Below are 63,568 nucleotides of genomic sequence, written 5' to 3' on the forward strand. Positions count from 1 at the left end.
AAACCCTAATAAAACCCTAAAACCCTAATAAAACCCTAATAATAAAATGGCTGCCTTTTTTTGCAACCAACGATTCCCACGCATGGGTCCAGCAGATTCTGAGAACAAAGCAATATCTAATCAGATAGGCAAGGTTTTATTTCATATAATACAATAGAACCTTTATCAGGACCATCAAGGACTTTTAAGGGCCTACGCTATACCTACCCATGAGAGTATACACCGAAGTATACTATTCCTGGTCCTACTATAGAGCCATGGCGAACAGCAGCTCCCCAGGCCATAAGCGCTTTTCTAGAAACGGAGGAAGAGCGGAGACGTGAGGCAGAGTTGGGGGAGCAGGCAGAGAATTTTCTGTGTAACGATGAGCTACGCCGAATTCTGATTATTGGCTTCCATTGTTCGGTATTGAAGGTAAAAAAATGTGACCAGGATTTTTACTCCATCGCCTTTAATTCACTTCAGATTAGATGATCTGCTAGTAGTGGTCTTTCCTGGTCGATTGACTGGTGGGCATAGTTAATGTTTGCCCAAGGTAGGGTAATCATGTGATTGTTTTCAAGTCTTGATTTCCCTCATCCAACTTGTCTCGGGATTTTTACCCCTTCACAGCTTGGACTATCGCTAACTTCGCAGGAAATCCAGTCTTTGAAAGGCTTTAGATGAGGGCCCGAGCTTTTCTACGATGTTCCTGATAAGAAAGTGGAAGTTATACACGGCACAGAAAAGACGCAAATAGTTGAGTGGTAAAACAGCTATGTTACGGTTTCGGAAACCGATAACACCGGAAAAGAAAGAAAAACGCGTATAACTGAGACCAATTCTGGCAAAGGAATGCTGAAGCCAGGCATTACTTTGTATATCAAAATCTTGCATTATATATATAGCTTCTTGGCCAACTCAACAGCGCGCAAGGGATCTAGGAAGATCTCAAATAACGCACCCTCTCCTTTGATAGTCATCGCCACGTTCTCAATTGGCTCTTCTGCCGAGCCCTCTTCCGGGTTATCAACAATAGCTGTAATGCTCATTGGCGGCAGATTGCCTGTTTTAGGTTAGTGTCTCTCCGAATAACCGAAATCAAAACGCTAGAACCAGCTAACACGAGATTGGTAACACTGTCCCTTTGTTGTGCCATTAGGCGGTGTGACACCGGATGGACCTCTTGCTTCCGACACTGATGACGTGTACCACTTGTGGTGTCAGTACGATGGCAGCGGGCTGCCCTGTTGACGGAGATCGCTCATAAGTGGGTAGTATTTGATTAATTTCTCAATAAGTTTATGTGATGTGATGGAGCTGCATGATTGATACGGGGCCGAGGGAGGTATCAGGACTAATGATTGGCTGAATCCTTGTCCCTGACTTGAAAGGTCACTGATGCCCGGGACAGCAATAGTGGAGACCGATGCTTCAATCCAATTATAAGACGACAAATGTTCGACCTCGCAGATTGATACTGCGGTAGTTTCAAGCTCGTGGAACTCCGGACAGGTGAGCTCTGCGATCTTTATTATATCCATCATAATTGGGACTGCGGCGACAATAATGTATACAACAGCAGTTATCAATCAAATAAGTATGTTCCGCCGAACGTCGTAAGTGTCTTGGATCTACCTAAATAGCCAAACTCCCCTTAAAATTTGCCCCTCCTCGTATTGGGATTCTTCAGCCCAATTAAAATGCCCAACGTGTAACATTAAGATTCTGGTTCGTGATTTTAATTCGTCCCTATTATGTCTAGATAAAACGCACAAGCGCTTAGACCCCTTAGAAAGTACGAAAGAGGGCTACTGCATTGTCGATTGGATATCAACCCACATTTATTGGGGTGACAGCGGGGTAGCTTTCCGGCGCAGATCAACCACCCTACACGCATGATTATGAATCGTAGAAGCGTTTGGTAATATTTCAGATATGTTGAGAGGAGCAAGTCAAGCTACCCCGCATCTCTAAAGGAGAGCCCAAGATACAAGAAACACGCCTCTTCCTAACTTTCACTGACAATTGTCTCGCAGTGAAGATAACGCTTTTGAAGAAGCCAACGAATTAGAGTGTGAGCCTAATACCTATATTATCATGTCTTTCTCATTTATGAAGTCAAGTATCAATAGCTAAACCGAAATTCGTCTTACCCCAGCCTCCCTGCCAGTAAACCATGCCTTCATTGGAAGATGTAGTGAAGACATTCCCACCGCGAGGAAATATGCAGCAGCACAGGCTATCGAAAGCCACCAACTTCTATTGCACTCGATGCAACTGTACGAAGACTGCCAAGCTGGTGACTACCATCGATGGGAAATGGGACAAACTATATTGCAATGCATGTTATGGCAACAATTTAGCAACAACAGAAACAGCGGGCTAAAGAGTGGCTTTTGGTAGACATTCCACCTGGTTGCTACCTACAGGATAATACTAATACTACTACTCTACAAAAGGCTATGCACAATCAAATTGGGATATGGAAATCTTGTTCGATAGTGTTATCCATGCAGGGTTCTGCTTATAGCCATCAATGACGTTGCTATACCCTGCAGAAGGGGTGCACTCTTATATCATTAGCTTGGTGTTATAGTATACGACAATATGACTGAAAATGAACGGTCCGTAGAGACAAGTGAACGCCGCTCGCAGATATTTCTTAATATCTTTCGAGCCCTCCCTCTCCAAAGTCATAGTTACATGTATGCCATAATGAAGATAACGGTACATAAGTGGCGTGCTGATTACACCAGCAAGGGTATAGAAGGCCAACGATTATCTTTGTCATCTCTCAATCGAGACACCTCGAATCACTCTCTGCTCTTCTGGAACGCCGTTTTCGACCAAGAATTCGATGGCTTTATCAAGGGTTGAGAAGCTTTGGTGTTTAGCTCCTGGATAGCCGTTGACTAAAGACTTCGTCTCATCCCTAAGTTATGTCGTCAGCGGTGATAAATGCTTTAGTTGGACCAGATTCTCTCCAGCCGTGGTATACCACTTACCAGGACAAAAGAATGCCTGGGGCAGGAGGGCGACCCTGAGCAACAGCATAGTATCTTCGTGATGGCATGGGTAAAATTAAGTTCGGCACAGAATCTCCTGGTCTTAAGGCGAAACTAGATCGACCGAGCGATCGAAAGGATATAGAGGTTTTTAAACCTTTGGATACATAGGAAGGAATATCTCAAAATGTACCATTGGGAGACAAGGTGGGTAGGATGTAGCGTGGCACACAAGGTTTGATTTCAGGCTATTAAATTCTAGGATCCGAAAAGTGTCTATCTGTGCGGCCAATGGCCAAGTTACACATCAGAGGCCTTGTGACTCCTTTGGACAAACAACCGTGCGCTCACTCAGCTCCGGGCATGAGGGGCATGTGACACATTATTCAAACCAATTCCCTGACATAGTTGTGTTCTTTATGACCTTAGCATACATCGTTTCTCAGCGACTTCAGTCTGCCTTTTCCGACGTTCGTGCAAGTCACACCATCAAGATTTAACGCCACGAGCTCAATGGCCGACATATCTGGAGCAAGTGCGACAGAGTTTGCGAAATCGTACATAAAATCCTAATCTTGAAAATGACATGTCTAAAGGTTTTGTTTTCCAGCATACTTTCACTATATCACGGACCCTGCGTCAAGATTCAAATTAACCCTGATAACAATAAATACATGATTTTAAAATATCTTTTCTGCAGAGATTCTAAATTTTTCTCAGTAATATTTACAGACAAATTCAATGAGGAATAAGAGCAGATAACTATCTTAAAAAAATTTAAAGATATTATTTCAGTATAAAGTCTTGAAGTCTTCTTATAATAAATATATATCTACTAAGTAAAATATAATATAAAAGAGCTGGAAAATTAAATTTCAGCTGTAATAGAACTTGCAAGATTTACTAATATATATATTATTACTAGTTTAGAATCTGAAATAGCCTGACAGATCAAGAAAATCCTTAAAAACTACTCAGTGCCCGAGCGTGCCAGGAAATATAATAATGAAAATACCTATTTTCTTATAAGTAAGTATGTCAGATTAGTAATCTTCTTGTCTAAAAAGTATATAGTGTATCAGGTTCTAGCTGCAGTCTTGATTATAAAATATCTTTGAGATAAAAACCATAAATTTAAAAAAGAGATCCAGGTATATCTTCTATTTAGAACTGATGTCCTTGAATAAGTAAGAAAAGCACTGAATATGCTCAATATTACTCACCGCGAGGCTACCTTTAAAGACCCTATAAGCGGAAAAACGTCAACGATCAATAATACTTATTATTGATTTATGTAAAATCATGAACCTTTTGCCTGGTGGAGGGGCCCAACAGGATGCCATAACTTGGTGAATTTCCCCCAAATTATGAGAATCGGGCTCAAGCCGCTGTTGCAGTGGCCAGGCTCGGGGAGGGGGGTCAACTTATTTATTGTTGATGTTAACGGGGAGGATAGGTTAAATCAGCTTATTTTGGCGCTTTGCGGGTTTTAGGGAGGGGTACGGTCTCATGAAGATTATGATAGTTAGCAGGAGAAGTTAAATTGGATATTCATATGATTCAGCTTCATGGTCGTGATCAATGGCCAGAAGAGAGCCTGCAGTCCTCGGGCTATCAAGGCTATATGCCGTTAATGGAGCTCATCCAGGCAACTCCGCGAAAGGAGCTATTTCTGTCTTTTCTGCCTCTAGCAGAATATTGTCGATATCAGGTTCGGAGAAGTTATCGCTACCTGATACAACCTCGGCAGCCGATGCCATTTTGTGTGCCATAGCGTTAACACAATCTGCAAGTCTTGCACCAGCCTCCCTAAAAGCGTTGTCTACTTCTGCTTTAGCATCCTGCATTGCCGTTTGCTTGAGTCGGGCCTGCTCTGTCGAGATTTGTTCAAGTCGTGTCTGCAACTTGTCCGATAAGGCATGTTTCCGTGACCAAGTTTCCTTAATGATGGCTTGGAAGTCCGACTGGAGACTCTGAATATGTTGGACAACTGTTGTATCCCGATGCATCTTAGCCAGACCTATCCCAGCTTCCAGACTCCGGAAGATCGATTCAACGTCCTGTGGTCGGCGATAAACTGCAGAGTGACGAATGTTGGCACAGGTATTGAGGATATCTCTTCTTTTTTCTTCATGAACCGCTGCTAATAGTGATGATAAATCGTCCGGACAATTTAAGATAACGCGGCACCAGGAATGCAACTCTAGTGACTTCGGCTCAATCCAGCCATGCTTCTCTAGAAGTGGTTGACATTGATAATGTTTGGCCCCAAAGTTTTCGCACATTTCTTCTAGGATGCACTGCAGATAGAATAGCAATAAATGTTGGTCTTTGAGTGGAAGACTGATGGAGTCTGTTAACAATCTGTTAGAGATTGCAATTTAGCCAGCTTCACTTTCAAAAATTTGTGTTTCATACCCTGATGAACTCTCTCTTGTAAGTTCCGATGACCGCGCTCTTATGCTACCTCGTTTGCGTCCGTGACGCGCCCTAGTCCCTTTTTTGCTGTTTTTCTTTGTCATATTGTGTCATGTTCATCAAAGGAACTGATCAGGATTTTCATATAATTTAAAAAACCAAAGCAAAGTTATCAGGGAAAATTAGTCCTGCAAAACGCGTCTGGTCATGTCAGACCTACCTGGGAAATCGCGTTAGGCGGGAAATGGATAGCTCGCGCTTTCAGCGGCAAGAATGAACCCCAGCTGATCCGGAAAGAGGGGCCGAGAATGGGGATTCAAACATACAGACGGAAGTTAGAGATGCCAAGAATATGTTGCCGAATTTTCCCCCTCCCATTCAGCCAATGGAAGGAACCCGAGTCGATCCAGCGGCGGTTGTGGCAAGGTATGATGCGGGGAGGCTAGGAGAGTATACGGTGGAACGGCCGAAGTTACCTGGGGTGGGGGCGCACCGAGAATCGTCGTCCCGTGATTCTCCGGGCTGTGAGGTATCATAGATAAAGAGGTTATCCGTCATCGCCAAGGGATGCAGGGACTACAACCTAACTTCGACAAGTATGAGACATCAGTATTGAACATATTAATGCCTAGCAAGGCGTCCAATAACCCAAGGCTAGCATCATCGTAAGCGAGGGAGAGCTTGCGAAGCTAAGGGAAGATACCACGGATTGTGCTGTACCTGGCGGTGGGTGGGCGGAACGCCACAGATAATCCGTAAGCGCAGACATGTGGGCGCCAAGGTGCTTACACTCTTTGTCGAACGAGACAGGGGAAGGAAATACAATTAAATCCAAGAGCTTCAGGTACAGGCAAAGGAACACAATATTCTGGAAGTTTCCTAATACAGTCATCATATACTCCAGCGACCGGCGAGAGCCAAAAACAAGATCAGACTACAACTGGTAGGATATGCACAACAGAAGCGATATTAGTGCGACAAAAAAGGCGCCAACTGTCCATGCTGTATCCCAACCGAAAAGGAACCTAGCAGCAACAACCACGCCTAGTAATATAGCGACTAACAAAGGCAAAGTTATATGATGCTTATCTAGCGCCCAACCTTCACTGACTACTATACCCCTGAATTCGATCTCTCTCAAAGCTGGACAGTGCCAACTGTTCCAAGTCTCCGTTAGGCCTAGGACATCCCTATCATAGTTAAATTAGAATTTGCGTCACTTAAGATGGTTGATAGTTATTGCTCTGTATCACTCACCGGTGGCTGTACAGAAGATTTTCTTTTTTGAGGAAGTCATTCAAAGCAGCGAGGTCGGGGTTAGAGAAGGCGTGTTTCATCAGGTGGAGTGTGTCCAAGTGTACAATGTTCCGTCTAGCAGTACAATATTTTTCTTCTGGGCATTCCCCAGCATTATTGACGTACGGCAAGCAAGAAAAACAATTGCAACCATAGCCGCATTCCACAGTTCCCGTGCGACGATCGTAAAAACAGTCCGATATGGGAACACAGTTGTCTATAGTCTGTTGTAATATATTCCTCTCAGTTGGAATGTCGCGTCCCGTATACATCCCAATATATTCGCAATTTTCCCGGCCCTTCGAGGCCTTCTTCGATCCCAGAAGTGAGATCTTAGTGTGGTAATCAGCGATCCTTCTCAGAATGATAAAATTTCAAAACAAACCTTGACAGCGTCAACTCGTGTGACACTATATCCTGGCAGACGTTTCCTCCAATATCCTCTGCGCGCGTACCAAGCTCTGTGTATCTCTCTCCATGTTTCCACATCATCTTCCGAGTTTGCAATTGGTACAGGCAATATTGAGCAATGGGAGCTTTCGCCCCAGCACAATAGAACCATAGGAGATCCATTTTCTGGGGACATTGAGCCTAACACCCTTTTCAGGGCTCCTACCCGTATATCATGTCTCTTCTCCAGTGTATCATGTTTCTTCTTCCGTCTACCAAAAGTGGGCAGAGTTGATCCACATGAGCCTGCGTTGTCTTCTTCTCCATGTTTCTCGCGTTCGTTATTACATTCATCGGCTCTAGCGGTACCAAGGCGGGCTTTGGGAAAAATGGATTCCTGAGATTCTTGAGTACGAGTGCGACTATCTCGTGGAAATTTGGACCTGCGTCTGTGAAGAATAGTATCTTTCGGGAGTGGAGATGGAACTAATCCGGGTAGAGCATTGTTCGTGATCGGTAAGGATGGCTGATCTTGGAAAAGAAAGGAAAAAAATTTAGTAACGAGTTGTAGTCTAATGTCAATGTGCTGTCTCTGTGTAGGAGGGAGATCTGAGGTAAAGTTATATGCTTGATCGTCGTCATTCGTAGTTTTCCGTGCTAGTAATTTGACTTTTGGGGGAACTTGAATATAGTCAATTGTTCTTGATGAGGGGGATTCGTAAGGACTCTAGATTGAATATAAATGTCAAGAATTATCAGCCTCGTCAAGCCTTGAGGCTGTGTCACCAGTGATTATTTCGTTGCAATATTTGATTGGTTCGTGTATTTGCAATAATGCAGTCATGTTATTGTCTGCCTTGGGCTCATTGCATAATTAGGCTGGAGAATTATTGTTGGCAACTCAACAGCTTTAACACGAACTACTGGTGCAAAAGGGAGTGATGTAATAATTTCCCATGGGATTCAACGGTTGGCAGGCGCCGCGAGAGGAAATGTCAGCTTTGCATGGGTCAAAGGTAGATGGCCACGTAACAAGGTGCGGGGTTACCAATCACTGGTCTCCTCCTTTCCTCTTTGGGGAGTATACAAAGATACCAAGTAAAGCAGCCATACGAATTCCAAAGCCACCCTCCAGCTTACCTCGTTATCACAATGGAGAGGCAGAACAAAAATCTCAAGCTGTATTTAAGTGGGTCCTATGTCCCTACTGAGTAAACACTCGCTCTAAGCCCCACAACCGATTCCCCCTACTGTACTTATGAAGAAATGGAGGATGCTTTCTCTCGTTTTCCAGGCTTCCAGCCTAACCCGTCTCTCTCTGCAACTGAGGAATTTTCTCGTCTAGCATATCATATGAATTGGACTACTGGCTCCAAAAAGTACAGAAAAGAAAGGGTCAAATTCGCAAGCACTGAGTTTGAACGTTATTATCATATTGGCAATAAACTTCAAAACTACCGAGCTCTTTGTCAGGAGTTGCGGGTCGAGGGGCCTCTAACTAGCGTCACACAGTGTCGAAAGGTGTGTTTCTCCTCATCTCAAATTATAAACTACCCAAACATATGGAACTGAATAATAAAGGCTCTTGCTAAAGTGCATGTCAACATATTTGATCTGATCGATTCTCGCCGCACAGGAGCGGCGGTTCAAAGGTTTCCTAACCAAGCTGCGCTCAGGAAGTACACCAAAGACACCGAAAAGATATTCCCAAAGCAAGCGGCCAAAGCAGACGGCTTTCTCAAGGAACTACTGCGCAGGATCTTGTGATCGTGATTCTTTGAACGTGATAATAGGGGAACCTTACTTCCTGGCTAGAAGCTTATGGCTGGATTGTACTTCAGATTCCAGAATGTTTCCCTCATTTGTGCTCTCTCATTCATATGATGTGCTAGACGAGAATACTCATTAGTTGCAGAGAATGGATTAACTTGGAGCCTACTGTCTTCTCATAGTTCGACTCTTAGATGGAGTACCAACTACTACAGTCGATGAAAAACTCAACCTTTGATTTCGAACCTAAAGTCAGATTATTGTGTCACCATCGTACATGCCTACACAGAAAATAGGCTTTTATGCCGTGTCCCTTATTATTCATTTTATCATCACAGAGACGGGCCCCTGGAGGCCTGGCCAACCTTACCATCCATCACAGAATTTATTACCACCGCTGGAAACGACAACAGTTATCTGCATAAATCCAAATGGCCACGGCAGCGGGAAGTTTTCGCCATCAGGATTATACGGTCGCATGGATCTGTGCCCTTCCCTTGGAGATGGCCGCGGCTGCGGCCATGCTGGACGAGAGACACTACGATTTACCCGCGAGGCCGAACGATGGTAACACATACATTCTAGGTCGGATATACGGCCATAATGTGGCTATTGCTTGCCTTCCATCGGGTGTTTACGGTACAACCTCCGCCGCAACAGTGGCTACACAAATGCAGTCCACTTTCGAATCGATACGCTTCGGCCTCATGATAGATATCGGAGGGGGGGTCCCAACCGGAAAGGTTGATATTCGGCTGGGTGATGTGGTGGTTAGCAAGCCGACAAGGGACTCAGGAGGGGTCATACAGTACGATTATGGGAAAACAGTGACTGGTGGCCGCTTTGAACGGACTGGCGTACTGAATAAGCCACCACCACCAGTGCTCTTAACAGCGGTCTCGAGACTACAAGCAGAGCATGAGTTGGGACCAAGCAGAATTCCTGCTCTTCTTTCAGAGGCGGTAGACAGGAACCCCAGGATGAGGGAGAAGTTCGCATATCGCGGTGATGATCAGGATCAATTGTTTGATTCTGAATATGATCATACCAACTAAGGAGATACTTGCAACAACTGCGATGCAGGGAGACTCGTAACACGACCTACTCGAGCTAGCCATGATCCGGTTATCCATTACGGTCTGATTGCCTCTGGCAACCAAGTGGTGAAGCACGGCCACAGCAGAGATAAGCTGGCCCGGGAGCTTGACATCCTCTGCTTTGAAATGGAGGCGGCTGGCTTGATGGACAACTTCCCTTGCCTCGTGATTCGAGGGATCTGCGACTATTCCGACTCACATAAAAACAAGCAGTGGCAAGAATACGCAGCAGCGGCGGCAGCTGGTTATGGCAAAGAGCTTCTCTCCGTAGTCCATGCAAGCCACGTGGTGGACACTCTACCAGCAGGCTCAATTTCCGACGGTATGTTGTTTGCTCGAGTTACATAACGAGTCATGTTTATCTAACAAACTCTAGTGTCCTACTGCAGAGAAAAGCCACCATCTATGAAGCTTCCCAATAGTGAAATAGTTCGAAATTGTGAGTGTGTTAGTAGTTTTCAGGGAGCGCCAACTGATGGGTTGTAGATGGCCAAGAAGGTGCGGGACTACTCGAGCGGATTTCAAATTATGAGCACGAGAGAATCCATCAAAGACTCACTAGGAAACGACTGACCGGCACCACACACTGGTTCCTTGATCACCCGGATTTCAAAGCGTGGTTCACTGAGAAGAGAGTTTCCAGTTTGTGGTGCTCGGGGAAGAGTAAGCCTGCTTTCCATATACATGCCTTGAATAAAATACTGATGTGCAACTGTTCGTTAGTTGGCTCGGGCAAAACGATGATAGCGTTTGTCTCCCGGTACTTTTGCTTTCGATATGATATATGATCTAACAATCAATAGAACCGCAGCGATAGACGCAGCGAAATATGAGCTCGGCTGTCCCACTGTTGCTCAGCATCTTGTATGGGACAATATTCCGAAATCAGCCATCGTTTGTTCTTTCAAAGCTAACACCTTTCTGAAACTCACTCGCATTGAACCATGCAACAGGTGCAAATATCGGAAAGTTTCTCTTCAAACTCGAGGTGTCCTACGAGAGTTGCCAAAATATCAGCCAAGGAATGTACAAATCTTGGTGGATGAAGAAAAGAGGAGGATCCTAGGAAGATTTCTACGCCGGTGTGAAGATAGATACTACTCATTGAATTCACGCCTGGATCCTCCAACAATGCTCCACACTGCAGATAAAGATGAAGATGAAGAAATCTCGATGATGTGTCTGTTTACTTTGTGATGTTTCGGTTTGGTATGGTTGGGCCAAGGATCAACTGGGTAATTAGGAAATTTCTTTCTCCAGACAATCTGTCCATAATTCTGAGCATTGGTAATATACACTGCCTTCCAGTTTCGCTAAGAAAATTTTGGGGGGGGGCTCGGGTCTCTCGTTTGGTAAGAATAAAAATGACTGAATTATTTCGTTTGCTTGAGGTTCAACACTCCATAAAAAAATAACTCTATCCATGCTGACCGAGCGGTCAGCTCTCCTGATACTGGGACCAGGAAATATTTCTATAAAATCTAAAATCCCTTCAATATCTTGTATTTGATTTTTATAAGTCAGAAAGCGGCTGTTTAAACTAAATAACAATTGTTCGAACTGAAAAACTTGGATCACCTTACAACGAATTAGAACCTCATCGACCCGTACCCAATAACCTATTTCCCGGGCGAGCGGCGCACCTGTATCCCATATTAAATAGCACTTTATAGTAGTGGATTGTGTTGATGATGACTAAATGGAAACAATTTCATAATGTACCCCATCCATATTCTGATTGCAGGATGGATCAGAAAGGCTGTACAGCTAAAATTACGGTCAAGTTGTCTAGGCGACCGAATTCGCCAAAATTATCCAAGCAATGGGATGAGAGAATAGTTGTAGCAAATCATAGTCAACCCCATAGTAGTGGGCACTGAGAAGACCTCCTTTCTCAACGACACTTGAAATAAATGAGCATTTGTGTTGGTTCTTCATAACTGTGGCTTTCATTCAGGACGCGCGTACTACGACTTTGGGTTTTGGACCAAAATACCTAGTCTGGGATCAACACGGGGGTTGTGTTCCCTTCATTCTTTTGCAGAGAAATGATTGTCAGGAATGCAGCTCCCTCGATGGCTGACAGTGTAATAACTCTGGCGCTAGTATAAAGAACCAAAGGAAACCAGAGATCTCTGTCCATTATACCATTATTCTTGACATTTCTCTTCGGGGCACATCATGACTATACATGCTATTAAAGACGACCAGGCGCTTGCAGACCCACATTTGCTAGAGAAAATCGACAAACTCTTCGCATGCAATGTGGGCGACTATATCAATCTTCCTCAGCTGGTTGTGGTCGGAGATCAATCGAGTGGCAAGAGCTCAGTTCTTGAAGGGCTTACTAGGCTGGCTTTCCCCCGAGATAGCGGTCTGTGTACACGATTTGCCACGCAAATTATATTTCGTCGGACCGAGGACGATGAAAGAAGAATTACCGCATCCATCATTCCTGGATCCGATGTGGAAACTACACATGCGTCCCAGTTGAAAAACTGGAAGGCAGATAATATACAGTTCCTGGCTGTAGAATCATTCTCAAGGACTATGGCAGAAGTAGGTTAGCACTTTGACGGGAAATGCCTATCTAATACCGACTCTTAGGTTCACACGGTGATGGGGCTCTCGATATCGAAAGACGACGGTTTGCCTACCTTCTCAAGTAGCGTCCTGAGACTGGAGATTTGCGGTCCAAAGGAGGATCATCTCAGTGTGATCGATGTGCCTGGTATCTTCCGGAACGCGACACCGGGATTGACGACAAGAAATGACAAGGTTTTGGTCCGAGACATGGTTCAGGGATATATGAGGAACCCTCGGTCGATAATGCTCACAGTTGTACCAGCAAATGTTGATATTGCGACTCAAGAAATTGTTGAAATGGCTCGTGAGTTTGATCCGGATGGTGATAGGACACTTGGCGTTATCACCAAGCCAGATCTAGTCGACAAAGGCGGAGAGGGTAAAGTCATTGACCTTGTTGAGGGAAGAGAGATGCAGATGAAGCTGGGATGGATTATCGTAAGAAACCTAGGACAAAAGGAGCTCGAAGAAGGCGATGTGGATCGGAATGTATTGGAAGCGGAGCTTCTTTCCCGACGCCCCTGGGATACCGTCCCGCGAGACAAGTTTGGTATCAAGGCGTTGCGTACTCACCTTCAAGAGACAGTAACTGCAAACGCACGACGATCTTTTCCATCTGTCAGTACATCCGGAGCCATTGCTATCATTCTACAGCTGACAAATGGATATTAGGTACGATCTGAGATAAGCAAGAAACTACGAGAATGTCAAGATGCCCTGCAGGCTCTTGGAGCAGATCGAGAAACCCCGGAGCAGCAAGCCAGTTTCCTTTTTGGAATAGTATCATCGTTCCAGGAAATCACATCTCATGCGCTCGGCTCAAATTATAGCTTCCGGGATGATTTTGATCAAGAGGAGGTTCTTCGTCTGGCCACCAGAGTTGTCAATAGGAATGAGATGTTCTCCGACAACATGGCTCGATGGGGCCACGAGTATGAATTTGAGACCGATGACTCGCAGGAATTGGACGATCTTAGAGTTGATATCTCCATTGATAATCCCACAAAAGGCTCTTTGGCAACACGAATGCTTGAGGATATATCTGGGATCGAGGACATTCTTCCGCAGGCAGTCGAAGTTGCACAGCCCGTTCGCAATGACATACGCTCATGGATAGAACGTCAATACCGAACTTCACGAGGATTCGAGATTGGAACCTTCAACTCTGCGCTTCTCCCAACGATTATGAAAAAGCAGTCAACAAAATGGACACCCATCGCGACTGGGTATATTGGTGATATTATCACCATGGTTCATGGGTTTATTCTCAGGGCTTTGAATTTAGCCTGCGCTGACACCAGGGTATGTCACAACCTGCTGTCGAGGATCATGGATAAGCTTCTAGGGAAATACCAGAACGCAATCAACCAAGTCCAATTTCTTCTGTTCAATGAGTGCTCAAACACGCCAATGACATTGAATCATTATCTGAATGACACTCTAGAGAAATGGTATCGTCGTTCCGACCCTTTATCACTAATGACATATCTAACTTCGCACAGTCGACAGAAACGCACGAGCTCCGTGATAGGGGAAAAGACGATTAGCGGCTGTTCGCACGGAAAAGTTGTGCGAGTGGAGGATCTGAGCCCCTCAAAAAATATGAGCAATACCGCACATACCGTACAAGATCTTCATGACATTCTCCAGTCCTATTATAAAGTGGCTCGGAAGCGGTTTGTTGACAATGTATGTATGCAGGCCGCAGGTTATTATTTGGTGAATGGACCAGAAACCCCGATGAGATTGTTGTCTCCTTCCTTCGTCAACAGTCTCACTGAAGACGAGCTTGAGGAGATTGCAGGAGAGGAAGCATCGCTTCAGCGAAAACGACGTCAGTTATTGAAAAAGATCAAAGATCTTCAGGTGGCAAAGAAAATCCTGCTTTAAATGATTGTCATAGAACCCAAAACTCAGTTGGTTGTACTAATTCCAGAATACTTGCAGAGAAATGCTTCATCTAAGTATATTCAAATCATATTTGAGTTTCTTTCAGAATTCATCCGATTCGTAAGATCTCGTCTTAGCATACGTGACTCCGGAACAAGTTGGCATAGTCTACCATAAAGCCATTCTTAGCTGCTAGGTCTTGATCAATCCAGTATGGTGTCAAAATCATTTAACCATTGGCTACTTTTAGTGATAGTCTTGGAATTTCGAGTAAACCCAGATATTTAGATATACGTATGCTCTCAGAAGAACAGATAGACCCTCAAACCGTAAAACGTATGACTTTTGACAAGATAGCGAGGGACTGCAGGCACCAAGGTTCGAACCCCGCCTGGAGGAAGCGATGCTAATATCTCTGGATTAGCTTGAATTCTTCTCTTGAGTTCATTCAGACATCTAACATTGAGTAACTCATCCACCGTTGCAATTGACGAGACATGTATGAAGCTCTCGGCTTCAAGGTGCGGTCCAGATAGATCCTCTTCTAAGCAATCGAGCCTCAACAGCGTAGCTGCGATCTGGCCCACGGCGCGGTTGTCCATAGTTCTGTCGTCGGTACCTCGGCCGCGGACCATGCCATCTCCAACGTCGGCTTTCCAAGCAGTTTCCAGGTTAGGTTGGGCTCAAATTACATCAAAGTAGCATGACTTACTGATCTTCACTTGTCCTCTGTCTGTCAGGACAACTGTACAGCACGATAGATTGCCATGTGTGATGCCAACTTCATCATGTATGTATTTGAGCCCCTTGAGAAGCTGGTCAGATGTGAGCGTATGCTCATTATTGTAATAAGAAAGACAGGGCAAGCAGGTACATACCTCCCGGCAGATACACGCTACTGCACTTGCATCATTGAAAAATATGTTGGATGCTCGACGAATCTCCTCAAGCGAGATACCGTAGCTGTCATATGCGATGACTATCGATCTATGGCCGAGGTACGCTTCTTCCAGGTTGACTAAATTTTCGTGAGATGTTTTAACAATCTGGTCTGGACGTATCTGGAGCACTTCCACTTGATTGGCGTCCATATTTTGGTTAATCAGAGTAGCGCTAGTCCAAAATCGATATTCCGTCATCGATGAGAAGTTTCGCTGCGACTGGAAACTCGCAGGTTCCTAGCAATCGGACATGAAGTTAAAAGTGCACGTGAATAAGGCTGAAATTTTCTTGCGTGGTCTGTTCAGTAAACCGCCATGGTCAAACTAAGACCTATTTCGAGCATACAGTTCAGCTCTTGGGGGGGAGGGGGCGGGCTTAATTTGAGTTACCATGAGTGGACACCCCCCCCCCCCCCCCCCCCCACAATTACCTAGACTCTACCCTCCTCAGAACTTATCCGTCTTATGCAGGAATCAAAGTACTCTGGAGAACATATCAAAGCCCGGTCGCGGGATCAAGAAATGGAGCAATATAGCATTAGCTGCCTCAAATAATAAAATACTCTCAAACTTTCCAGGCTGTTCCAAATTCCTGCGCAAAAATTCAAACCAACAAAAACATGCGTCCATGCCAAGGATTGGTTCTCAGACATATGACGACTGGACATCTAAGAAACAAGTACAATCTATTGCGAAGGCTCTAGATAATCGCGACGAGTAGAGTACTCTCTAATGAAACAGCAACCAATCCAACGATACCTTCACCAATTAAGTTTAAGAAATAAACACGTAATTAAAATAGGCAAGGGCTTCGAGCATTAGATCAGTAGAACCCGACACTCACATTCAAAGGCCATGTACATCCCCAGCATGCCTTCACAAGTACATCTCATGCAGGACAGACAGATCACAAAAATTGCATTTCCTGTCCATTAAATATAATAATTTAAAATGCCTCTTCACTCCATTATAATCAGAATATGCCTTAGAACATTAGAAGCATATAAATATTTATTCTATATTCAGAATATCTTTCCTACCAGAAATATATTCCTTCTCTAATAACGCAGTTAACAGTACATCAGTCTTTATCTTTCAAACTAACAGAGATAAAACTACATCATCATTATCAGACAGTACAGAGTGCTTCTGTCATCCTCGAAGAAACCTATCTTTTTAAAAACTATAATATTATATTCCAGCAGCAATAACTTTATTACATCATGTCTATTCATCCTCTAATAAATCAGTAATAGGCCAAGTAAAGAAGATCTCTACATAAAGAATCTGCTCTGGTAGCATTATAAACTCTTTTTATAATATTTTATATGCGGGCTTATCACTGACAGCTCTACTAGTTAACTATTATTTAATATCAATTACTGCCTGCTTTTAACTAAAATCATATTATATTTCCTTCCACCATTTTTCCTGCAGACACCGACACAGATTATAGATTTTATACTTCTAGTCTTCTAATATTACTTATAATACTAGCTCATAAGAGCGGCTGCCATATTAAAAATCTAGCTTAAATTACTAATATATAATTAATTACAGTTCTAGGTCCTTTTCTACTGATTCCTGATCAGCATCACTCAAGTATCATAGTTACTACTAATTAATTTAATAATTTATCCAGGTCACAGTCTTTAAAAACTCCTTATTAAAATTAAGACTGTATATAATCTCCTGTAAGCCAGTATATCAACAGAAATAATAATATTTAATGAATATTCTGCTAGTGGCATAGACTATGATTATATTATATTATATTTTACTAATAAAATCTGGATAAAAGACTTAATCTACCTACTATTAAGAGAAGAGAACTTTAGAGATTTATAATTTACTTACTACTCTTATCAAGCAAATCACCTCCTCCATATCAGAATTAGTAAGAGAAAAAATGATTAAGAAAACTATATATCTCACTGGATATTCTGAGCTATATATTAAATATACTTCTATTTATAGATATCTTCTATAAAATACACGGCTGACCACAGATCACATTAATCTTCAGGAAAATATAATAATTATCTATCTTTTTTCTTAAAAGAAATAATATTTTCTGTCAGCCATCCTTAATAAGTAGCCTTTATAAATCTTTTATTAAAATCAAGTAAGGTACTTTAAATATATAAATATAAAATAATATACTGAAGAGCAGGACATGCAGGCTGAAGATAAGTAATATATTATAAATAATTTCAGATAGTAAAAACATGTTTTTAATTAACTAGTCAGTCTAATTAAGACGGATAAGCCATGTAATAAATAAATATATAACACTAGGTGGCACCTACAGCTTTAACATGCCCAGGACACTTTTCACAAACTGGGACTTGAGTTCTACTATCAGTACCAGAGATTCTCCGCGCAGATCTTACTGGAGTAATAATTATAAATACTTAAATTAAAGATAAAGTATTACCTATTTCCGGTTAACAGTAAATAGCCCAATAATATTATATAAACATAAAATAATCCATTAAAACCCCAGATAAAATCGCTTTTCCCGGATTTAAAAAATTATCTTATTAAATGGGACCATATCTTCAATATACACTGAAATACTTGCCTGTAATTATTTATTAAAACCATACTTATTAACCAAGTACCTTATACCCTGTCTGTTCTCATTAAAATAAGCCTTATTAAAATAATAGGAAAATTAAAAAAATAAACTATATAAACTACCTCACCCATCTTTTTACTCATCTCATGTTTAGTAATCCATATATAATAAATTTAAGAATATTTCTAATCCGCCTCCAGGGCGCTAGTCTTTATATAATCTTTCTGACAGTAACTATTCAAACTATACTCTAGCTTCAGACACTAATTAAGAAATTAATATATATCATTTAAAAATATCTTATATAATATATTCTTTATATTCTTTTATTTTAGATCAGTACACCACTCCTTTACTTTAATTTAGCAGAACCTAAGATAAGACATATCAATTAGTTAATAATACCTTACTATAATCTTTTAATAAGATTATAATCACTTACCAAGCCCAACACTCTTTCAGTCAAAATCTCAGCTTCTTTATATTATTAAATCAGTTATAATCCTCCAGTACCTGAACCAGGTCCTTATCTATATTATTATCTAAAAATTAATATAGGGCCTGATAGACATATTCCATATTTAATATATCTAATTATACCAGTTTTATCTCAGTACTTGGACTTGAATTCTTCCCAGTAATATTTCAACTAACTGCAGAAAAATACTCTGGCTTAGTAAGATCTGTCTTAGAAAAGTCAGGCTTAAATAGTTTATTACTATCAGTATTAATAGGAGAGGTACAAGAGAAATTACTTATGATTTAATAATTACTAATATTAGGCCTCCAACAACAATGCATGGTCAGGAGATTATGCTAACTGTAGAAAGGAACTACTAAAGGACTTGAGACACTTTAATGTACAACTGAATAGATAGCACAGAGGCATAAGGAGAGAGAGAGCTCCGGGATGGTGGTTGAGTCAGAAAGAGGAGAGAATGTTGGATGGAAGACGGTTGGGGAGATATATTTATAGCCATGACGGCTGGGTACTGGCCAGAGTGCAGCGGGCGGGGTGAAGGAGGCCATTTTCGGTGCCCTTGTAGGGGTGTAATGAGTGACGGTGAAGTGATGAATGAGCCCTCAGGAAGCCAAGATGTAAGCGCCCACATGATGGCAGTCTAAGGCAGAAGCGGTGAATGAGCTGGTGCGTGGTTAAAGGAGATGGGAGTGTGGCAGAGGGATGTTGCTGAAAGGCGGCCATTTTCGGCGGTACTTGCCGCTGAAAATGGCAGTGAAATAGCAAACCGCAATTCTTAGATTGTAGATTAGTCTTCTTAAAATTTATAAGTATATTAATACATCAATTTATATAATACTTATTAAAGTAATACTTATAAATATAATATTTATTAGAGTAATATTTATTACTGTAATATTTATTTTTATAATATTTAATACACTTCTTAATTAGACTTAATGCCTGTGGAAAAATATATTAATCTGATTTAAATTCCTGTTATATATATTAACTTTATTAAATTTCTGTTATATATACTAATTAAATTTAGAAATATATACTACTATCTTTAAATACTTATAATTCCACAGAATAATTAAATAAAGAAATAAGAATTATATCACTGTATTCCTCGTAGAAAGCCCTATCAAATGATACTATTTAGAAACTTATTAAATATCATTTGACCGTTGTCCAGTTGTGATGATTTCCCTACTAGAATCTAAAAAGTAACTGATAATAATTTTTAAAAATAATAATTAAAATATAGGATTTACCAGAGGCAAGACAGGAACCAGTTAAAGAATAAAAGAAAAAAACTAAAAGACAGATAAGAAGTTAGTAGAAGATTAATAGAAAAAAAATAAAATTTACTAAAAGAGAATTAATTTTTAAAGATATATAAAATAGTTTAATTTCCAGAAAATAGATAGTTTTTCTTTCTTTTTTAGATTTATTAGTTCTTGTAAATATACAGGCTTTATTTAAATATGATTAATCATTGTAATCTTTAGGTTCTCTGAGAAACCATATTTCCAGGGACAAGAGGAAAAACTGGATATCTTTGCATTCACCGAGTCGGAGAATATACGGCCGGAGCCTTTTGGTGCTCGCTTCATCCCGCGGAGCGAGGCTTGTGTAGGAATTATCCGGCAGGAAGCAATTATGGCCAGAGAGAATTTGAAGGTTTTTGACGGGGAGACAACTGTCCAAACGCCAACTTTCATCTAGACACGGGAAATCTACGGAGTGTAAAGACTGCGAATGATAGTGCAGCATCAAGATCTTGAGTAAAACATGTTGATCGGACAGGCAAGTCTGAATTGTTGTTGTGCGTAATACTGCCTGATGGGAATACTTCATGGTAACATAGGGTATCAGGTGAATTACCTGCCAACTGCTAAGATAGTATATGGCGCGCCCCAGGCAATAGATCCACCACCTGCGATTTCGTCCCCGACTTCACTGCCGCGCTCGCAGCCGTTGTATCAACCATATATGGTTTAATAAGACTAGTTGCAGTTAGGCTTAGTACCAGATCAGTAGGTGATGAGGGAAAAGCTCACCATTCATCGTGTAGGCACCAAATCACCTTTTCTGGCTCCCCCAGCCATTTCATCAACTCCACCGCAAACCCCGCAGCGGACCCGTTGAAGGGCCTACCATTCAGATTCGCTCTCCCCGCAATACCCTGCACCACAAGGCTCGGCTGTGGTCGTATGGCCTTCACGATCCCCTCGTAGGCACCGAGGTGCGCATTAAACAGAACTCCTCCTCTCCAGATTCCTGCGCCGCGACTGGCATCTTCTCCTCTTTTTTGAACATGATACATAAGTTGGCCTCCATCACAAGCGGACATGACATTGCTCCCACCTGGCCCTCGATTCTCAAGCCACTCAATGAAACATCGTAGCTTAGCATCGGCCGTAATGGCCTCAGCAGGTACCAGCTGCCTCAGCTTAAACAGCCCATACTTCATCCCCCGGGTGATGTCCAGTGTCCCGTCAAAGGGTGTCGCCTCCCCCTCGTACGAAACACCGGTATCCAGAACATCCGGGAGTGTGTCGTGACTGCCTGGGAGGAGACAGTGTAGACTTGGCCAGATATGCACTTCTGCTACCGCAAGTGAGTGGTGTGGCTCAGGGGGTGCAGTGGGCGGTCCTCCTTGGCGGAGGGGGATGGTACGACTATGCACCGCATGACGGACCTCTCGCGTGAAAAGGGGGATACGCTCACCACCAGAGACTGGCAGGAGTTGGCTGTCTGGGACTCCAGCATCACGAAGACGGTTGATGGCTTCACAGTTTGCTATGATTATTGCGCCGGTGCGTTTAGCAACTACGTCAGCACCTGGAAGGCTGCGTTGGTGTTAGTATGGCCGTATGGGACAGGAACAAATATTCTTATCTGCTGTTGGTATGTGGGGATGGAGGAAGTACTGGTCAAAATGGGCGTGAGAGATTAGGATGTAATCTGCTTCCGTTACATCATGAATGTTAAGGAATTGAGGTAGCAATGAAGGTCGGCTAAGCCATGTATCATGAAAGATCGTAAGACCTGCGATTCGGAGCAGGAAGGTTGTCGCACCTGTCCACGATGAGAAAAAGGACGCCTGGATGTCAAATTGAAGGCGACGTACCAAAGTACTCGAGTGTCTCCTTGTTTTGCATCTTCACTCCAAATGCCGCCATATCTGGGACTCCAACCAGGCTCGGATTGAAAATAGCTGTCAAGCTTTAAGTCACAGAGAAAGCGGGGCTGGGTTGCGGAGTGCCGATGATGGGAAGCCACCTGGTACAGGACCTCGTTACCAAATCTTGCAGGGCTGGACTACATGAATAGTACCGTATCGATTGTACTTTGAAAGGAATAATAAACAATTGCCTACATGGCAACTCTCACACGTCGGGAATAGTGCCACTCTCTGTGGTGTTTGCGGTTTACATGTACAGGCTTTGCTGCGGGTAGAGAGAGAGCAGAAATTGAGCATTAGACAAAATCCTGTGAGGAATCCCCAACAATTTGAAAACATGTCACAGCTTTGATAGAGGAGGCGGTAAGGAAACCTCGCGACCACCAAGTTGTAATAGATCGAGCGGCAGGCGCCAAAGCGAGCCCCAGCACTAAGAATGGAATATGTTCTGCGCTTTCCAGCCATGTTCGGCTTTCAGAAGAGCAGTAAGCTTGCCAATATACGAAACAAGGACCTATCGGGTCTAGTTCTCGAGTCTGTTGTCAACCTGTTTGCTCGCGGACCCGCAATAGCCGACTGTGGGGGATAGAAGTTGCCGGTACGTTGGCTACCCGCTCAGTCAAACAATAACCCAGCTGACACGAGAGCATTGGGACGGTTGATGAACACTACAGAGAAAGGAGAATTGAATCGAAAAGCAGAACCTGTCTTCCAGAGGTTCGGCAGCCCCACCGTCGGGTATGGGGAAACATCATCGGCTCCCCGCAAACCTGGATGATTCGAGGCTGGGGCCAAGCTCGGATTGGATGGGCACGGGTAGGAAATGGAGTAGTACCTAAACCTTGAGATGCGTGAATGTCAAGTACCAGAGCCAGTTGAGTCTGACAAGTGACGGCTTTAAGAAGGTCATCGCCGAAGTCCCATGACTATTGTTGAATTGATCAGACCGCGTACACTTGTCAGATTTGACGGTTTTGATAATGCCCGAGTCACCGCCTTTCAAAGTTATTATAATCGGTGCAGGTCTTGCGGGCGCACTCCTTGCTAACGGGCTACTGAACAACAAGGTCGCTTTCACGGTCTATGAGCGAGATGCAGTGAACTCCAAACGAGAAGGTTATCAGATCCGCTTGGGGGATTCAGCAGTAAGGGGATTCAATGCATGTCTATCTGAGCAGCTTGCAGAAGCTATTATTCAGAAGTTTGGACGTTCGGCTACTCTGGGACCTACCGCTCCGTGTCTGTACACCACTCAGTTCAAGCCAGTTCTCGATTTGACGCGGTTGCCGACCTATTCCCGATCCTTTGCAATCAATCGTGTTGTATTACGTGATTTGCTTATTGAACCCCTGATGCAGGTTGGGAAGGTTAAGTACGGAAAGTCATTCTCCAGTCACGAGATCATCGGAGACCCATCAACCGGGAGCGAGAAGGTCAAAGTCTCGTTCACCGACGGCACTTCTGATGATTGCGATATTCTGATCGGGGCCGACGGAAGTAGCTCGCGAGTCAACGCTGCATTGGGGGTGAACAATTTGGTCCAGCTTGATACCCACTGGTCCTTTCTATCCAAGGGTAGCGTCCCCAAGGATCGGCTGGATAAGCTCCCTGTTCAGCTGCAAAAAGGGCCCATCCTGGTTTTTGCGAATGGAGTTTCCTTCTTCTACGCCCGTGTGTGCTTTCTACTTTCAGGGGCGAGGTACTCATGCTGACATGATCCTGAACGCAGTATACTTGCCAAATAAGCATGAGAGCAAATTTGATGCTGGGTCATTAACATACGACGATGTTGAAGCTTCATTTTATTGGGGCTTAAACGTCCCTAAGTCTTGTGTTCCGAAATACACAGACTCTGCAGAAATCCCCGATCGTCTCCAGTTTTGCCAGGATATCATCCAGGACTGGGCGCCCGAACTGTGAGTCCAAGCTTCTTGCTTTTTGACTTGAGGGTTGGGGGACAGGTCTACAGACCAGAGCGGGCTAATCGGCTGGACTATTTTTTCAAATCAACAGGAAAGGCTTAATCGCTATCGGCCAAGAAGACGATGACTCATCCGGTATCACTATAATTCCCCTACGTGCGAGCTTCCAGCCAGCCAAACATTGGAGGAAAGCTGTCCAGACTGGGCCAGGAGAGATGGGGCACGGTAAAGGTCATCCGCGAGTGTGGCTTCTCGGTGACGCTATTCACGCCATGCAACCAAACCGGTATAGTTTGAATTGCCTCATTCCAAGAGGCAGCGGATGACATTCTCACTTTCATACAATAACAGGGGTCAGGGTGGTAACCAAGCAATGCATGATTGCGCCGAGCTCTTGCCGTATCTCCTCCAGTTGAATGGAATCGCTGCAAGTGGCAAGGCTCCTACAATAGAAGACATATCAACGCGCTGTGCCAGGTATGAATCTGAAATGATGCAGCGGACTTTTCGTTGGGTGCGCAAGAGCGGAGGAACTTCAGTACCAGTAAGTCCAGATATAGGCTCAAAGATTAAAGCCACGCAGACAGCATTATTGATAACTAACCGCAGACTATTGACTTTGACGGAATTTTGGGGAGACTGGTCACCATCATTGACAGGTTGTTTCTTCCCGTCATTTCCCTTCTTCTGCGGCCGTTTTTCGGGAGTGGAAATGAGAAGCTTAACTGGTAGCTGGCTTTGTTTTCATTTAATACCATGTTGTACTTTCGCCTTCATTGCAAATGACAACGCTCTGAATATTAAGAACGGAACTGAGGATGTCGTGTACTATTAATACTTGTAATGCGACACTTTTGTGATTGTCACTACAAACTCTTCGAACACAACAGAAAGTGGGAACTATATGAAGCGCGGCGGTATATGCATTTGAGACTGTCCAATTGGGGAACGTAGTGATTGAAAAGGCGTAAATCTAACTCGCCATTTTTATGTAATTCATTGTATGTCTTTGCCGATCCTTCTTCAATCATGTGCCGCCTCAGTTCCCCCACAATTACTCCTCCGCCCTACCCCATTTCTGCCCAGCATCCATTTGAAAATGGACCTTGTGTGTGAGACTTGTCATCAGCGATTCAGTCGTAGGGAGCACCTTGAGCGTCACCTTCGCCGGCATTCCGGGATTCGCCCTTTTCCCTGTCCATTATGTTCTCGCTCCTTTTCCAGACGGTAAGTCGACGATTGACCATAGCGGTGATGGAGGATAAATCTGACTTGATGCCAAAATGTAGAGATACTCTTGCTCGACATATCACAACACATGGTGCTAGGGCTGAGGGGTTGTTTGTACGTGCCAGATCGGCCAGCGCCTGCTTACCCTGTGCCCGGGCCAAGCTGAAATGCAACGGTGGTGACCCATGTGGCCGGTGCCAGAGCAAGGGTCGCAACTGTGTTTATCGAAGCTTCGGTCAGATACGCAGTCCTTCCTCCGCAATCCCAGACGAGACCACCCCTATTAGGGACCATAGTATCACCGGCAGCGATACTGCAGAGCTGGGCAACGCGCCGCCTAATGTTCGATTGAACCCAGTTCCTATGCCGAGCGGCCAAGAAGATATGATCGACGTCTTAGCTGTTGGCAATAGAACTCCCAGGATATCTGATACAGATTTCAGCTTCCCGTGGATGCTTGACTATACCAACATCTTCCAGGATGATCCGCCGGGTGACCAGTTTGATCCAGCCACTCAATTTCCATTTTCACCACTTGCATCAAACTCCACCCCTGCAATGACCAGAGATATAATCGCGATATTATGAACTTTTCTGACCCACAAGAGCATCAACCCCCTCGTGTCCAGAACCCAAGCCGACCGTCGACTGCGGATGCAACAGATGAAGATACGATCATAGCTGAGAACTTTTGTCATGTCAGAGTACCCATGGACAGGCCTTACCGGGCCATTCTTGAGTTCTCAAGCAGACAGCTGGACGTAGGTTTCAAGGAGGTCCCATTTCCCAGTCAATCAGCATTCGAGTCCTTCATACAGTTATATTACGAGTACTTCGACTGTAAACTGAGCTTCATTCATCGATCCATACTAGAACATCGGGACACCCCGTGGCTTCTCGTCCTGGCTGTTGCATCTGTCGGAAGCCAGTATACACAGTTGTCCAAACGGGAGCAGTATTCCACAATGCTCACAGAGCTCCTGCGACTGTCACTGCCTCTTGATGTACGCCTTGAACCCCCACATTCAGGGAGGAACCCCAACAGCAATCTGCTAACAGGGCTACAGGCCCACAAAGCAAGGGGTTATGATACCAGAGTCTTGGCCCAGTGCTCGTTGCTTGCCATGGTCAATCTTATGTTCACTGGGTTTAAAGACAATGTGATCAACTTACAAGTTCAACGAGCCTGGCTTGCAGCTTTGGTACGACCTTTCCTTACCTCATCCAAACGTCAAAGTTCTTTACTATGCCAAGAAGTCAACTATGATATCCCCAGCGACCGATGGAGTATGTGGATTCGTTCTGAGACGGAAAGGAGACTGGCATACTGTTTCTTAGGTCATTAGACACGCTGGTCAGACTGTCAGTCCTCCCTGTTCTTTTGTCGCAAGCTTACATATCTCCGTGAAAGTGGTCGACAGCTTTTGCTTCATTTTTCTTGGGATGCCAATGACCTTCACGGCAACGGATTACCAGCAGATACTTCCTTCTTCGGAGGCATTGTGGAGAGCGCGTAACGCTGATGAATGGAGAGCCCTTTTAACTCTACATGTGCCAGAAGCACACAGTCTCAAGGAGCTCTTCGTGGGCCCGGTTTCAACGTTGAAGGCATCGCAGACATCGGACCTTTCCAATCTCTGCCAACACCTTATGCTGTTCACAGAAGAGCAACGGGTTCAAGCAGCAAGTCGGTCGTGGATTCTACATGATTTAGGCAGCGGAGACCTACATCACCAATCATGTCCGCAAAAATCATCCTTCGGCTGCCTGGACTGGAGATATCAGATGCTTGTGCCGCCTAGTTCAGCAGCCCCCTCTTTGATCGCAAATGTCTCCGACATGAGGAAGACATTTTTCCATTTACTTTTTATATTAAGATACCTACCTCTGGAAAAACTATATACATATTCTGGATGGTATGCCTCTGAAGACGATATTACCAGCGCACGATCTTACCTTCGCACCTGGCTACAAAACAACCCTGAGCTCTCTAGGGAATGTGTCTCGCATGCCGGGGCCCTAATTGGCAAGATCCGATCATCTCCCACCTTGTCTTGTTACGATCCTTTCAGTCTCTTGATATCTGTTATGTTTTTATGGGCCTTTGAAAGACTGAAGCCTGACTCGCCAGTGGCACCGGAAGAATCGCTACAGGATCGTGAACCCGCAGTTATTTTCAGGATCGATCAATGTGACGAGGAGACCATAAGAGAACGATGGCTCCGGGGTGACCCGGGGGTGTTGGTACATATCACTGGTGTTGGTTTGCTGTCAAGCGCAGGAGGAACAAGGCGCCTCCTACAGGAGTTCTTACGCATCATCAAGTCCCGGACAGGTTGGCCTACCCTATGCAGGGGGCTGGCTGTTTGCGTGAGGGAGCTCATGGACGGAGTGGCCCCAATAACGACGTCTCCGCACTCCGATCACGGAACGTAAGCCAGGAGGAATATGTGGAGCTCGGCAAACGCGCGGGGCTGTAAATGCCGAGACTCTAGCACCACCAAATGTGGAGGTGCGGGCGGCCGGTGCGGGGAAACGCGCTAGATCCAATCATAAGATACAGTGATACAGCCAATTCCTACTTCAATCTCACCGGATTATCAACATGAATATCACGGTGCTGTCGCCGCCAATGTGCATATTTCTAGGGATATCCTAGGAAGAGACCAGGTCCTCAAAGCTGGCTCCTTACCTATATAACTTCCTATAGGTATATGAACTGGGATTTTGCTATATTGACTACGATAATACTGTTTTAGAGTAGTTGTATTTCTTGTACTTACATGAGGATGGTGCCATGTGTCGGTGACAGCAGGGTATCATGTGATTCCACAATGTCACCTATTTCAGCATCAAAATCTAGAGGTTCCATGATTCAATATCTCACGGATTCTTACTCTTATTTAGCTGAATCTCTATAATCATCATCATCATCATATCTGCTGATTTCAGAAAAGATAATGCAGGGCCCGGGTGCTTCCTTCGGGGAGCCTGAGAGACGACGTCGCATTGCCCAGATATCTGACAAGATGAAATTTTCTCTAGCAGCGCCTACCGCAAGGGCATGCTTGTGGCTTGCAGACCTCGAGAATCTCAGAGAAATCGCAGGAAAATCAGCGGAGGAGTTACTACACTTCCTCATTGCTGTTGAACACTTCAATCTTGTCAAAAAATGTAGCTACACGATGTTCTCTTACGTATAATTGTCAGAAAACGGATACTAATTATTTATTTAGGGACCCAGCGCGATGCCGACTCGCAGTCTATAATTACATCTACGATCCCCTCCCCATCTTGCAAACGTATGGAGGATAAACATCAGCCCATACCAGGTGTGCCTGACCCAGCCACGGCGATGCAATCAACTACAATGCACTCTCCAGAAACACTCAGGGTTCGAACAGAGCAATTAGACTCTGGTAATCAGAGAGAATCCAAAACATCACCCGCAGACACACCATGCTCAACACCTGTCCATACCCCTCGGAAGCATCCAGCAGAGCCACTGGAATCACCAGGGCTATATAAGAGAATCAGGAGGGATGAGTCAGTCAAAAAAGCTGTAAGGAACCGATACAAGTTCCCAATCCTATACTGACAAGTGTGAAGTGCAGGGAACGCAATTCATCTTACATTATAACGAAGATACCAGTGGAATTTTGCGACATCACGCATCTTTATCCGTTTTCTTTGAAAGACAAAGACCGCTAGTCAACGGGAATATTCTTGACCGCCCTGAATGACTTTTGGACAAAGGAAAAAGTGAGCAGATGGTATAATGCTATCTTCTCTGAGAAACTGGCTACGGAAAGACCAGAGAATATGGTTCTGTTCAACCCACTTGCACATCACCTTCATACTACAGCTATACTCGCCTTCAAGCCCTGTGACATAACTGAGGGTAAAACCAGCCTTACATTACGAATCTGGTGGTTAAAGAAGAAGAGCAAGTCAGAAGGTACTGCAATCTTTACCAATATTCCAGAGCTGCCGAGTGACTACAGCCCCGAAGCAGCTGGCATAGCTCTGTATGACCCAGAACGGCGCCAGGCCAATCATTCTGGTGAGTATCTGCACCTGAGAGCCCCTCACCACAACGGCATCCATCATCACCTCTTCTTACTTGAAGCAAGCGCCCCTTCCTTTTGAACCAAACCACCCCTCCAGAAACCCACCCACTAAAGTGTCTCAAACCAACACAAATACACACTTCTCCCTAACAGCAACAATAACCACCTACTTCACCTCCATCGACGCATCCGACCTCCCCACGACCATGTCCCTCCTCGCCCCCAGCCGCAACCTTCACGATCCCCACGGCAGCCAACACAACCTTCACAGGCCGAGACGCTATCTACACCATGCTATCGGACTTCGTCTCCCGGTCGGCCAAAATGGAGCACCAGATCCAGACTGTGGTTGTCGACGAGCGGGCAGGAAAAGTAGCGACGCAGCAACGGTACCTCAGCAAACTGGTGGATGGGATAGAGAAAGATATGCTCACTTGCAATTTTTTCGATGTGGATGACCAAGGGAAGATTGAGAGGGTGGTGTTTTGGTTCAGTGGCCAGAATCCGTTGTAATGAACTTTGTACCCGAGGATAATGGTAAAGAGACGGGTAGCGAATACGGAAGCAAAAACAACCATAACGTTAGTGCCTAACTACGACAGATTCATGACCAAAATCCCCCTACAAACCCCTTCATTGCGTTTTCGGCTATGCTATACTCCGATAGGAACTTCGTCCTCAACCCGCAATGCTGACTGGGACGAGGGAGTGGTAGAGATAAAAGAGAATCTTAGGTTTCAATCTTCCCCTGCTCCAAATATATGATGTCTTGACAACAATCAAGATAATCAAGCTTCGTATGCTATGTTTTCGTGTCGGTGTTCAGTTCCGCTTCCCACGCCTTCCATAACAATTTTCATATGCAAATAGCGTATATAGTAACATAACATGTCGCATCCCCTGGCCTACTCTTCGTCTGCTCCTGCATCTACATATACAAGAGAAAAGCCATGAGTCCGGACAGGAAAACAATGCGAACTGACCAATGGCGCCCAATAATCTAGCTGAATACGAAGGAGTTTTTATAACAGGGACCATGTTGCTATAGCATGCTCAATGATACTCAGCAAAATGTTTCCCGATAACTATGGGTTCGACGAGAATATAACAATGGACTAATGCTTATGGATTGTTTTATATTTTCTAATCAAGCGAAGATTACTAATGTCTCTTAATGAAGAATCATAAGGAAGAGTCCTTTTCCCCTGGGTCCAAACAGATGGCCAGCGTCCTGTTTCTATCCAGGCATACATCAGACATTGAAGGCTATTTGCCATGCTAAGCAAGGATGTTCGTCTAAGGTGTTGCCCTGAAGAAACAATATAGTCTTGTTACTTGTCTCTCAGGCTGAGTGCATTCTCCTGCTGCCAGTAGTCAGATTTGACAGAATCTCACAGTGGCAGCAAAGAACCTGCTATTGTAGCTCTTTTGTTGTGGCTCGCCGATATATATTATGATGATAACGACTTATGAATGACTAGATATCGAGAAGATTAGAAGAGTCTGGACAAGACCAAATGAAAGTCATATGGACTACCCTGTATACCAAGACATGTATTTAGTGTTAAGTAAAACAGATGACGCAAAGCATTGAGATACTCGCTATTTTTAGCTTATCGCCGAAAGGCTGGCCTGTAGAAACTGGGCAGCATCCTATCGCTTACGGAGTATAGCTCCGCAGAACTAAAGCTTCGGGACTGTAAACTACATTATGTCTGTATCCCACTTCTTAAATATGCAACGAACATGGATACAAGCAGAAGAAGAAATAAGAATGTGCTATTCAAGGTTCCAATCACCCACTAAAGGACAATACTAGACCATGGTATACTATGATCTTGTAGAAAAGAATCCATTTATCGTGCTTATCATATGAGCTGAAGCGAATGCTCTGGTGGCACGGAATGTTCACGCTGGAAAACCAGTGTCAGAGGTAATACACGACGCGGAATTACAAGCAATCCACACAGAGACGATGTCCATCGCGGCTGCTGTGACAGCCTCAGGTTCTACACCCTTCTGACACCTATAAGGTGTTGATTCCTTAGTATTAGGATACTGATCTTCAAGGACCAGTCTACTTTGTGGATATAGGCTACCTTTATCATTATTAGACAAATCTATATAGTATTCAGTACCTGATTCCTTACCTAGTTAACAGGTCTTCTACTTTAATGAGTAGATCTTATTATGTTCTGATCCTTCTCCATCAACTACCTAAGAAAGATACTATTTTTCAAAGATAGTAAAGAAGCAAAAGCAGTCAGCAATCAAAGTAATCCAGAAATTCCTGGAGTTTCCCTAATAGAAATATATCTATGTATCAATCCCATAAGCCCCCAAATCCTCCTCCATTCCCACCAAAGCAAATACTGCACTCTCCCTCCCCCCGAACACCCTCAACTTTCTCACCCCCCTGAACTCCAGCCCACTCTTCTCCAACACCCTCCGACTACGCATATTGCCCGGCGCACAAAACCCAAACACCCCCTGCACGTTCCACTCGCGTTGCACGTAGGAAATGACCGCCTTCGCTGCCTCAGTCGCGTATCCTCGCCCTTGGTGCTCTGGAAGAATAGCGAATCCAACATCTGGTACAGAGTAGCAATTTGGTGGATCGCCTTGCATGAGGCTTATGGTGCCAATCGGGAGGGTGTTTTGATGAGGTGAGTTGGAGGTGGGCCTGAGGTTGACGAGGAGGAGGCCGAATCCTTTGCGGGTGTATTGGGGAATGATCCGGGTCTGAATGAAGGTCTGGGCGGAATGGCTGTCTGTGATGGAGGTTTTGCCGTTGGTGGCGATGAAGTCGGGGGTGTTCCAGAGGTGAGCGAGGAAGGCGCTGTGGGATGGGCTGGTCGGGTCGAAGTACGTGATGTCAAGGCGGGCGGTGGAGATGGCGAAGTTGGTTGGCGGGTTGGATGTGCTGGTCATCATGGCGGTAATTGCGATGGTCCAGTTTGTATAGCAAATGGCCAAGGTGAGGTTACATATATATAGGAAGCTTCTAGACTCGTGGTGTTATCAGCAGTAGGTTGTTAAAAATCCCTTGGTTCTTTAGGATTTGAATTTCAAGGATACTAAGAAGGATGCTGGATCGATTAGGAGACGTGTCTAATAAGGATGGCAAGTTGCACGGTTAGCAGCGGACCCTGGAGTAACCCCGTTCTTATCAGATGATAAGATCTGACAATTACCGCGGATAAGCCAGATATCAGTGGAATCTAGAAAATCAACCAATGCCGTTATTGTGGTCTGCGGATGATTACACATAATTCGGAGTAATCGATTCTAGACAGCCGAACCCCCAGTCAATGATATGAAATTCTCCCAGAGCCGTCTTCAGCACCAATGCCACCTCACTAATTATTAAAGATTGACAAATAAAATTACAATAACTATATGATTCTTTCTGACTAGGTGGCTCAGAGAAGCAGTTGAGATACAGACTTTTAGATCACGTGACCGTGGCTACATAGTAATCTATTAGACAGGCTACTCCCGATGTCGTCCTCAATGGCCACAACATAACGATCATTGTAGTTCCCCAAGTCTTGCTGGTGTCTCAACTGAACGAGGTAAAGAGAACTCAAAGGACAAAAGAGGGTTCAGATGGGAGAAGGCCTGGTTTGTCCATAATGTCGGAAGGACGCGGCTCAGACGAATGCAAGAATGCAATATGGATAACTTGACCGGGGTACAACACACATGAGGACTGTCTGTATGTAACCCCGGCTATAATCTGGGAGAAAAGGGGGAAATGCGACCTATGAAGCCAATACGTGGTAGCACAACGATAACCCACTCAAAGAGTTAGTTTCTTTGCGCGTCTAGTGTTGGCCACATTGGAATGTTTGTCTTCTATGACCTGCTGGTTCTTTGCTGGCATTTCTCTCCAGTAAATCCTTTCCACCTACTGTACCGCCACCAAAGGTTCAGCTGGAAGGCCATGTCGGACAGCGTTTTTCTTCCAATAATCAGGGACAAGTGATGGTGCCACTGTGCGACTGAATTGTCAATATTGATCTTCAGGTAAGCCCCTACACTGACTCTCATTCAGTATCAAGATTGATGGTTGTGTACAGTGGTATAGCATGATCTAGGTCTGCTATCCACAGAATTTGTCGGTAGCCTACCTTATCTTCGACGCAATCCATGCTCATGATCAATCATCCGTATTGCATAGTGATGTACGACACAGGATAGACAGACCCAGTCCTTCCGACGAGGAATTGCGTGGACTGCGGTAGTAATATCCTCTTTCAAAGAGCAAAATTTCGAACCTTCTTCCGGCAGCTCGATGTGAAACTCGTGGGAGATTACAGCACTGGTGCTACGGCGGTGTCCTTGCGCAAGTAAGAAATTGTCAGTTGCACGGTAACCTGTGAGACCGCCTGTCTAGCAGAGCTTACCTCGTCGGGATTATATATCATTTGCATTATTGACTTCCCAGAGGTGTTCCGAATTACACGCATGCACATCATTATAGGGATGAGAGTTGCGCCACAGTCTGCGGTTAACGGGGTCCCTACATTCTGGTCATGGTATTATAGCGGACAGCTAGCCGAGATAGGCTTTTTCCTTCTACTTCATCCTAGGCTCAGAGTACCGGGCTGAGCTGACCTTGGGTGAAGCGGATGGGTCCAAGGTGGTCGGTGATATTAAGTGGACCGACCTCAGTCGTAATGCGAGCATCCCCTCTCCAGATACGGTTTGGACTTCGTGAGTCTCGACATCAACAGGCGGCATACCCTCGCGACTGGCAACTACGCCACTGGGATCGGGATGGCCTGCCCGCACCATTTGCTGCTGGTCTGATTTCCTCAGTACAGGAACGGCCTTTCTTCAGACACCTAATGCGCACTTCCGCGAGGTTTTTCCATCTAGGCGAGTAATCGGGGAAGCCAGGAATCCGTCAAGTAGAATTTACGAGACCCATGGAGCCTTTTGAGGATCCAGAGCGAGAAACGCGTGCCGTGTGGCTTGTGAGATCTCCCTTACTGAAAGCATATTATATCATCTGGAATGGCCTGGATCTTCGGGTGGTATTCTTGCCACAGCGGTGGCACCTTTCTTCTCTTAGACGACTACTGGGATACGCTGGCCGTGCCGATTACACTACAATTATTAAGATTACCATATCAACGATACAATATATATGACCTTCCGGGTACACATATGTAATCAGTAACCCACTGGGTGCTGCGAGTTGGTATATCCTGGACCAGAAAGAGTCTGCACTAATAGGACGGATGACTATAAATAGGTGTCGATCGTCGAAAGTTGCATCACTTTCCGAGGTTCTAAAACTGGTTACACAGCAGGTAAACAAGAAACCAACTGCTGCGGAAGCTGTAACGCAAGGGGAGACCCAGCCTTATCTCGTGCAGTCCGAGATGCATACGCGACTTCCGGCGGTGTGAAGATTGCCATGTTATTGGGGATGAGATGTCACATTCCGCCATCGCAAAATTTTCTTCCTGTTGGGTAGTAGCTTACCTAAGTTAACATACTTTGAACTGTTCACGTAGTGATTGGATGGACCCATAGAGCATGAGGTGAAAGATAAGAAGTAGAGAAGTAAGACGGAACCGTAAGGAGTGTCATCCCACGGTATTGGTATGCTCTTGAATGTTTCTAGGCTCGGCTGCTTGGAGTGGAGCACACATACTAGTCATCATGAGTGTGAAAGAATACGAAAAGTCTCAATTCAAAATATATCTCTGATTAGCTTAATATGCCTTTGATGGCTCATGAAAGTTGAAGGTTTTTCCCAAGTACTATATACGGTAAGGTACCGTCTCGTAATCACTCACCGGTAGTCGCAACTGATGGCCGCGGTGGTGGAAGCGTGGCCAGGCCCTAAGATCCGACTGGACAAAGATCTCCCGTCAGCATCCCTGCATCTCCTGCTGCTTAGTGCGCTGATCTATCTGTGACGTGTCCAGCAAAAGGGTTGTTAGTACGTCACAAAGAACAGTACCCGAAAGTACGATTACGTTTAGAATCGGTCATACTTCGATTAACCGGAAACGTCAACAAGTCCCAAGCATATATCTCCGGGCAAGATAAAAACAAGGAGGGCACAAATAACGGTTTCATAATGAAACCTTCAACAACCACGATATTGACATCTGGGTATGTGCTACAGAGGCCTAACATCGACAGTACACGGATACCAGCGAAAGAAAAGGAAAAAAAAGTTCGATCGGCAAGGAAGTGTGGAGATGATCTGTTGTCAATTCGCGCCCCGCTGGATCGACATACGCTTGCGGCTCATGGGTTCGATAGGGATTTGATCTCTCATTTTCTAGTGCGCCCTTAAGCAAAAGCAATCGCAGAGAGATCTAGTCCGATACTAGTGACTATGCCTTAAGACTGCAAAGAACAAGTACAAAGAACCAAAAAAATCCCCACAAAATAAGCAGTTCTATTTTCAATTATCATCACTCGTAGACTAAAAGCAAGCGTGTGCATGATCCCGAAATGAATTTAATGATCAGACGTAGAGAAGCGCCAAAGCAGCACCAATTAGAGCCACAAGCCCTTGAGGAGCGTTGAATGTAGATGAAGCCGCGCCGGTAGATAGCTGAGCGGTAGTCGTGGCGGCAGTGCTGTTCGACCCCGAGGTAGAAGACGCGGACGTGGCGAGCGTAGTACCCGTAGAAGAGGATGAAGACGTGGAGGTAGACGTAGTCGATCCTGTAGAGAAATCACACTTCGGTCAGTGAGGTCGCCGTGCCACAATAACGAAAAGACATCTTGCCTGAAGATGAAGATAGATGACTGCTCGACGAGGTAGTTGTCGAAGACACCGCAGTCGTAGGGGTGACTGTGGTGGATTCGGTCTCACTGGATGTCGAAGAGGAGGAGGTAGAAGAAGAGGAAGAGGAAGAGGGTGTAGTGGAAGTGGAAGAAGATGACGAGGAAGTAGTACCATCGTTTGAAGCACCCTTTTCGACAGTAAAAGTCGGGCTCACAGCGAGCTCGCCCGACGAGTCGATGATCTCGATTTCATAGTCAGACCTAGGATGGAAAATAGGAAGTTAATAGTGTTCCCACTTCCAACTGTCGGTGATTTCACACGGTCTAGGGTACGCACCCGTTGGAAATGCTAGGGTTGGGCTGGGTAGTGTACTCCCCAGTGGAAGTCTTTACGTTGTCCGCCAGCTTGGTTTGGAAGGATCCGTCCTGGGTGCGCAAGATGATGCTGATCACCGACGGATCGTTGGCATCGCTGGTGAACTTGATGGTTTTGGGAGTGGAGAAATCCCATTCAGTGCCTGAGGTGGGCTCGGTGATGGTGATGGCCAAAGCCGAAGAGATGAGGCTTAGCGAGGCGGCGGTGATAGTGAAGCGCATGTTGATACGATCTGAATCACTACTGCAGAGGATACTAGTAGCTAGGAAGTAGTAGTGTCATATCCCCTACCGGGATATTTGCCTGCTATATATATATACAACATCTTTGAGAAGGGTTCCCTTTGACGGGATCGTATAACGACACCGGGTATACTTCTCTGTACTGAATCACTCAGCAGCCTTTGGCTGAAGCCCAACAGATCGAGACCAGGCTGATTGTCTAGACCGCACACTGAACCAGCAATACGAGATGATCACCAGTATGGGCTGAGCCTCTCGCGGGAAGAGCAAAAAAAAGGGACCCCAAAGTGTAATCCGAGACATTTCCACGTAGAGTGACAGCAATCGGGCATGACCGGGATGTATGTCTCTGAAGCAGTGATCTGTCATGGTGTGCTGGATATATCACAATATCGGACCAATGGGATGCTCAGATACGACTGGCTGTGGGTGCGAAATTTGCCTGACAGATAAAGACGCGAGCTGGGAAAGCAAGTTGAAGCCATCTCGTGTCAGCGCAAGGTTGGCACTAGGAGGGATTGGCTGCAAGACGGAAGAGCCGATAAGGGCTTTGGGAAATCGAGGCTGTTAAAGATCCGTATTTCTATTTTTGTAGGCAGTATCTGGCTGTTATTTCATACCCGTTCAATACGGTAAGATGTCCCGATCAAGACAGATTGGCTGGCAGAGTGTATCTACCTGGGACCTGCGGTCATCCTGCAAGCTGGCAGGCTACTTGTTGTCGTTTGTGGTTGTGGTTGTTTTTCCAAGGGTGACCGAAGCCGAGCCGGTTCCTGTGCGCCCGACCGTCAGGGCAACCCATCAAAGAACGAGAAAGCCCGCAACAGTTGGGAATTCCGAAAGTGATCACCCTCCATTACTACTACCTCGTCTACGCGAAGAGACACGGATAATCTGGTCGCTGTGCTATAAGGCGTTTAATGCAATTCATTTAGATCTAGAAGGAACAACACATGTATATTACGGTGATGTCAGGTTGACTAGTAAGAGGCAAGACGCCACAATCTATCCTTAGTACTCTATTGGTGCAGCCAGAGGCATAATATAGGGTTTCATGTAAAGCCACAGTTTCAAGACAGATGAAAGAGCGTAATAGGGAACAATGGCCATGGGGGTAATGCGAAACAGGGAAAGACAGGCGATAAACATCAGGAGAGAGGCTCAAGGGACTAGATGAACGCGTAGGACGTGGCCATCGCAACGGTGACCACCAATGTGCTTATCCCCAGCGGCACCCCAAACAAACAAGTCTCAGACCCCTTGGATTGGTTTGGGCTGACGGATGAGGCTGCGGAGCTACTCGGGGTCGCCGATTTAGTCTGATCATCACAGATATCGGTGCTGTCCTTCAGGCTGTCTGTGGGATAGTACACGCGCGGACCCCCGTCCGAGCTCAGATCCACTGCCAGATTCCCGCTGGAGTCCGTGACATAGGTCTTGCAAGATAAGATTTCGGTCACATTTTGTTTGGATTGAAATCCGGTCTCGTCTGAGCCCAATGTAATTTTCGTGGTGGCTTTGCTGGCTGGCTTGGCTCCCAGATTGGATACGACGCTCACGACCTGATTGCCTGCAAACCCCTTGCGCGTAGCCAGAATGTGGGTAGAATTGTAAATGGGAGCTGACAGGTACGAGAGGTAATCGCTACCAGATTGCGAATTTTGCGTGTACTGCTCACCATCTCCGCTAGCGTATGATCGAAGGCGGTTCAGTGATTGGACGAGGGCGGGGAGGGAAGTCGAGTGCATCGAGTAGTTGGTCAGCCAGAGAGCCTCGCGGTTGACTGGATTGTAGGATCCAGTCAGATGTTGTTCCTCGCCGTAATAGACTGTATTTTGATCATCAGTGGTGTCTGAGAAATCCTGCCTCCTATGGGGAGTGGGGATGGGAACATACGGATGGGGATGCCGTCCGCCAGCATACTGCTGGTCAGAATATTGCGCGCCAGCTGCTCATGAGCAGAAAAATCAATCAATGTTCAGTGTTGAGATAGGAATAGCGGCTAGACTTACCGATATATCCGACGTGTATGAACCGAAGCGCGGAACATCCTGGTTAGCAGTAAACGTCCCCAGAGCTAGGACATCCTGTATATGGTCAGTTGGAGGTACATTCCTCTTTGGAGCATGTCCTACCTCACACTGCCCCTTGGTATAGCTGATAGACTCGGTAATGGTGCTCAGGTTCCCGTTGGTTGTGTTGAAGGCGTTGGTGAGAATGTAGTACCTGAGAAGGTCAACACGACTCAAACTACTCATCACGATGCGGTACTCACAATGGATAGTTTAATAGCCCATTCAAGCTTGGCTGCAGAGGGCAAACATCAGCTGCATCGGCCGTAGCACCTTCACCGATAGTGAAAACCCCCGATGATTTGGTGAAGTTGGAGAAGAAGTCGGGGGCGATGTTTAGGACGCTGTCGATACGCAGTCCGTCAACTAGAAACAAAAGACAGATTAATCAATATGCCAGAACAGATGAGAAATAAAGCTTACTCGAATAGTTCGAGACCAACTCCGATATCCAGGAGCCCAGAATATTCTGAACCTGATCGTCCTCATTTCGCAGATCGGGAAGCGATACGACGGTGTCTCCCATCCAGCACTTAGAATGGCATTAGCAAAACTTCCAGGGGTAATATGTCACGATGCACGCTTACATCCAGGACACATGTCTCATTTGTGGGATCACTGGAGAGGAGTTTGAAGTCGTGGAAGTACTTTTCATCATCGAAAGGATTAAAAGTGCTGTAATCGACGGTGCTAGAATTTCCCACCCAGGCCATATCACCAACCACGATGTCAAGCATCAAGTACTGGGTTTCGCATGGTCAACGTCGTTCTCAAGGAAACATGGGAGATAGACTTACCATTCCACGATTGTGCAAGGCAGAGGACAAGGCTTGAAGCTCCTTGGGAGTGCCGAAGTGGGAGTTGATGGAATACAGGTCATTGGGCCAATATCCATGGTATGCTATGAACTGTTAACATGTTGAATTATCTACCTACCAAGCTACAGAAATATATCATGTATGTAACAATGTACAATAAATTGAAGATGGTTTATGAAGGTTTCGAATTGCCATACCTGAGAGATCTGCTGTTCGGGCGGAAATCTGGGTTTGCGCTGGAGAGATCCATATCTGGAGACTTGAATATGAGAAGAGTTGCAGAAAGTGTGAGGAACACTACTCTGTAGTGCTAAACCTACCGCATCGAAGCCGAGATCGTGGATGTAGTCCAGCTTGTTGATGATGCCCTGGAAAGAACCTCCGCAGTAGTTCCCCTGTGCTGCATCACAAGCAGCGGTGGTTGAGTTATCTGATCGAGCAAAGCGATCGGTCACGATTTGATAGATAGAGCGACCGATCCATTGGTCTCTGGAAGCCGCATTAACCGTGGAGAATCCCAGGGTTACCACCAGCAACGAGATGATCCACCACCCGTCCATGGTTGGTGGCGTTTGCATGAGCAGATGAAAGAAGGCAAGGAGAGTAGTTTCAGTGGTGGAATAACTAGCTAGAAAGAGGGGAGAGAAATGCCTTGATGATTATGACCTGCGTAACCTTCTGTTGAGCATGTTCATATACGATGCGGACACATACATCCTTTGTGTCTGTTCAGGGCACAAAAAGATGATTACCGACCAGTGAACAAGTCAACAGTGACAATACCGATGTATCCTGACTGTACCGAAACTTACGTGACAACGTAATGGGTGAATATGTATTGGGTATTGGGTATTGGTACTTTTCGGACCCTAACAGATCCATAGACATCTTAACTTCCATTTACTGACCAGCAAATCTGACATCTAACTCACGGCCCGTTCGCCAGGTGGTTGGTTCCTACTAGTTCCTGTCACTTTCACCCGATCGGCAGGCTTTGCTGGCCCGGAAAAGTGAGTGTGTGTGAACAGACTCTCAAAAAAAGCGCGAGCGAAACCTTAAAACTTCCCGTTATTTTTCCTTTTTTCTTTTCTCCTTAATTCCCGTCGGAACATTTGCTCTGCTCCACTTCTCTCCCCTTATCGGCCTTCGTATCCCGAACAGATAGTCTATCCCACTCACATTTCCCTCCTTGGCTCGCTTCCACTATCTCGGATAGGTCATCCTCTCGCGATGACGTGTCTCTGCTGTTTTCGCCCTTCTAGGTTCACGGAATCTGCAAGTTCTGCTCGCCCCATCGGGCATATGTCACTGTCGGGTTGATGGGGTTCGTCTATCTCCGATCCCCGTGGCCCGGGATATATCACTGGCTCTTCAAACTTCGTCCTTGCAGGAGGTTCCCGAGCTGATGAGAAACATCATGACACTGCATATGCCAGGTCGAAGGCTGCTCCTATCCATAGTAAACCATAGCTTTCCTCCACTCTTGTCCTCCCCAACACCGCGACGGATCCTTCCACCCCCATGGGTTCTTGATTCTGTGTGAGCTGTCGGGTGGATTTACCCCCACCACCGTTGAGAAGGCATCGTCATGACCCACTTTGGCTGCTCGCTCAGCCTCTCGACCGCTTCGGAAAACCCATATCAATGCATGTCAGACTGGTGCCGGATGAGACATGAGCCTGCCAGTGTTGGGCCTGGAACCTCATCTTGGGGCCCGAGCAAGGTGGCGTGGCGTGTTACAAGCTGAATTGGCTTTCAAACGACTGAAATAGACTCGCTGGTCGGGATACCTACACCGTCCATGTCCACCAAATGTGGCGTGTATGTCAGCCCCAAGAACTATCGGCCAAATTTAGGCCTGTTCGAGCGCCTCACCCAAGTGTCAGTGCACAGAGGAGGCTGTACGGGACATTGCGTTATCGCGCCGGGGTAATGCACTAATCTATGACATGCTTTCCCTGCCCATCAGTGATACCCTATGAATCTCTGCAGTCTCTGGGTTCATGGGATATTCTTTCTTTCTGGGCATGCACTGTCCTGTTGTTGTTACTGCTTGTTTGACTTCCTCTTTTTTTCTTTCTGCAGTTGAGGCCCCCCCAGCGCGCTTGGTGGATGTCACTATAGTGGCATTCACTTGTGCAGAATGAAGCTGTTCATTGTTATCTATCGTTATCTTTTCACTATCGCATTATTGAGCCGCATTGCACAATCTCTGCCACATCTCCCTGAAGAGGTAGATTGGAATTTGAACCAAAATGAAACCGCTACGAACCCTCTCGACTACTCGGGTCAGTGGGATGGTCACTCATACACCCCTTCTCCGGATAACTGGCGTTTCCCATTCTACACGATATTCCTCGATAGATTTGTCAACGGCGATCCCAGCAACGATGATGCGAATGGCACACAGTGGGAACACATACTGACTTCCAATCAATTCCGTCATGGCGGAGATGTTCTTGGCTTGGTCGATACGTTCGATTACCTTCAGGGCATGGGAATTAAGGTGAGCTTGCTGCCTCGCATAGGTGACAGAACTTCAGAGACTGACTTGATTGCCTTTGCTAGGGTATTTATCTCGCCGGAACGCCGTACATTAACTTTCCCTGGGGTGCCGACGGATATTCCCCGCTGGACCTAACCCTGATGGACCATCACTATGGTACGATCGACGACTGGCGCACAATGATATCCGAGGCCCATCAGAGGGGGATATATGTTCTCTTCGATAACACCTTTGGGACGTATGTGCGATGACCTGTGCCCCATATCGGAGCGTACAATGCTGACCGCGGGGGAACAGGATGGGCGATCTTATTGGTTTCCAGGGCTACTTGAACAGGTCCGCGCCGATCAATCCCAGCGAATACGACTACGTATGGAAATACGATCGTCAATATTGGGATTTCAAACCCGGGAATGAAATCGAATCACAGTGTCCCTGGGAGTATCCAAGATTCTGGGACGATGACGGGACTGGCTTGACCACAACCACACTTGGCGCTTCATGCCGTGACAGTGAATTCGACCAAGTAGACCTCTCCCCAATTCATTGCATTGACTATCACTGACTATATACTTCAGTATGGAGAAGTAGCTGCTTTTGGAAACTACACTGAATGGGAAGGGCAGATTGCCAAATTTGCCTTTGTGCAAGATCGTCTGCGCTCATGGCGGCCTGACGTCCTGGCGAAGATCAAACACTTCTCCTGTCTGACCATCACCATGCTTGACATCGATGGGTTCCGCGTCGATAAGGCTCTTCAGGTGACCCTGGATCAACTGGGCGAGTGGTCCGAGTCAGTGCGTGATTGCGCCCAGCAAGTGGGTAAAGACAACTTCTACATCCCTGGGGAGATTGTCTCAGGGAATGCCTTTGGATCGTTGTATATTGGTCGCGGCCGCCAGACGAATCAGACCATCTCCAATATCACTGAGGCCTTTATGATGACGAACAAGACGGACAAGGCCACCGAGGATCTCTTTCTCAGACCTACATCGCAATCCGCCTTGGACGGGGCTGCGTTTCACTACACACTGTACCGAGGATTGAGTCGGTTTTTAGGGTCAGTTGTCCCGCTCATCCCCCGAAAAGCTCCTTCCATCCATACTAATGTGCTCATATTTAGCCTGGATGGTATCTACGCCGCCGAAGGTGATCCGCCAGTAAATTTCATCGAGACTTGGAATGGCCTCGTGGAGACTAACGACATGATCAACATCAATACTGGAAAGTTCGACCCGCGCCACCTGTTTGGTGTCACGAATCAGGACGTTTTTCGGTGGCCAGCCATCGCCAACGGTACCCATAAGCAGAATTTGGGGCTGTACATCGCATCATTACTCATGCCAGGAATCCCCATTCTCTCCTGGGGCGAGGAACAGGATTTCTACATTTTGGACAACCAGGCTGACAATTATAGTATGTAATTCGCGTCCTCAACCCCTTTTCCTCACTAACACTCTATAGTCTTCGGTCGCGGCCCCATGTCATCTGCTCAAGCATGGCAGCTTCACGGATGCTACAAGCTCGGGGCATCGAAATATGTCAACCTCCCGCTCGACCGCGCCCTGACTGGATGCGGTGATGATTCCGTTAGCCTTGATCATCGGGACCCTTCTCATCCTGTTCGTGGTCTTATCAAAATGATGTTTGAGATGCGACAGAACTACCCCGTTCTGAATGATGGCTGGTACCTTCAACAATTGTCCAACCATACCTTCGACATCTACCTTCCCGGCAGTAATGGAACTCCAACTGAGACGGGAATGTGGAGTGTGATGAGGTCCCGCTTTACAGACCTACAAAACTTCGATGGTCAGGGTCAGGGTAACCAGAGTGTTTGGCTAGTGTATTCGAACGACAACAAGACGGTCGATCACCAGTTCAACTGCACTAGCAAGGATGCCCTGATCTCACCATTTCCTGCAGGAACCACGGTGAAGAACCTGTTCTATCCGTTTGACGAATATACTCTCATTAACAGCTCTGTGAGGCTTGGGTAAAGTTTTACCACCAAAGAGTTGAACTGACTTCGCTAATCATCAGTAGATTCGAAGGATCGGAACTCCCCAATGGATGTTATCCTCAGCTGACGATGCCGGCCTGGGGCTTTAAAGCCTTTGTCCCCAAGGCTAAATTTGTGAAGCCTTCGCCATACATAACACGCTTCAGCCCGGGGCACGATGCGCGGTTTATCTCCCAGGGAAACGATGGGGAGACCATACAAATTGGCTTCGAGTTCTCCCAGGAGATGAATTGCAGCCAAATTACAGACTCGCTGACGGTGACGTCTAAAGCACTAAATGATGAGAGTGCTCGGATTGACAAGAATTCAGTCTCATGCAGTTCATTTGCTGAGATACAAGTAGCGACATTTCCTGGTGCCCTCACTAGCGTCTTTGGCTACCAGGTCAATTTGACCAACGTTTATCCTGGAGTCCACAGGATCACTGTTAGCAACGTGACTACTACAGAGGGAAACCAATCAACAAACGTAAGTATACACTTCCTCTATGCCGCTGCACAAAGCTACAATGCTAAGTAATATGGGCAGTCCGTGGATCACTTCATGTTTCGCATCGGAGAGACGAACAATCCCATGGTGTGGCCGCAACTGGCCAACTACAGCCGGACTCTGCTATTTGACACTCCATCCCCTGCAACAGACCCCTTGTCTGTAAGGCCACAGGCCCCAGGTGCAGATATGTGGCGCTACTCGCTCGACTTCGGGGCTAATTTCAGTCCCTGGATGGCATATACCGGGTTCAATACGTCCATCCCGGGTAAGAACTGGACCGGGACTGCGAAGCAAGCGTGGGATGGAGAGCACATTATCGCCCAGTATTGGAGCAAGCTCACTGGGAGTAGCGACCACTGGCAGCATGGAGACTCCCAATGGCAATACAAACCACCTCGTCGCTTTCCCAACCTCTTTATTGAGGGTGAATTTAATCAGTTCGGATACGACGCTGGCTACTCCAACACGATGAGCCTCAGCAACGTCACTGGCGATTGGGAGATCCACTTCATGGGCGAATGGCCCGTACAGGTCGCATTCAATGCCTGGGGAATCAATGAAGACGGCCTGCCCGATCAGACACAAGTCTATGGGGATATCGACGGCGACAACGTCCTGGATCAAGTTCCCCCCGTCACGCTTCTAAGCAATGTGTTCAACGTCACCATCCCACCCCCCTCGCCTTATCTAGCTTTTAAGCTTTCGGTGAATGACGGCGATTTGAGGGTCTACGCCACACCCACCGGATCGAGATGGGTCCAGCTAGCTCTCTTCATCTTGCTAGCTGTCATACCTGTCGCCACAGCTGTCGGGGCAGTGTTCATTTACCTCAAGGCTTTTTACCAGGTCAAGTTCAATCAAGTCGGCGTCACGGAGAAGACTTCGACGTTTGCACCGCTTCTGGGGGCCCTTATGAAGATAACTCGGTCTTCTAACGAAAAGGAAGCCAGCCCGGAAGAGACTCAGCGTTCCGTGAGCCCGTCAGGCCTTCCCACTGGAAGCGCCATTGGAGCCATTGTTAACACCCCACGACGTACTGTCCTTATTGCCACCATGGAATACGACATTGAAGATTGGGCCATCAAGATAAAAATCGGTGGACTAGGTGTGATGGCTCAATTAATGGGCAAGAACCTTACCCATCAGGATCTCATATGGGTAGTTCCCTGTGTTGGAGGCGTGGACTACCCTAGGGATGACCCGCGTGAACCCATGGTGGTGACGGTCCTTGGGACAACATACCATGTTGATGTTCAGTACCATCGACTGCATAATATAACATACGTCCTGCTGGATGCGCCTGTTTTTCGAGCCCAATCGAAGTCGGACCCGTATCCTGCCCGGATGGACGACCTCAATTCCGCCATTTTCTACTCTGCCTGGAACCAATGCATTGCTGAAGCCATCAAGCGGTTCCCGCAGATTGACCTCTACCATATCAACGATTACCACGGTGCAGCAGCTCCACTCTATCTCCTACCTCGAACAATTCCATGCTGCCTGTCTCTGCATAACGCGGAATTTCAAGGCTTGTGGCCAATGCGAAACCCCCAGCAAATACAAGAGGTCTGCCGAGTGTTCAATCTGGATCAGGCAGTAGTCAAGAAATACGTCCAGTTCGGTGACGTGTTCAATCTCCTTCACTGCGCCGCGAACTACCTGAAAATACACCAGAACGGATTCGGGGCAGTGGGTGTCTCGAAGAAATACGGCAAGCGATCGTACGCCAGATATCCTATTTTCTGGGGTCTCAAGAGCGTTGGAGCCTTGCCTAATCCTGACCCGTCCGACTTGGCAGACTGGGACAGCAATGCGAGCAAACAGCCCGAGGAGGTCACCATCGATTTGGAGTTCGAGGCCAGCCGTGGCGCACTGAAAAAGCAAGCACAGGAGTGGGCAGGGCTGAAGGTTGACCCCGACGCTCAGTTATTTGTCTTTGTCGGGCGCTGGTCCATGCAAAAGGGCGTTGACCTTATCGCGGACATCTTCCCCTCCGTATTGGATGCTCACCCGAAGGTACAGTTGATGTGCATTGGACCAGTCATCGATCTCTATGGGAGGTTTGCGGCTTTGAAGCTGAACCGGTTGATGGAACTCTATCCAGGGCGTGTCTATTCCAAGCCAGAATTTACTGCCCTACCTCCCTTCATCTTCAGTGGCGCTGAATTTGCATTGATTCCATCGCGGGATGAACCGTTTGGTCTTGTTGCTGTCGAATTTGGCCGCAAAGGAGCTTTAGGCGTGGGATCACGGTATGACTATACACAAACGTTGCTACCGGTATCAATGCTGACGTATGTACATTATGTAGGGTCGGTGGCCTTGGACAGATGCCAGGATGGTGGTACACAATGTAAGCCTCTCCATCCTACCAATGACTATGCAGAGGCAGAGTGCTAATGTATTCAAGTGAGTCGATGACAACGAAACATCTCATCCACCAGTTCAAGCTGGCCATCAACGATGCTCTGAGATCATCTCAAGAAACACGCGCTATGATGCGTGCACGGTCAGGCAAGCAACGGTTCCCCGTGGCACAGTGGGTCGAGGATTTGGGTATTCTACAAACTACCTCCATCATAAAGCACGCAAAGCACTCAAAAAGCCAGGATCGCAATTCTTGGAGGGTATCCGGTGTCAGTACAATGGTTCCTGATAGACCTCGCAACTTTCGGTTCTCATCGAGCTCAAATACCAGTCGCGAACAGAGCCGTTCACGCAGCTCAGACAACTCGGGTCCCCCCAGCAGGCCCATTACTGCAGACGCAAAACAAGCCGTTGCTAGGCCAGGCCACAGCCATGTTGCCTCGTTGCCAGCAAATCTGCCTTCGAACCCCAACATGTTCAATGATTCTGACACTGACAACGAACCAAGACGCAGACCATTATCCTCCACCCCCCGCGGAGGTCCTCGAATTGTTTATACTCATGGCAATGACGACCAAGATCTCGAGAACATTACAAGTGTCACCCAAGATGACTTCAGCCCTCATCTTGCCTCGTATCTGTCGCCATCCGGTGCACCAAATACTCCCCCAACCTTTGCTAACTCTGGGGCCAGTACCCCCACCCTCGGCGCCGGACCGGACGATGGCCTGCTAGGACGAAGAAACCTAAGCCCGTCGATGATGAGTCTTGTTAGCATCCATGACATCGTCAAGGAGAAACAAGACTACAACCTCCAGAAAGTCAATCCGTTTTTCACAGATGCCAATCATGAGTACGCAGCGAAGTTTGAACGGAAGCTTGCCGGCCTGAACGGCAAAAACTCTGAGGACCAGTTGTGCATTGAGGAATTCATCGAGAAAAGCGAAAAGGACTGGTTCAACCGGTACCGAGATGTCAAACTGGGAAAATCACCTCTCCCATCTCCGTCCCCATCTATCTTTCGCTTCAAAGTTCAGGACGCAAGTCGACCACCTACCCCTCCAGTCAATGGACCTGCTGAGGATCCAAACGGAGGGCAATTTCTTCTCCCGAAGGATTACGTTCCTCCTACAGGCTTGAAGCGTTTCATGCTGATCAAGCTGGGCGACTGGCCCTTGTATTCAATCGTGCTTGCTATCGTGAGTATGAACCTTCCCCAGGTGCAGCCCAAATCAACCACTAACAGCACAATGCCAGGGCCAAATTCTCGCCTTGAACTCCTATCAGATTACTCTGTTGAACGGCGAGATCGGAGAGACGGCAGAAAAGCTGTACATCCTGGCTTCGATTTATCTTGCGTCCTCCATCATCTGGTGGATGGTTTTCCGGCTTGTTCCATCCGTTTATGTGCTAACCATCCCTTACCTGGTATGTGAACTTGTTTCCGTATGCTTCACTGCCTAGGCCTTCATTCTAACTGTGTTCAAGTTGTACGGCTTAGCCTTCCTGTTCGTGGGAATCGCGGGCCCCATTGGCAACAGCACCAGCCAGACGTGGCTACAGAATGTGGGCACCGGGCTGTATTCATTTGCATCTTCTAGTGGATCCATCTTTTTCGCCCTGAACTTTGGAGATGAAGGTATGTATATGGACAGCATCTGCCGGCCACATTAACTAACCCTTGTGTGTTTAGGCGGGGCGCCTCTCAGCTCCTGGATTTACCGAGCAACGGTGATTCAGGGTAGCCAGCAGCTTTGCATCAGTTTCCTGTGGTACTGGGGTAGCTGGATGGCAAGCCTCAACCAAGAGGGCAGTACGCGATTCAGTCTTAGCATAACTGACCCAAACGTGTTGCTCGGAGTCGGCATCGGCCTGGCTTGTGTGCTGTGGCTGTTGGGTGCCTTGGTATTCTTCGGACTCCCTGCATACTATCGGCAAACACCTGGTCGGGTCCCAACTTTCTACCTCTCGCTCTTCCGGCGTAGGGTCATCCTGGTATGTTTCTGTTGGTCTTCATAATACTCGGCCTTTGATATCGGGAGCTAACCGACTTTCTTCTAGTGGTTCTTCTACATGGTGTTCATCTCCAACTACTGGCTATCAGCACCGTATGGGCGAAACTGGCTGTACCTCTGGTCCAGCAAGCACGCCAAGGTGTGGCAGATCATTCTCCTAGTCCTTCTCTTCTTTGTCGTGGTGTGGGCAGCTGCGCTCTGGGTATTTCACGTGCTTTCCAAGCGACATGCCTGGTTTATCCCCATCTTTGCTATTGGGTTGGGAGCCCCTCGATGGGCGCAGATTCTATGGGCCACTTCCAACATTGGCACCTATATTCCTTGGGCGGGTGGACCAGTTGCTGGAGCCATTCTCGGACGGGCGCTCTGGTTGTGGCTTGGGGTTCTGGATAGTCTTCAGGGTATTGGTGAGTCTTTCTCTTTATTGTCCGTCGGAGCTTTTCTCAACTAACATTAAGCCATTCACCTAGGGTTTGGAATGATTCTTCTGAACACCATGACTCGTTTCCATGTCACCTTCACCCTCCTGGCAGCGCAAGTGGTTGGCTCGGTAGCCACCATTCTGGCTCGAGCTACAGCTCCTGATAAGTTGGGGCCAGGCAATGTTTTCCCTGATTTCTCGGCAGGGGTGACCGCCGGGTTGAGCAAAGCGGATTTTTGGGTGTGTCTGCTGTTGATGCTCTCCATCAACGTCATCTGCATCTTTTTCTACCGCAAAGAGCAGCTTTCAAAACCATAGTTGTCGCATATATTGTAGTCTAACTATTTTGGACCAGTCTCTTGGTTGTAGAGATCTGGTCAGCATCATTTGGAGTAATTGGGAGACATTTGTCTAGTGTTCATGTTTGGTTCAATCACCGCGGAGATATATAAATTGTACATTTTTTTTCTCTGAACGATGTACATGGGAGATGTTTGATTCATGTGAAGTGTGAGAGACTGGGTTTTGGCTATATATTTGAATAATGTTGGTAGGATACAAGCAGATAATAGGATATATATAATACAGAAAGACAGCCATATCCCATCAAATGTTTGTGTCAAGCGTCGTATCCAAGTCACATAATCTTCTTTAGATCAGGTGATGGCGCAGCGCGGGACAAGTTCGGCCCGAGCCATCCCGGCTATTCCTGTTCGGGCCTGATCCCTCAGGCCGCCTGCATGACTTTTGATTAAATACGAGATGATTGCCCCCTCTCCCTAACTCGTGTCGAAAAATTATCCCATTTCTTGCCAGACCTTTCTGCAATACGCGTCTTGTCTTTTGTTTTCAGTGAGAGCCGTTGTTCTGCCACTCTCTTCAGAGCAACACGATTCTCGTTCACTCGTTTAACTTATTCACCCGTCGCCCTATCAACAACTTTAGGCATTTTACTCCAGTCACTCTTTACTGTCTACCATGTATCGCTCACTTTTTTCTATTCTTATTGCTCTCTGCTTCTATGCCCATTGCGCCTTTGCCTCCTTAACTTCAAGCGAGATCGCCAACTCTTTGAATGAATTGGCGCAACAAGGTTTCGCTGCCAAGGATCTCGTATTGGAGATTAACTCCACCGCCGATGCCGGTCCGATGCGTGTATGTTTGCCCTGGGTATCCTGAGATACGGTCATGATCCACAGCTTGAAGTATGCGTTTTACTGATGAGGTGTAGGATGTCTATACGGAAATGGATACGATGGTGACCGTGGTCCTCACGGACGTCGAGTTCATGACCAATACCCCTATCATCACTGATCAATCCGAAGAGCAGACAGTATATGAAGGGTACTCAAATGTGAGGTCATCAGCCTAACCCATAGCAACTAAATATATAACTTATTCCTTTGGCCGCTAGTTCGTACAGTCGCTCCTTGAGCTCATGGACGCCTTCTCCGACAGCGCAACTGAGTTGAAGTCGATTGACTCAACCACCAAGGAGAAAGTGCCCTCGGAAGTTCGCATCCTGGAAAGTGCCGTGGACGTGAGATTGCCTCGAATTTTGAGCCGTGGAAGTTCACACTAATATGTTATCAGGCCTACTTCTATAATATTATCGGCCTTTTCCCAGCCAACAGCTCGTACAATGCCCAAGCCAGCAACCAGAAAGCCCAGGTTGACACTCATTGCTTCCAGGCTATCTGGGCGTTTGATCTCAGCGATGGCAGTCAGTCTAGCTCTCAATCGCGCAGGAATAACTCTCTTCGCGCTCGAAGAATGATGCGAAACTCTGCGTAAATTGAAACATGTACTTTCTGTAAGGATTGCGCAGAGCTGGATGGTCACCTCGATGGTCACCAACGAAACCCGCTGCTGTATATTTTTTATTTTAAATTACCTTGTACCACAATGATAATTTCACTGGCACTTTCAGGCACTAAGTTTATGAGTGGTCATTGTTTTGCTGGCTACATATATTGGAAGTAGACGAAATCTAGCGATACTACTCCCGGGGCAGCAGAATCGCCCTGAAGTACAGAACACGTAAGATAGTCACACCTGTGGTTCTCCTCTCCTATGGAAAAAAGAAAAAAGAATAAAACAAGAAAGGAGGCCCTCTTAGGTCTATATCTTGCTTCTAATGTTATTATTTGGGTGGTCATTGCTTTACAATCTTACCATAGGTCCGTCTGGAGAGTCAATAAAAATAGGATTTGGAAAGATGAAACTCAAATTCTATAGTGCTTAATCTGAAGTAGATTAGAATTTATAGCAGACATTCGAAAACTATAGAATGAGCCTTTTAGGGAAGCGAAGGAAACCACTGCAGACTCATCAAAATCCTCTTTCACGGGTCAAAGGCAGTCTTGGGTATTGAGCATGTCGTCGCCGATCAGCTTCGTGCGGATAATATCTCTTCGGTATCCATCAGCGCCTATATCCGGTCCCATCATCATATGAATCACACCGTTGAAGCATAGTCTGCCGAAGAAGTGACCGTGTGTCCTGCCGCCAACTTTGGAGCTATATCCCCTGCTAAAAGGAGGGGGTTATACTCAAAACTTCCCCTCTATTACGGACTAAATGTGACGATTGAAGTATAGGAGATGCAGAGACTGCACTTTTGGATGGCCTCCGATGCAAGAAGCGAAGTCTTGTATTTTCATCACGCTTGATGCAGCCCTTCGGAATGTCTGCCATTCTTCCAAATGCACATCACCGACGGAGATATGGCTGGGTACAAAGCCACCGGGACTGGAGATTTCCGAAGATTCTTCGCTGTTGCTATTGATGGGAATAGGGAATACTTAATTCAGACATGCCATTGGTCTACGCCTAGGAGGTCTATGGCATCACTCTAAACCACGCCCAGTCGTATTATTGGTGCAGTTGTATGTGCGGAGTGGGGATTCGGGATAGTGGTATGCCATATAGAGTAAAGAGGGAAACGAGGAGAACAATGAGTAAAGAGACATGACATTGACCCAAGAACATACATAACAAGAAGACAGGATGGCAGTCTACGGCCTCAACACAACCTGACCCCCCCAGCCACTCAATTTTCCTGCCGCATTTAATGCGCCTTCAATTTCATCCAGCCCAAATTCCTCGATGTGAGTGACGCCGCCCTTCCCACCCAACTGAAGCAACCCAGACCGCACCATTTGAATCAGCCGGAACACATGCGGACGATCGTACATAAATCGTCCCTGAATGCGAATGCCCTTGAACATGATCTCGCCGTAAGGCACCTGAATAGTTCCCAAGTGACCACCCATTAGGACACATCGACCAAAAGATCCCAGCGCACGAATGCCTGCAACTAACAGGGATGAGTCCTGAACGGTTGGGGGCGACAGGTCCAGGTATACATGGGCCCCCTCCGGTTGGCCGACCGCTGTTTTGAAGGACTGGGTATCCGTAGCCTCGTCCCCGGTGATTTGGACTGTGATAAGTCGCTGTGTACCATGGATGCGTTCGAGCTTTTCCAGAGCTGCCCTGTCGCGACCGGCCGCGATGACCGTGGCCCCCATGGCCAGGGCTGCGCCCACCGCGCCGCCACCAAAACGCCCTGTAGCTGGGGCCACGATCACCACCTCGCCCGGTTTCACGTCCACCTCGGCCAGCCCGCCAAAGGGGACCAGATATGTGGTCAAGAGACAGAGGTCGCTGATGCTGTATCCCAGCCGCCCCAGAAGAGCTTCCTCGTCTAGCGGATACAGATTCTCCAGAGGGAACCGCGCGTATTCAGCATATGTTCCGTTGCGCCAGACTCCATCCATGAGTTTCTGCGCCGCAGGATGAATTGCTCCATGAACTCCGTACAGCATGGTGACAGCGGGGTTATCGCGCGCGCGAATGGTTATGTCGCAAAAGACAAGTTGACCCGGCCTGAGGGTGACACAGTCGGGTCCAACTTCATGGATGCGCGCGATGGCCGTGTTTCCCGGAGTCATGGGGATGGAGAGCGGGTATGGGCGTTGGTTCGTGATTACCTCCCTCATATAGGGGACAATATCAGCACCCAGGATGCGGACAATGGCATCACCAGTCGATGCCACAGGGCGAGGCACATTTTCCACGACCAGGGGCTTGTCCCGCGCATAAATCACCGCCGCTTTGTGGGTTGACATACTTTTCTTTTTGTTGGTCCGAGGCAGTTGCTAGGTCATAGAGGATAAGCCGTTTCTTCTCTGCTGCCTTAACTGATCTGTCGAGCATTTTGATTCCGTGCTTTGTCCATCAATTTAAGGAAGACAGATCCACGGTAGGCGAGAATGGTATATCCGCAAACTCCGGTCACCCCGACCAACAAAAGTCTGGTAATGATGAAGCAAGATACTACGGATTACCCATTTAAGCGACCCCATCTGTCATAGTGAACTCTGGTAAACGGTCAATTACACCAGATATAGCCCTGGACGGTGGGTCCTAATCACAACACTTCTGTGACTGCTTGCGCGGCACTGGATTCACGGCGACGGCGATAACTTCTCACTGCTCCCCGTATCTCCGAGCCCCTCCATCAACGCGCTTTGTATGTCATGGATCCGTGGTCAATGTATGACCTGCCATGCCGCACGTCGCACCCGCACTCGTATTGGATTCAGCCGTCAGATGGTTGACTGCTGATCTCATGGCAGATACTAAAGCCGTATGTGGTGGAAATTCTGCCTCCCATGTACATAGACAAAGTAGAGTGGTTCCGGCTCTGACGCCGACTGATAACTTTAGAGAAAAGCATACTCATGAAGTGAACACCAAAGTGGCAGGGTAAATGTGCGAGCCCCACTGGGTCTAGAACACATGATTAGGCAGCTAAACCTATTAAAGCTATCTCATCAGCGTTCATACCTACTGTCCTGGTACTACTCGTAGCCCGGCCCTATGTCTATACTTACCTAGCTGTTGTTATGGGCGCGCTTCGGGGCCATTGAGGGCAAGGCACCCGCGAGATGGGCACTAGGCCTAACCGCAGGGCTGCGGCAGTTGCTCCGCACGGTGAGATTCTGCAGCAGGCCTTTTGAATGCCGTTATTCCCCTTGCTTGATAAAGTGGATGCATGGTAATGGGTGGCCCGCAGATCGTCGACTGGCTACTGATGCTGAATGGTCGATCCTGGACTACCGCTGTGCTATGCTGAAGTGTCAGGCGTCCATTCCTTTCATACAGGCCTACCTTCAGACCCCGATAATACTTGAGGGAGGGGGATTGTGGCGGGTCAAGGGCATATGCTGAAGAGAGGCAACTACCATACAATGCAGGACTCGATGCTGTCAGATATGAATCACGTTTGGTTCGTGAAGGTTATCACCCCCAAGGTGCAAGGGACCATCAACATCGTCTCTACCCTATGCCCCACCAGGTCTTAGCTGGATTTCTTCATCATGTGCTCCTCGTCAGCGGGAGTCATTGCCAACCGCGGCCAGGCCAAGTATGCTGCCACCAACACCTTCCTGCATGCTTTTGCGTGTCAACTGATGACAGGAGGCTACCCGGCCACCTCGATCAGTCTGGGAAGCGTGTTCTCAGTGGGTTGGATCGTAGAGAACCAACTTAGACTCTCCATCACGCTCGCCTACAGGGCCCTCTGGAAAGACCTTCTATTCTCTATCCTGGAATATCGTATAAACCCTGCCTGGGGGGCGGCAGAGTACCCAGACCTGCCACACGGTGGTCGGGATACGACCCGCGCGGGACTTTCAACGCCAGTCCATCCCTCTGCCCGGGTTCATGGCCCATTCGTTATTCTCTCCGCGTTGGGCCATTGCAGGCAGGTCCCAAATAACCGAACAAGAGGTCGAGGCGACGATAGACGTTGTGACGCGAGCCATCGTCGATAAACTGGCGCGTATTATGACACTTTCTGTTCAGGAGATTAATCCGCAGCGGTCGCTGGGCTTGTACGAGATGTATATTCCCTGGTAACAGTGGACTTGAAAACCTAGTTCGAACGGGAAGTGGGGGTTTCCATAGGATCGGGGGAGCTGTTGGCGGAGCTGGCCATGACCCAGTTGGCCCGATAGACTGCGGACGGATCGCAGTTCTTGCCGGCGGAGCTCGGGAGAAGTTATTAGGAGAAGGGCCTGTATCCAATTAAGAAAGAAGCTTCAATAGGGTGCAATTGCATGATGGAGGCCCAAAAAGACAAGCCAGGAAGAATGAAGCTTTCGACCATGAGGAAAGATGGTGAGGCGCCATCTCCAGGCATTCAGGCATGAATGTTAGTAATCAGCGAAGTATCAAGTGACTTTTACCGAGGCAAGAAAGTGGCACTAGCCCCAAATACGTAACACGACAACCAGCTGCTGTTTTGAGACAAAAAAAGAATTATCAACAATAATAAACTGAGGACATCAAGACGCGCACCCACCGATATTATGGATGTGCTATTGCTAATATCTTCTCGACTAGTAGGTGGTTAATGATTTACCCTTCTTGCCCTGCTTATCTCTGTGATCAGGCCATTATGGGCCTCCTTATGGGGGTACCCAGACTAGGAGCAAGACACTTAGCTTGATGGAGATTCAGTAACCAGGCAGAATCGACTAGCTACATACAAGCAATGTCTCGGAAACGGAGCGCAGAACTCAGACCTCGAGATATTGTCACTCCTGCTCGAATGGCGGCGTGCTTTGCTTTTGGCTGTCCTACGTGCAGTGTCGGATGAACAAAGCATATTTGACCAGGTGAGGAGCAAGGAAATACGCTCCAAAGCCGATATCGCTGAGATTTAAAGTCATTGGCCAACAAGGGCTGCAGGAATATTAAAAATTAATATCAAGACTGGGACTACGCCCGCCACTGGCCCTTCAATGCAATCGTGGATCTACCGCCGACATATCGACGCTTCCCCTCGGCAAAGTTTAGACCAAGCCTCACCGCCAATAAATAAAAATTATTATCATGATTTTGGATCTTGAGCCAGCTGTGGCATATGCTGGCTACACGAGTAACTACGCGGTCCGCTTCACAACATCTGAGGCCCATGTTTAGCCACTAGTAGTTCAGATCTTCCCTGTTTCTATAAGAGATCCATCTTCCTGTGCACTAAGGCGTGCCAAACTTTTGGCCCTCTAGTCTTGTGACCGAGCTTTCAGTTTATGCTTCAGTTTTCTTGCCCGGGAGAACATACCTGGTACAGAGATCAGTCATGACAGTGGTGCAGCACCGTCCACACGGTGCCCCTTCGAGGAATATGAACGGATCCTTGAGAAGAATCCCATTTTGGCGCCCACTGGCTGTACGGAAGAATCTTGCCAAGCTGGACGTCTCATCCACAGCGCTGAGCCAAAGGTCGGGAAGAATCGTCCCCTCGAAGTGGTGAAGAATGAAGCGGTGGCTTTTCTCTGGCAGTTGTGGCAGGAAGGCATCTACACCGAAGACCGTTACCTAGAAAGGCGCGCACAAGTACTGGAGGAGATCGCTCGATCAGCTAAAACCACAATTGTGTGGGATCAGGGATACAAGCGAGTGGGCAAGACTTCGATCTGGACGCAAAGCGCCGAAGAACTTGTTATGGGCTGCGTCTGGCCTGGAAGAATTCGCGCAGGTGTATCATGCGCTCGCGGTATCAAGATCTGGGCCTCTGTGATCGGCGACATATTCATACAAGCGTCGGTATGGCCACAGCACTTCTCGAGGAAGCCACTAAGGCCTTCAATGGTGGTCAGATTAAGCCGACGGGTAGGACATTCCAGTAGAATTATCACCGCATCTTATTCTGATCTAACCATCTTCTCAAGTGTTTGTGTTTCCGCCGAAGTCTGTGGATGGCAGTGGCCCAATGTTTTGGGACAAGCAAGTGCTGAACTTCGCTGGTGTACGTTATCCGTTCCAGTTGCCTTCCCTAACGACTTTGATGCTAATGTAAGCTGGATTCGCAACCCTCAGTACGAGCTAGAGGACGGCTCTATTGTAGGTGACCCCAGTAATGTCAAGTTAACTCAAGACATCATTGACTTGGGCTGGGCACCACCACGGCCCAAGACCCCATGGGATCTCCTACCCATTGTTGCCATGGCGGAAAATGACGCACCAGCTCTTGTCGAGGTGCCGGACGACCTCCGTCGGTTCAACATCCGGACTACCCCGGCTTCAATGCACTCAGCCTCAGGTGGTACCAATTCCCAGCTCTAATTCGACTGGGCTTTGATATAGGCGGACTTCAGTACACAGCAACGCCGTTTATTGAATGGTACGGCCATTCTCTTCATGGTCGGTGTTGACTCTCGCTGACCCTGACAAGGTACATGGATGCGGAGATCGGAGTGAGGAATCTTACCGACACGTTCCGTTTCGACGCCCTGCCCGAGGTGGTCAATGCCATTGGGTTTGTCATCGACGCTTATCGTGCAAAGCCTGAGTACGCAGACATACGAGAACTGGAGGAACCCCAGACTATGAGCAGCTGCGGTGGCGGAGCCGCGCCCAAACCATGCTGAATTACGCCGTGCGTTGGTCCTTCCTCCAGCATGGCGTTACTTGTGTGGGAACATTGGCTGCATCCTCGGACTGGAGTCAGTTCGACAATGAACATGCCTCAACGAAGGGCTACCGACTGAATTCAGATCCCTATTGGCTATCACCGCCGTAGGGATCAATCATACCCGTATGGCATCATGGTGGTGCGCCGAATTACCAGCCGAATCCCATGATTTGTCGAAATCGGTATGATCCTGTTAATTCCTGGCAGCGTCGGAAGGGTTCTACGGAGGCAGTTCCAGCCCTTCTGGTGAGAAACGGGAATACCTGGGTCACCGAGGCTCTGACTAGGTTTGCCACTGATAATTCAGGCCCCAAGAGGTGTAAACTGACAGAATCTCCCAGCAAAGAGCAACCCTGCACGGTGCATATATCCTACTGCAGCCAGGGTACTACAGCACGGACCCTAGCCGAAAGGCTACACCGGCGACTGAAGCGCCGTGCCAGAGGCTTTCAAGTGAAGTTTAGCACCTTGGACGCCTTGGATTTGACTCTAATTGAGACATTCGATACCATAATTCCAGTTGCCTCTACCACCGGCAGTGGTGCCTTTCATGCCAATAAGGCTGATTTTGCGAAGGCCTTAGGACATTTCCGCCACACGCTCAAAATTGATTTCTTCCGTGTGTGCCACCACCTTTTGTAACCTCCCTAAGCCACAACCTGAGGATATATGCTTCCCCCTCCCCCCCACCCAGGCACTCCCCACTGAGAAACTTAAGAAATATCACCACATTATACCTATGGCAGTGCTTACATAACGTCATAACCCGGCTCTTTATCTCACGTGATATCCTAAGGCTGCCAGGCAGCAATCTCACGTCAGCCCCCTCAACTAACCCCAACGAATCAACGAGTTAACCACCTTATCATCTTTCAATCAATCGCATCAGGAAAGACATTCGTCTCTTGGTTTAATATCCTCGCGTAGTACCCCAACCGCAATTCTTTTACACACGCACACACACACATATATATATATTTATAATCATGTGATCTAGACATCTCTCTAACAGTCAACGAACCCTTTCCCGTTCCGACGGGAAGAATCCGAGCACTGGAGCCCCTGAAGGATCGTCGGGTGTTAGTCTGTATCTAGTGGCTCGGCTTCATCTTACCTCTTCGCACGGCCCCCCCCTCAAACCCACTGCAGTCCTCGAATGTGTCAGAGTCTCAACAGTACAGCACCCGAGGGTGCAAGGGATTGGTTCATTCGACAAGCTGACATTCCTGGGCCGCCCCGCCCGCCGCCAACCGGCTGCCTCACCAATGTCTCTCTCGTCCCTCAGGCTTCTTCAGGTTGGACTCGCCAGGTTCTCCCTCATGCCTATCTGGGATGGCGTGCTCGCGCGTGCCCTTGATAGCCTGCCCAGTCCAGGCCTGAAAATTCCTCTCTTCTCTTCAAAGGCATCTTGGCCCCCACCAGCCTCGGCACGGCCCCTGTTCAAGCGGCTTTCGTGTGGGCATGGCTGGCGCGCTGCCCATCGACAGTCATTTCCCCAGATGAAAATCTCCCTTCGTCCCGCCCATATCCCTCTTATTTCTGTCGTTGAAATGTGAGATGGCACTGCTGCTGCTGCTGCCGCCGCCGCCGACCTGAAATCAGTTCCCATCCGGGTAAAGAGAGAAAAAGCTGGGGGTGTTTGTCAGCATGTGGCTCTACCATTTGCTGCTGATCGTCCTTCTGGAACGACTGGTGTCCGGCACCACCTGCTACTTCCCTGAAGGCAACGTGGCCGAGGATTACACGCCTTGTTCCGACAATGGCGTCTCGTTCTGCTGCAATAAGAACTCGATTTGCTTGAGCAATGGCCTCTGCACCTCCATGCATCAACCGTATGTTCTCGGCCGCGGCGCCTGTACCTCCCAAAGTTGGAACGATACCTCGGTCTGCGACGATGTCTGTCATGGAAGTACGTGAGATACCTCGCTCACTCTGATAGTTTGGCTTCAACCTAGTCTACTGTTCCTCTTTGCGACTGACCAGATACTCGCAAAATTACAGTCACCACCGCGTGGAGCAGCGCGTGCTCCCTCATCCTCTACAGTGACGTGAACGGAGTCAAATTATATTGCCCCAACTCGATTATTTCCAACGGGACCGACTCCATCGGATGCGCCAATGGTGTCTCGCCCGTTTCAGTGGGCACTGGCAAGCCCATTGCTGGCAAGGCATATCTGGCCAGCTACTCCCTCCTCCCCACTGCTAGCACCGCCACCAGCACCGCGACTGCGACCTCTACCACCGAGCCCAATACCTCGTCTTCCTCCACAGCCGATGAAAGCTGCAGCAGTCCGACCGCGGCTGATGGCAACCAAGTCAGCCGGGCGACCGTGACTGCGGTTGGGGCCGGGGTCGGCGTCCCCCTTGGGCTGCTGGCGTTGGCATCGCTGGGCTATGGTCTGAATGAGAGGAGAAAGCGGCTCCAGCTCCAGAATGCCCCGCCAAACATGTACCAGATGCCGGCGGCCTCGTCAACGTCCTACCGATCGAGGAATATGGCCGCGAAGGAGCTATCTGGCCATATACCGCTTCATGAGCTGGACACGTGAAGTGCATGGAGGGCGCATACAAATGCTTGTTAGGGTTGATGGGAAGGGAAGACAGAAAGGGAGACTGGCAAACGGAATGTGGGTGTCTGTTTGAGGTCACAGCAACTACATATGATGTTGCACGTATTTCCGTTACTCCTAAAGAGTTCGTGTCTGTCCCCGGGCTCAACCTGCTGAACCTGTACATTTGGGGTCCGGCCAACAAAGAACCGTAAAAATAATATTAATACACTGCTTCCGAGCAGATAATGTACAATACATAACGTAAACCTGGCTGAATCTGCTAGACTTCAAACTATAAAGAGAGCGACCCGGAGTGTAAGGAGTGAGATAAAGAGACACTTCTACAGCCAGTGCGCACTGCTTGACCTCCCTCGGGGGCTTCCCTGATAGTTCTCGGAACCAAAACAGCAGCTGAATAGTCATGCCGCCACAACAAGCCCGACTTGGAGAAGACGAATCCGCGACGAGTAGTGCCAATTGAACAAGCATAGGATTCCTACGAAGTACCAGCCATACCAATGACCCCTGACTGTACCCAAGAGCGAATTATCAGGCTCAACCTTGAACATCATGCGAATGTCAACAGCAGCCAATCCCTCCAACTAATCTACAATAATTGTGTCTAATGATTTGCCACCCTCAACGTCAGTTTAATGACGCTTCTAAGCGAGAGCTCTTGAACGCATCTATCAAAACTGACAAAGGTATGTGCGAGGCCTGACCCTGAGTCCAGGTTGATGATGCCGTCCTAATGCGGGCTTCACATATATGGGGAGATCCCCTGTATGCATACACAGTTGGAAGAAGAACAAGAAAGCGGAAACCTTGCCAACGAACCATGTTGCCCATACAGGAAGCTATTATCATTTGGCCGGCTTGCAATAGCCACATATACTGTGTTGACAGATCACACACCTTGGCTGGCGATCCCAAACCTTCGGGCCGTCACCACACTGGCACTGCGGAATCGATGAGCACCTTTCAATATTCAGAATTATATACAAGGGGGTTAACCAACACAAAAATATAAAGTGGGCAATGTCAGGTACGGTAAGAGATGATCATGAACGCCGACAACCTGCTCGGTCGACCTCAGAGCTGAGCTGGCTGAGGAAAGGTGTCGTATGGAAGGCTGTGTACAGTGTAGGAAGGGAATCATATCACCTGCCGATCTTAAGATCGGATGGCAGAGCGTTGCATCGGGCTCGAGCTGCTCTAGTGGGCTGTGATGATCTATCACCCTGTCGTTGTCTGGGAGGAAATCAAGGGTGATATCATAGTGTGCCATGTTTGGGCTGTCAAGAGACAAATTGATGTATTGCTCGCATGCGGGAGGACTTTGATAAGCTGGTGGGGGCATGGCTACTGCTCTTACCAGTATTAATATAGAGGTTCTTGTGGCTATGTCTCCCGCCACAGCTGCGATTGGGTAGCAGTCAGGCAGGAAGATGGGCCGGATGCTCCAGCTGCGACACACATGATCTCAGCAACGGGACGTATGATTCTCCTCACTAAGAAAACAAGCTTAGCACCACCTCCCCGACGCTCATAATGGCATACGGGCCGAAACCTTCTCACAATGATTATACCGTGGCGTGGATATGCGCACTCCCAGTGGAGCTGGCGGCTGCCCAAGCCCTTCTGGATGAGACCCACGATCAGCTTCCAGCCGGCCAGACTGACGCGAATATTTACACACTAGGGTGCATATATGGTCATAGGATAGTCCTCACCTGCTTGCCTAGCGGAGTATGCGGCACGATCTCTGCAGCAGTTGTCGCGACCCAACTTCTGTCAACTTTCCATTCCATTCAGTTCGCCCTCCTAGTCGGTATTGGCGGAGGCATACCAACTAAGAATGCAGATGTCCGTCTTGGCGACGTAGTCGTTGCAAGACCTACTGACAACAACGGAGGTGTCGTACAATATGACTTTGGCAAAGCAACAGCCGCTGGCTTTCAGCGGACAGGCATGTTAAATAACCCGCCCAGATCCCTCTTGCATGCGATCTCTAAAGTAGAAGCAAACCATTTGTCACATGACCGTCAGTTTGTCTCTTTTCTGTCTGAATTCGAAAGGAGAACGACTGGACAGGGGGCCTTGGTCCTCTCGAGGCCGGTCACGGAAGATCATCTGTATCTTGCAGATTACCATCATGCTGGCATCCGGTCCGATGGATGTGCAAATTGCGATAAGTCGAGGACGGCTTCACGGCCTGTCCGATGCGATGGCTTGCCAGTGGTTCATTATGGATTAATTGCATCAGGGAACCAAGTGATCAAAGACAGTCACGTACGTGACAAGCTAGGGCAGGAGCTTGGGGCGTACTGTGTTGAGATGGAAGCAGCCGGTTTGATTAACCATCTTCCATGTTTGGTGATCCGTGGCATATGTGACTATGCCGATTCACACAAGAATGACGCATGGCATGGGTATGCTGCCGCTACAGCTGCAGCTTATGCGAAGGAACTACTTTCCGTAATGCCAGTTTCCCAACATCATATGGCTGCTTCGATAGATACTTCGCAGGGTGAGTGACGTAACTTGCTCCTGATAAAGCATCTGACCGCTGATAGTTGGAGGCTAGAAAATTACCACATACCATTTCAACTGACTGACGTACCCACGATAAGCAACTTTGTCGGTCGAGATGTATACCTCCGCAAGCTATGGGAGATCCTGCAACCGAATAAAGTGAAGGCGCGCAAAGGTGTCGTGATACATGGAATGGGTGGGCTGGGCAAAACACAACTAGCAGCCCACTTCGCTCGCATGCACAAAGAGGACTTCACATCAATTTTCTGGCTGCATGGCAAGGATGAGACTACCTTGAATGCGTCATTTGCAGACCTCGTTGTCCGCGTCAGAGATATGGCTGCAACCGACAGTACGCACCACCATTCGATGCAAGGAGGGCCACCTTTATGTGCCAAAAGAGCCCTAGAGTGGCTGTCGAAGAAAAATAACGCTGGGTGGCTTCTCATCTACGATGATGTAGAAGCTCCTGACATTAAAAGCTGGCTGCCGACTGCAGATCATGGCTCGATTATCATCACAACTCGATCACCGCAACTTGCTGAGGGCATGATCGCTCACCCACTCACGCCGCTTCCCTTTGAGGATGCCTTGCAACTACTCACTGGCGAGCCAGGCCCTAGAGACAGCACATACGGCAGATGCCAAAACGACCCAAGCTCCGAAGCACTAGCTAAGCGTTTGCACGGATTACCTTTAGCACTGGCACTTGCAGGCTCCTATATCCACCGGACAGGTATGAGCTGCTCCAAATACTTGGAATACTACCAACGCGAATGGTGCAGCCTTCAGGCAGCCGCACAACCTCTTCGAGGGTATTCAAACGGAAATCTGCAGACGGCGTGGAGAGTTTCTTATGAGGGAGTTAAGCAAAGCTCTCCACTGGCGGCACAGACCTTCTTTATTCTTTCGCTCTTTCATCACGAAGATATATGGTACGAGCTACTCCACAGCACCATGCAATCCCGCATTATACCCTCAGGGCTTTCAGAAGCTTTCTCAAACGAGATCCAATTTTCAAAGTTGATGCAGACATTGCTAGACTTCTCGCTGGTACAGCAGTCTTCGCGC

General features: G+C 47.3%; 23 protein-coding genes across 23 annotated transcripts in view; 13 read left to right on the plus strand and 10 right to left on the minus strand.

The window, feature by feature from the left end:
• Positions 1-946: 946 nt before the first annotated feature.
• BO85DRAFT_453118 (uncharacterized protein) lies at positions 947-1,564 on the minus strand. Its single transcript, XM_025660987.1, has 2 exons — positions 1,104-1,564; positions 947-1,045 (listed from the first exon to the last, which is right to left on the minus strand). Exon 1 carries the CDS (start codon positions 1,524-1,526, stop codon positions 1,203-1,205), a length of 324 nt encoding a protein of 107 aa, XP_025511223.1. The 5' UTR covers positions 1,527-1,564; the 3' UTR covers positions 947-1,045; positions 1,104-1,202.
• Positions 1,565-4,627: 3,063 nt separating this feature from the next.
• Positions 4,628-5,272, minus strand: BO85DRAFT_381737 (uncharacterized protein; the record flags this gene model as incomplete). Its single annotated transcript, XM_025656435.1, has 1 exon — positions 4,628-5,272. One exon carries the CDS (start codon positions 5,270-5,272, stop codon positions 4,628-4,630), a length of 645 nt encoding a protein of 214 aa, XP_025511224.1.
• A 1,067-nt stretch (positions 5,273-6,339) lies between these two features.
• On the minus strand, positions 6,340-7,287 carry BO85DRAFT_381810 (uncharacterized protein; the record flags this gene model as incomplete). The annotated part of the gene is made up of 3 exons (XM_025656439.1): positions 6,340-6,595; positions 6,663-7,033; positions 7,087-7,287. 3 exons carry the CDS (start codon positions 7,285-7,287, stop codon positions 6,340-6,342), a joined length of 828 nt encoding a protein of 275 aa, XP_025511225.1.
• Positions 7,288-8,220: 933 nt separating this feature from the next.
• BO85DRAFT_453123 (uncharacterized protein) lies at positions 8,221-8,878 on the plus strand. The gene is made up of 2 exons (XM_025660988.1): positions 8,221-8,612; positions 8,673-8,878. Exons 1-2 carry the CDS (start codon positions 8,358-8,360, stop codon positions 8,856-8,858), a joined length of 441 nt encoding a protein of 146 aa, XP_025511226.1. The 5' UTR covers positions 8,221-8,357; the 3' UTR covers positions 8,859-8,878.
• Positions 8,879-9,220: 342 nt separating this feature from the next.
• BO85DRAFT_523604 (purine and uridine phosphorylase) lies at positions 9,221-11,178 on the plus strand. The gene is made up of 6 exons (XM_025665366.1): positions 9,221-9,866; positions 9,945-10,280; positions 10,335-10,397; positions 10,445-10,621; positions 10,682-10,706; positions 10,762-11,178. Exons 1-6 carry the CDS (start codon positions 9,293-9,295, stop codon positions 11,153-11,155), a joined length of 1,569 nt encoding a protein of 522 aa, XP_025511227.1. The 5' UTR covers positions 9,221-9,292; the 3' UTR covers positions 11,156-11,178.
• Positions 11,179-12,139: 961 nt separating this feature from the next.
• Positions 12,140-14,434, plus strand: BO85DRAFT_463015 (uncharacterized protein; the record flags this gene model as incomplete). Its single annotated transcript, XM_025661890.1, has 5 exons — positions 12,140-12,517; positions 12,566-12,928; positions 12,968-13,162; positions 13,217-13,995; positions 14,047-14,434. 5 exons carry the CDS (start codon positions 12,140-12,142, stop codon positions 14,432-14,434), a joined length of 2,103 nt encoding a protein of 700 aa, XP_025511228.1.
• A 322-nt stretch (positions 14,435-14,756) lies between these two features.
• BO85DRAFT_492134 (uncharacterized protein) lies at positions 14,757-15,525 on the minus strand (the record flags this gene model as incomplete). The annotated part of the gene is made up of 4 exons (XM_025663762.1): positions 14,757-14,840; positions 14,896-15,086; positions 15,147-15,249; positions 15,313-15,525. The coding sequence occupies 4 exons, from the start codon at positions 15,523-15,525 to the stop codon at positions 14,757-14,759; spliced, it is 591 nt and encodes a 196-aa protein (XP_025511229.1).
• Positions 15,526-20,185: 4,660 nt separating this feature from the next.
• BO85DRAFT_471917 (MBL fold metallo-hydrolase) lies at positions 20,186-21,643 on the minus strand. Its single transcript, XM_025662520.1, has 4 exons — positions 21,556-21,643; positions 21,356-21,503; positions 20,483-21,274; positions 20,186-20,428 (listed from the first exon to the last, which is right to left on the minus strand). Exons 1-4 carry the CDS (start codon positions 21,605-21,607, stop codon positions 20,317-20,319), a joined length of 1,104 nt encoding a protein of 367 aa, XP_025511230.1. The 5' UTR covers positions 21,608-21,643; the 3' UTR covers positions 20,186-20,316.
• A 946-nt stretch (positions 21,644-22,589) lies between these two features.
• Positions 22,590-24,357, plus strand: BO85DRAFT_523606 (FAD-dependent oxidoreductase; the record flags this gene model as incomplete). Its single annotated transcript, XM_025665367.1, has 5 exons — positions 22,590-23,280; positions 23,339-23,525; positions 23,623-23,817; positions 23,883-24,075; positions 24,141-24,357. 5 exons carry the CDS (start codon positions 22,590-22,592, stop codon positions 24,261-24,263), a joined length of 1,389 nt encoding a protein of 462 aa, XP_025511231.1. The 3' UTR covers positions 24,264-24,357.
• Positions 24,358-24,785: 428 nt separating this feature from the next.
• Positions 24,786-27,197, plus strand: BO85DRAFT_504517 (Zn(II)2Cys6 transcription factor domain-containing protein; the record flags this gene model as incomplete). The annotated part of the gene is made up of 4 exons (XM_025664302.1): positions 24,786-25,261; positions 25,330-25,689; positions 25,843-26,090; positions 26,173-27,197. The coding sequence occupies 4 exons, from the start codon at positions 24,786-24,788 to the stop codon at positions 27,195-27,197; spliced, it is 2,109 nt and encodes a 702-aa protein (XP_025511232.1).
• A 394-nt stretch (positions 27,198-27,591) lies between these two features.
• On the plus strand, positions 27,592-28,592 carry BO85DRAFT_155892 (uncharacterized protein). Its single transcript, XM_025654188.1, has 3 exons — positions 27,592-27,935; positions 27,998-28,323; positions 28,371-28,592. Exons 1-3 carry the CDS (start codon positions 27,722-27,724, stop codon positions 28,470-28,472), a joined length of 642 nt encoding a protein of 213 aa, XP_025511233.1. The 5' UTR covers positions 27,592-27,721; the 3' UTR covers positions 28,473-28,592.
• On the plus strand, positions 28,584-29,344 carry BO85DRAFT_492138 (nuclear transport factor 2 family protein; the record flags this gene model as incomplete). The annotated part of the gene is made up of 2 exons (XM_025663763.1): positions 28,584-28,824; positions 29,058-29,344. The coding sequence occupies 2 exons, from the start codon at positions 28,584-28,586 to the stop codon at positions 29,342-29,344; spliced, it is 528 nt and encodes a 175-aa protein (XP_025511234.1).
• Positions 29,345-30,955: 1,611 nt separating this feature from the next.
• On the minus strand, positions 30,956-31,951 carry BO85DRAFT_453127 (GNAT family N-acetyltransferase). Its single transcript, XM_025660989.1, has one exon. It carries the CDS (start codon positions 31,763-31,765, stop codon positions 31,148-31,150), a length of 618 nt encoding a protein of 205 aa, XP_025511235.1. The 5' UTR covers positions 31,766-31,951; the 3' UTR covers positions 30,956-31,147.
• Positions 31,952-35,049: 3,098 nt separating this feature from the next.
• BO85DRAFT_429454 (GPI anchored serine-threonine rich family protein) lies at positions 35,050-36,518 on the minus strand. The gene is made up of 3 exons (XM_025658250.1): positions 35,931-36,518; positions 35,766-35,854; positions 35,050-35,530 (listed from the first exon to the last, which is right to left on the minus strand). The coding sequence occupies exons 1-3, from the start codon at positions 36,188-36,190 to the stop codon at positions 35,328-35,330; spliced, it is 552 nt and encodes a 183-aa protein (XP_025511236.1). The 5' UTR covers positions 36,191-36,518; the 3' UTR covers positions 35,050-35,327.
• Positions 36,519-37,191: 673 nt separating this feature from the next.
• Positions 37,192-39,747, minus strand: BO85DRAFT_453128 (alpha-amylase). The gene is made up of 10 exons (XM_025660990.1): positions 39,422-39,747; positions 39,299-39,353; positions 39,081-39,184; positions 38,871-39,026; positions 38,707-38,815; positions 38,487-38,649; positions 38,347-38,437; positions 38,224-38,298; positions 38,108-38,159; positions 37,192-38,039 (listed from the first exon to the last, which is right to left on the minus strand). The coding sequence occupies exons 1-10, from the start codon at positions 39,659-39,661 to the stop codon at positions 37,381-37,383; spliced, it is 1,704 nt and encodes a 567-aa protein (XP_025511237.1). The 5' UTR covers positions 39,662-39,747; the 3' UTR covers positions 37,192-37,380.
• Positions 39,748-41,244: 1,497 nt separating this feature from the next.
• BO85DRAFT_405841 (alpha-1,3-glucan synthase) lies at positions 41,245-49,497 on the plus strand (the record flags this gene model as incomplete). The annotated part of the gene is made up of 15 exons (XM_025657314.1): positions 41,245-41,607; positions 41,670-41,845; positions 41,905-42,133; positions 42,186-42,667; positions 42,731-43,023; positions 43,072-43,603; positions 43,654-44,098; positions 44,159-46,374; positions 46,434-46,475; positions 46,533-47,688; positions 47,747-47,917; positions 47,978-48,128; positions 48,183-48,484; positions 48,551-48,911; positions 48,975-49,497. The coding sequence occupies 15 exons, from the start codon at positions 41,245-41,247 to the stop codon at positions 49,241-49,243; spliced, it is 7,188 nt and encodes a 2,395-aa protein (XP_025511238.1). The 3' UTR covers positions 49,244-49,497.
• Positions 49,498-49,697: 200 nt separating this feature from the next.
• Positions 49,698-50,862, plus strand: BO85DRAFT_453130 (uncharacterized protein). Its single transcript, XM_025660991.1, has 4 exons — positions 49,698-50,080; positions 50,157-50,279; positions 50,340-50,465; positions 50,519-50,862. The coding sequence occupies exons 1-4, from the start codon at positions 49,904-49,906 to the stop codon at positions 50,717-50,719; spliced, it is 627 nt and encodes a 208-aa protein (XP_025511239.1). The 5' UTR covers positions 49,698-49,903; the 3' UTR covers positions 50,720-50,862.
• A 975-nt stretch (positions 50,863-51,837) lies between these two features.
• On the minus strand, positions 51,838-53,275 carry BO85DRAFT_155972 (isopropanol dehydrogenase). The gene has a single exon (XM_025654189.1). It carries the CDS (start codon positions 53,053-53,055, stop codon positions 51,943-51,945), a length of 1,113 nt encoding a protein of 370 aa, XP_025511240.1. The 5' UTR covers positions 53,056-53,275; the 3' UTR covers positions 51,838-51,942.
• Positions 53,276-54,180: 905 nt separating this feature from the next.
• Positions 54,181-54,850, plus strand: BO85DRAFT_471926 (KR-domain-containing protein; the record flags this gene model as incomplete). The annotated part of the gene is made up of 3 exons (XM_025662521.1): positions 54,181-54,264; positions 54,295-54,598; positions 54,696-54,850. The coding sequence occupies 3 exons, from the start codon at positions 54,181-54,183 to the stop codon at positions 54,848-54,850; spliced, it is 543 nt and encodes a 180-aa protein (XP_025511241.1).
• A 978-nt stretch (positions 54,851-55,828) lies between these two features.
• On the plus strand, positions 55,829-58,052 carry BO85DRAFT_463026 (uncharacterized protein; the record flags this gene model as incomplete). The annotated part of the gene is made up of 10 exons (XM_025661891.1): positions 55,829-55,874; positions 56,067-56,395; positions 56,425-56,608; positions 56,668-56,744; positions 56,816-56,994; positions 57,033-57,119; positions 57,171-57,287; positions 57,347-57,410; positions 57,519-57,795; positions 57,931-58,052. The coding sequence occupies 10 exons, from the start codon at positions 55,829-55,831 to the stop codon at positions 58,050-58,052; spliced, it is 1,482 nt and encodes a 493-aa protein (XP_025511242.1).
• A 432-nt stretch (positions 58,053-58,484) lies between these two features.
• Positions 58,485-59,117, minus strand: BO85DRAFT_156016 (uncharacterized protein). The gene has a single exon (XM_025654190.1). It carries the CDS (start codon positions 59,017-59,019, stop codon positions 58,702-58,704), a length of 318 nt encoding a protein of 105 aa, XP_025511243.1. The 5' UTR covers positions 59,020-59,117; the 3' UTR covers positions 58,485-58,701.
• Positions 58,586-60,244, plus strand: BO85DRAFT_453136 (uncharacterized protein). Its single transcript, XM_025660992.1, has 2 exons — positions 58,586-59,319; positions 59,412-60,244. Exons 1-2 carry the CDS (start codon positions 59,058-59,060, stop codon positions 59,957-59,959), a joined length of 810 nt encoding a protein of 269 aa, XP_025511244.1. The 5' UTR covers positions 58,586-59,057; the 3' UTR covers positions 59,960-60,244.
• Positions 60,245-61,513: 1,269 nt separating this feature from the next.
• BO85DRAFT_442329 (uncharacterized protein) overlaps positions 61,514-63,568 on the plus strand; it is a gene marked incomplete at both ends in the record, with an annotated part of 3,783 nt that continues 1,728 nt past the window's right edge. Inside the window, 2 exons of the mRNA XM_025658832.1 lie at positions 61,514-62,492; positions 62,550-63,568. The exon at positions 62,550-63,568 is cut by the window's right edge and continues 1,728 nt beyond it. Coding sequence (XP_025511245.1) covers positions 61,514-62,492; positions 62,550-63,568 — 1,998 coding nt within the window. The remainder of the gene's footprint in view (positions 62,493-62,549) is intronic.

Source organism: Aspergillus piperis (assembly GCF_003184755.1).
Source record: "Aspergillus piperis CBS 112811 unplaced genomic scaffold BO85scaffold_24, whole genome shotgun sequence".
In the NCBI taxonomy this organism is placed as follows: Eukaryota; Fungi; Ascomycota; class Eurotiomycetes; order Eurotiales; family Aspergillaceae; genus Aspergillus; species Aspergillus piperis.

Excerpts from the sequence above, each read along its gene's own strand:
- BO85DRAFT_453118 (XM_025660987.1), bottom strand. The coding sequence starts at position 1,526 with ATGATGGATATAATAAAGATCGCAGAGCTCACCTGTCCGGAGTTCCAC.
- BO85DRAFT_453123 (XM_025660988.1), top strand. The coding sequence starts at position 8,358 with ATGGAGGATGCTTTCTCTCGTTTTCCAGGCTTCCAGCCTAACCCGTCT. Across the intron at positions 8,613-8,672 it reads GCGTCACACAGTGTCGAAAG|GCTCTTGCTAAAGTGCATGT; the intron begins GTGTGTTTCTCC and ends TGAATAATAAAG.
- BO85DRAFT_523604 (XM_025665366.1), top strand. The coding sequence starts at position 9,293 with ATGGCCACGGCAGCGGGAAGTTTTCGCCATCAGGATTATACGGTCGCA. Across the intron at positions 10,622-10,681 it reads TTTGTGGTGCTCGGGGAAGA|TTGGCTCGGGCAAAACGATG; the intron begins GTAAGCCTGCTT and ends ACTGTTCGTTAG. Across the intron at positions 10,707-10,761 it reads TCGGGCAAAACGATGATAGC|AACCGCAGCGATAGACGCAG; the intron begins GTTTGTCTCCCG and ends AACAATCAATAG.
- BO85DRAFT_471917 (XM_025662520.1), bottom strand. The coding sequence starts at position 21,607 with ATGGCGGCATTTGGAGTGAAGATGCAAAACAAGGAGACACTCGAGTAC. Across the intron at positions 21,275-21,355 it reads TCTCACGCCCATTTTGACCA|CCTTCCAGGTGCTGACGTAG; the intron begins GTACTTCCTCCA and ends ACACCAACGCAG. Across the intron at positions 20,429-20,482 it reads TGGTGCCTACACGATGAATG|TCTTATTAAACCATATATGG; the intron begins GTGAGCTTTTCC and ends AACTGCAACTAG.
- BO85DRAFT_155892 (XM_025654188.1), top strand. The coding sequence starts at position 27,722 with ATGCAGGGCCCGGGTGCTTCCTTCGGGGAGCCTGAGAGACGACGTCGC. Across the intron at positions 27,936-27,997 it reads CTTCAATCTTGTCAAAAAAT|GGACCCAGCGCGATGCCGAC; the intron begins GTAGCTACACGA and ends TTATTTATTTAG. Across the intron at positions 28,324-28,370 it reads ATGAGTCAGTCAAAAAAGCT|TGCAGGGAACGCAATTCATC; the intron begins GTAAGGAACCGA and ends ACAAGTGTGAAG.
- BO85DRAFT_453127 (XM_025660989.1), bottom strand. The coding sequence starts at position 31,765 with ATGATGACCAGCACATCCAACCCGCCAACCAACTTCGCCATCTCCACC.
- BO85DRAFT_429454 (XM_025658250.1), bottom strand. The coding sequence starts at position 36,190 with ATGCGCTTCACTATCACCGCCGCCTCGCTAAGCCTCATCTCTTCGGCT. Across the intron at positions 35,855-35,930 it reads AACCCTAGCATTTCCAACGG|GTCTGACTATGAAATCGAGA; the intron begins GTGCGTACCCTA and ends TTTCCATCCTAG. Across the intron at positions 35,531-35,765 it reads AAAGGGTGCTTCAAACGATG|GATCGACTACGTCTACCTCC; the intron begins GTACTACTTCCT and ends ATTTCTCTACAG.
- BO85DRAFT_453128 (XM_025660990.1), bottom strand. The coding sequence starts at position 39,661 with ATGGACGGGTGGTGGATCATCTCGTTGCTGGTGGTAACCCTGGGATTC. Across the intron at positions 39,027-39,080 it reads CCTTGCACAATCGTGGAATG|TACTTGATGCTTGACATCGT; the intron begins GTAAGTCTATCT and ends TGCGAAACCCAG. Across the intron at positions 38,160-38,223 it reads CATACACGTCGGATATATCG|CTGGCGCGCAATATTCTGAC; the intron begins GTAAGTCTAGCC and ends GCTCATGAGCAG.
- BO85DRAFT_453130 (XM_025660991.1), top strand. The coding sequence starts at position 49,904 with ATGTATCGCTCACTTTTTTCTATTCTTATTGCTCTCTGCTTCTATGCC. Across the intron at positions 50,081-50,156 it reads CCGATGCCGGTCCGATGCGT|GATGTCTATACGGAAATGGA; the intron begins GTATGTTTGCCC and ends GATGAGGTGTAG. Across the intron at positions 50,280-50,339 it reads TATATGAAGGGTACTCAAAT|TTCGTACAGTCGCTCCTTGA; the intron begins GTGAGGTCATCA and ends TTTGGCCGCTAG.
- BO85DRAFT_155972 (XM_025654189.1), bottom strand. The coding sequence starts at position 53,055 with ATGTCAACCCACAAAGCGGCGGTGATTTATGCGCGGGACAAGCCCCTG.
- BO85DRAFT_156016 (XM_025654190.1), bottom strand. The coding sequence starts at position 59,019 with ATGGGAACTGATTTCAGGTCGGCGGCGGCGGCAGCAGCAGCAGCAGTG.
- BO85DRAFT_453136 (XM_025660992.1), top strand. The coding sequence starts at position 59,058 with ATGTGGCTCTACCATTTGCTGCTGATCGTCCTTCTGGAACGACTGGTG. Across the intron at positions 59,320-59,411 it reads CGACGATGTCTGTCATGGAA|TCACCACCGCGTGGAGCAGC; the intron begins GTACGTGAGATA and ends GCAAAATTACAG.